The 72,089-nt window shown below is 38.9% G+C and overlaps 1 protein-coding gene across 1 annotated transcript; it reads right to left on the reverse strand.

Annotated features, from left to right (window-relative positions):
- Positions 1 to 17,925: 17,925 nt before the first annotated feature.
- NMUR2 (neuromedin U receptor 2) lies at positions 17,926 to 32,082 on the reverse strand. The gene is made up of 4 exons (XM_036845358.1): positions 31,258 to 32,082; positions 24,493 to 24,577; positions 22,168 to 22,293; positions 17,926 to 19,001 (listed from the first exon to the last, which is right to left on the reverse strand). The coding sequence occupies exons 1-4, from the start codon at positions 31,972 to 31,974 to the stop codon at positions 18,706 to 18,708; spliced, it is 1,224 nt and encodes a 407-aa protein (XP_036701253.1). The 5' UTR covers positions 31,975 to 32,082; the 3' UTR covers positions 17,926 to 18,705.
- Positions 32,083 to 72,089: the final 40,007 nt, after the last annotated feature.

Here is a 72,089-nt window from a genome sequence, read left to right on the forward strand (position 1 = left end):
ATTGACTAACTCTTTCCACTTGAACATAAACTTTTTGAGGCTGTAATTTATATTCTTCTCTGTTTTATTCATTCCCGAATCCCTAGCATTTAGAACAATGCTTAGCAAACTCATAATAGAAAATCAATAAATATTCATTAAACGAATGAATGAACATCCTTTCTTACCTCCCTAGCATTTTTCGTGCTATTCCTTCTTCCTCTTATTTCAAGCAAAACACTATGCATTTGCTAACATTCAGCTTAATGTCATCTGCTCTGTAAAGTCTTCCCCTAGTAAGAGGTAATGTCTAATCAACCATGCTTTTATAAAATATAACTTATTCTTTTATTTATAGCCATAACTCTGCCTTATATCTTTCCAGTTGTATGCGTGATTCTCCATTGCTTCCTATTCCATATTTTGAATTAGATTTACAGGGCCTTTTTAAGGCCAAGTATTATAATTATTTTATATCCCAGTGCCCAGTCCATTCAACAAATATTTACTGAAAATCTATATTCCAGGCAGTATTCTAGGTGCTGTAAATAGAGTCATGAACAATATCGAGTCTCCGCCCTCATGGGGCTCATTTTCTTTTGGGGCAGACAGACCAACCAAGAAATAAATATATGACATAATTAAGATGTGATAAGTATTTCAAATAAAATTAAAGTAAGATAAGGAGGATAGAGAGTGAAGATGGAGTATTGGTCAGCGAAAGCTTTTCTGAGATGTGATGTTTGAATAGAGATCTGCATGAAGTAAGATGCAAGCCAGCAAAACATCTGGGAGAAGTGTGTTACAGGGAGCTAGGACAGGAGGCACATAGGCCATGAGATGGGAATGAACTGTAAGGCCATTGTCATGTGGGTGGAGTGCGATTGGGAGCAAGTCAGAGAGCTGTTGGGATCACATTATATACAGGGCCTCTGTAGGCCATGCAGTAGTTTTGGGTTTTGTTCTAAGTGTGTTGGCATATCGTTAGTAGATTTTGAACAGATTGAGACTTTTTAAAGCATCAAATCTACTATCACTGCATCTCTTGTGTAGAGAATAGTCTATGGGAGACAAAAGTGGAATCAAGAAAACTAACTACGAAGCTACTTGATAGAGAACGTTAAGGGAGGAAGGTTTGGATTAGAGTGGTAGTGAAGAAATGTTTGAGAAGTGGCTGGAGGGTGAGTGTGGTGTCCAGGGAGTCAAGTGAAGAAAGTATTTCAGTAAGGAGTAGGATCAAATCAGTCCTCCTCCCGTGGAGAGGATGAGCGAAGAGAGGCTTGATAATTGATACCTAGAGTTATTGGTGAGCTTAAGAAATGTGGTTTCCCTGGAGTAGTGGGAAAAAAAGCTCAACTGGAGTGATTTCAAGAGAAGGTGGAAGATGAGGAAGTAGAGGCAGAGAATATAGACTCATGTAATTTTGCTATAAAAGAGAAGCAAATAAATGGAGGGAAAGTGTGTAGTGTCCCTAAAAAGATTGTTTAATGAATCAAAATTTTCAAAAATAACACTCAAGGGAGGGAATGGATTTATTTATAGTTATTGATCACTTACTCTAATCTTGAATGGACCCTTGAGACTGTCTTCATTCTCTACTCTCTTAACCTCTTTCTATCTGCATGGAGGAGAAAGACCTTCCCTATGGATAAGGGATGAAATAGACTCTAAGGACCAACGAGGCCACCTTGCTAATGATAAAGGTTCTAGAGTAAAGCATAAAGGGAAAAATTGCAGCTATGTACTGGGCAAAGGCTCTCTTTTCCCTTTTAGGATCTCTCCCTCTTGTTCTCATATTCTTTTCTCCTATTTTGGGTTTCTGCCCAGTGCTTTTGTATTTCACTTTCCAGAAAGCCAGCTGTCCTGGCCAGAACTCTCTTTTTTTTTTTTTTTTTTTAATTAATTAATTTTATTTATTTATTTTTGGCTGCGTTGGGTCTTCATTGTTGCCCGTGGGTTTTCTCTAGTTGCGGCAAGCAGGGGCTACTCTTCCTTGCGGTGCACAGCCTTTCATTGTGGTGGCTTCTCTTATTGTGGAGCATTGGCTCTAGTCACGCGGCCTTCAGTACTTGTGGCACACAGGCTCAGTAGTTGTGGCTTGCGGGCTCTAGAGAGCAGGCTCCTGTAGTTGTGGCACACAGGCTTAGTTGCTCCGCAACATGTGGGATCTTCCCGGACCAGAGCTCGAACCTGTGTCCCCTGCATTGGCAGGTGGATTCTTAACCACTGTGCCACCAGGGAAGCCCATGTCCTGGCCAGAACTAATTACAGATCAAGAGGGAGAGAGAGAGAGAGAGAGAGAGAGAGAGAGGTATCAAAACAATAAAATTCAAAGCAAAAACTAACTCTAATTGCTTTAGGTCAAAATGATGAATCAATTCGTTCTTTTTCTTCCAATATTTTTCCCCATCAAATAAATAAGACCTTAAAAAACAGGATTAGGTTGTGAACCTAGGAGAAAATGCAAAAAACAAAAACAGAAAAAACACTTGACTTTTTTTAGTCCAAACCAGGAGTCGGCAAACCATAATCCATACACCAAATCTGGCTTACTACCTGTTTTTTGTAAAGTTTTATTGGATCACAGCCATGCTAATTAATTTATATATTGTCAGTGGTTTCTCTGATGCTACAATGACAGTATTGAGTAGCTGTGAGAGAATGTGTATGGCTGTAAAAACCTAAAATATTTAATACATATGGTCCTTTACAGAAAAAGTTTGCTGACCCCCTAGTCTATACTAATATTTCCTAAACTGTGCCCTCAGTGACATTACCACAGTCGGATACAATGAATACATAGGCATGAAAACTCCAAATTAAATGAAGTTAAATAAATCTCTTCACTGCAGGACTTTGCAGAGCCTTAAAATGCCACTATGAATGTGAGTCTCTAAAAGGGGGATAAAATGTGCTTTACACGTTTAAGAATCAAATCTTAGGGGAATTAGGATGGCATTATCGTTCTGATTCCTAAAGATGCCCAGTTCTGGCCTGAAAGAACTTCTTTCCATAAGTTCCCTTGACAAGTAATATGTATAAGGAAAAATGGAGTGAGAACAAAATGCCACTTTATTAATAGTTGCTCAGGTGTCCAAAGCTCCAATGCAGGGATCTCCTGTAAATGACCATAGTGAAACACACAATTTATAACTTAAGGCACATAAGGCTTTCCATCCTCCCCCTGATTTAAATCTTGGAATATTACCATCTCATGCCAGACTCATGGGTAAAGGAAGTTGAAGGGAATGAATGGAGAGCAACATGCCAGATATTTTTGCAGCCAAGATAGGTTTATTCGAATTCAGCAGAGAATAGAAATTTGAGGTCTACAACCATGGTGAGCCACATGCAAGTCCCCACACAGCAAGGGAAGCAAGGGAAGGAAGGGAGAAAAGCAAGTTGGCAGAGCTATATACTAAACAGAGTCCATGTCTTTCCACTGGCTGAGTCCTTGCCAGGAAAGGAGTCTTCTCCCTGTTGGGCTCTGTTATCATTACAGGGAATGAGAGCTCCCTTTCTGGTCTCCCAACTCTATTTAATTGAGGTTTCTGTTTATTAATTCTTTTACATTCCCTCTTTTGATCAAAATCTTTCTTTAAAAGCATTGCTGATCAAGAGTCGGATTTTTCGGTTTCAGTGTTTTCTTGTCCCTCAATACTAGGAAGAACATTCCTGGGTGTAGTGCTGGAGAAAAAGTGCACAGATTGGAAACCTACTGAGGTCATGTATGAGTAACAAGGAGAGGTTAGGCGGGAGAACTGGCAGGCACTTTTTATCTAAAGTCCGTATGTTATCAAGATCATAGACAATGGAGATCATCTGAAGCATTATGTCATCATCAAAAGCTTGACAACAAACTTCCAACAAGACTGGTCTGGACATCTTGGGAAAACTGTCTCATCAGATGTTGTCTGCTTCAATTCTGGGAAACCTTTATGTTCAGGTCACCAGATAATGTGCAGGTCCATTCAGGGTTTGGTGCTTTCTTTAGGTGTGAATCCAATAGTCTATTCCCTGGAGTTTGGCTACACAAGGGTTGGTTAGCAAAACCTGATAGGGACACTTCCAGCCAGGTTGAAGAGAGTTCTTCCAGAGGTGTCTTTTCCAATAGATGAAATCTACAGGTTGCAAAGTGTGATGCTTCAGGTCTCTGTCTTCTGAGAGTGCATTGTGAAAAGATTGCTCTTCCAAAATATGGTTATTTTTAATAGAAGCAATTGGTCTTTTGCATATTGGAGTATCTCTCCTTCTATCAGTTGTGGGTCAAAAGAAACAGGAGAAAAGTACATTGGGTGTCCTGTGACTGTCTCAAAGGGTAAGAGTTAATTAATTCCAAAAGGGGTGAATCTGACACTTAGAAGGACCAAGGTCAGTGCTTTCGGCTAAGGTATTTTAAGGGTCTACAAATTTTGCCAATTAAGTCTTAATAATGCCATTAATGCTTTCAGAGGATTGAGGGTGGTAAGTGCAATGAAAGTGTAAAACCAGCCAAACAGCACACGCTTTTCGAAGTACCTGACCAGTAAAATAGGTTCCTTGGTCACTGTGAAGTTTGACAGGAGTTCCTCAGGTAGGGACAATCTTTCCAAAAGGACTTTGGCCACAGAAGAGGCAATAGCCCATCTGTAAGGGAAGGCTTCAGTCCAGTGAGAAAACATACAGTTCATAACTAAAACTTATTTATATCCATTAGATGGAAGAAGTTGTATGAAATCCATTTGCCAGATCTCAAATGGTCCATTAAGCAGTTTTAAATGTCCAATAGTAGTTCAAATAGGCCACCCTGGGTTGTATTTGAGGTAAGTGGGATAAGTGAGGTAGGTACTTTTTGCAGCCTTGTTCATTTTCCCCACCAATATTGATTCATGAATGCTGTCATTTTGTTAGTAGACCAATAGTTTAATGCATGTACAGTGATGAGGAGTGGAAATTTTAGAGTTTCTAGTAGAACTGGGTTGGTTTTTGGTCCAGACCAGAGCTTCCTCTTTTTATCAAACCAACAGTTGTTGAATTTCCAATCTTATTTTTCCTTTTCTGAGGTCAGTTGTGTGTTTCTCTTGCCATGTTTTCCAAATTATCATTTGGGGAAATATCCCTTTGGACCATGATACAGGTTTGACTGCTCTTGATCCCTTTAAGGACAGAATTTCTTGCAGAAATATCAGCAAGACGATTTCCTTTAGCTTCCAGAGAGTCAAGTTTAGACTGTCCTAGAATCTAATAATAGCTGAAGTGTCAGGTAAAAGTATTACATCCAATAATTCCTGAACATAGGGACCATTTTTAATTTTACTTTTGCTGGAAGTAAGGAAGCCATGTTGCTTCCACAACATTCCAAAATTATGAGATACTCTGAAAAATATATCTACTATCAGTTAAATATTGGCAGTTTTGCCCTTGGCTAAAGTACAAATCTGTGTAAGAGTATATAATTCAGCCTGTCGGGCTGAAGTAGCCGTAGGTAAAGATGCTGCCTCAACAACATCAAAATGAGTTGCAATAGCATACCCAGCACAATATTTGCCATTGTCATCTTTTGAATAAGAACCGTCATTGAATCATGAGAAGTCAGTGTTACCCAGGGGAATTTCCTGTAGATCTTCATGAGGAGTCGGGGGTGGTGTGTTGGTATTAAATAGTCATAAGGGACTTCCTCAGTGATGGAGGGCAGAAGAGGAGCAGGGTTCAGGTTATTACAACATAAAGAGTTATGCAAGGAACAGTTAACACAAGGACTTCATAGGAGGTGAAGTGGCTGAATGAGAAATGTTGAGTGTGATAAGAATTTAGGAAAGCTTCTACTGCATGAGGTACAAAAATGGTTAAAGGGGATCCCCCGCAAATTTCTTGGTGATCTTAATCAAAAGAGCAGTGGCTGTAATGGCTGTCAGGCAAGGGGGCATCCCCATGCCACAGGATCCAGTTGCTGGTTATAATACCCTGTGAATCTATGGCGGTCCCCATGTTTTTTGGGTGAGTACCCCAAGGGCAGTCCCTTCCTTTTCATATAGAAAAAGGAAAAAGAGAATCTGATAATTGGGATGCCCAAGGGCAGGTAGGTTCATCAAACTCTCCTTTAAGGCCTTAAAAATTTTGTTCCAATGCACAGGCTTTGGAAAAGCCCTAAGAATTGCTCAATGAAGTTGTCTAGCCTGATCATATAATAAGTTAGTGGACTGGTTTCCCAGTTGTAATTCTAGAGACCTTTTAGGATTTTCCCAATCAACAGTTTTCATCCAACGCTGGGCTGGCCTTCACTGACAAGCATATGAACTAGCTGATATAAGTCAGAGAAATCAGGTTGATACGTTTGAATGACTATATTAAATTCCCCAGCCAATCTGTAAGGATCTTTGGTTACTTTGGAAAAGCCTTTGACTGTGGCTCACATATCAGCTTTAGTCCAGGGAATATAAGAAATTAAGGGTTTAGCCTCTGGATCCTTAGAAAGCTTAATTTTAAAGGGACAACTTCTGACATGTTCAGAGGAAAAGGGAGTGGGGAGAGTTTCAGAGGAAAGGGGAAGTTCAGTAAGAGAATTAGTATGGGGGAATTGAGGGCATAGAAGAGGCATAGGTGGCATAGAAGGGAAAGGGAAGGGTTGCACCAGAGGTGGGGTCTGATCATGAGGAGCCAAGGGAGAGAAACAAGATGGAGCCAGAGGCAAGCCTGAGACAAAGGAGCCGAGGAAGACTAGACTGAGGCTTCAAGAGCCATTTATTTTCTTTCTTGAATGATTTGTTTATCTCAGTTAATTTAAAATCTTATTTTGCAGAGAGGCAATTTTAGACTCCTGAAAAAGTTGGAAAGCCTCAAAATAACAGTTGAAATAGGCATTCCATTCAATTCTGGACATTTTTGAACTATTGTAATCCAATTTGGTTTTAAGAAATTTAAGTTTGACGACTTCAAAAGTTCCCCATAATGGTCATTGATATTCTAAATTACCTTTGGTCAGGTTGGTCCATTTAGTTAAAAATGCACATGAGGAAGGAACACAGTTTTTAAACTTAAACTGTATCAGAGTCCTTGCAGGGGGGCACCTTCAAAATGTTTAGATAACTGGGATGCCATTTCTCAGAGGTTTTTCTCTAGAGTAAAAGAGTAATTTTCACATAGCTCAAGCAGCTCAATTCAAACAGCTTGCAACTCATACGCCTGTGGGCCTGACACCAGCCAATTCTAAGGACTCAGCTTATTCTCTGACAGCCCCTATTCCAAAGGAGTGGGTCAATGGCTGAACTGGTACAGTTTCAGTGAAGCAGCCCTTGTTTCTGAAGGAATGGGCCAAAGACATCTCAGCCAGCTTCAACTGAAATAATCTGATCTCCAAATCAGACTGAAGTGTCAAATGAGTACTTGCATACAGAAGAAGGCTTTAACCAGAAAGATGAAACCTTAAAAGAGATCCATAATAGAGCCTGGAGAACTTCAAATGAAAAAGGTTGTAAGCTTGGATCCAGGAGAAAGATACCTTTAAACTCCAGGGATCAGCAAGAAAAGCAATGAGCTCAGTGGGCTCAATTTTGGGTACCATACCTATTTTGCTCACCAGCCCTGGGGCCTTTGGGGTGTCTTGTCTTGTCCCTGTATGGGACATCAAAATGATGACCTAAAACAAATAGACTGCCAGATATTTCTCCAGCCAAGATGGGTTTATCTGAGATCAGCAGGGAATTGCAATTCAGGGTCTGCAACCATGGCGAGACACAAGAGAGCCCCACACAGCAAAGGAAGGAAAATGCTTTTATAGAGGTGGAAATAAAGTTGGGAGGGCTGTAGTTAACAAAGAGTCCATGGCTTTTCATTGGTTGAGTCCTTGCCAGGGAAGGAGAGGAATCTTTCTTCTTCCTGTAGGGTTCTACTATCACTGGAGGGTGTGAGAACTCCCCCTCCTGGTATCCCAAGACTATTTAATTAAGATTTCTGTTTACTAATTTTTTTTTAATTTTATTTATTTATTTGTTTATTATTTTTGGCTGCTGGGTCTTTGTTGCTGCTTGCAGGCTTTTCTCTAGTTGCAGTGAGCGGGGGCTACTCTTTGTTGTGGTGCGCGGGCTTCTGTTTGGGTGGCTTCTCTTGTTGCGGAGCATGGGCTCTAGGCACGCGGGCTTCAGTAGTTGTGGCACTCAGGCTCAGTAGTTGTGGCTCGCGGGCTCTAGAGCACAGGCTCAATAGTTGTGGTGCACGGGCTTAGTTGCTCCGCGGCATGTGGGATCTTCCCGGACCAGGGCTCGAACCCTTGTCCCCTGCATTGGCAGGTGGATTCTTAACCACTGCACCAACAGGGAAGCCCCTGTTTATTAATTTTTTACAGGGGTTCTTTGTTGAGTCATTTTCACAAAGGAAACAGTGTTGGAAGGGTTTTTAGGGTAAGATCCCAGAAATGTTAAAATCCAGTTCTCTGCATCATTTGAATATGTTTTCTGGAGAGTTGTAGCATCTCCTTTTCTGGAAATCACTAAGAACGTTAAGAACAGTGTAGGCGACATGAGAGATCTTGCATGGTTTGCAGACAGTTTGCAGGAGAAATGAAGACTTACTAGAATAACTAAATGGAGCTGTCTGCAAAGAGAATGAGTTGCCTTGGTAGGCAGCAAACTTATATAACTAAAAATGTACAAGCATAAGATAAATTGTAGAGGTAATTCAAATATCTCACTCGTTCTAGGATTCTAAATTTTAAAGTTATAAGTTTTAAAGTCCCAACCAGCTCTGAGATTCTGAGTCTTTTTTATAATCATTGCATACCATTTTTGTTGTTGTTGTTTTTCGAAGACAACGTCAATTTTGCATTTTATTTCTGTAAAAATAATATGTCCACTTGGGGGTAGTAAAGTATTTTTTTAGTATCTCCAGGGAGTTTTCAGCGTTTTCTCTGCAAATACATGAGTACACATGTGAGTGAAAATAGTACCAACTAGATGTTGTGTTATTTCTTGTATTTTGTAAGTGACAGTTTCTTCTAGTGCATAAACACAACAGGAATTATGAGCAAACACAGATTTCATTTCCTTTTTTTTTCCTGTAATGCCCAAAGATTTAAAAACATACAAATTAAAACTTTTATCAGCAACATATATGCCCAGAAGCTGAATGATATTTGAGTTAATTCTATAATGGTAATTTCATTATATTCAATTAAATTCAATTTAATGAGATAGTCCTGAGGTGGTTTGAAGATTCCTGAGTTGTAAAGATATGCCAACACTTGAATTATTCTCCTCCTTTTAAACTATTTCAGGATTTTTATATTTTTTACCATAATAACATAACAAATTACTACAAAACTTGGTGGCTTAAAATAATGAATCTTTATTATTTCACAGTTTCTGTGGGTCCGGAATCTTGGTGCAGTTTAGCTGGGCACCCCTGGCTCAGGATTTCTTGGGAGACTGCAATCAAGGTGTCCACGGTCCTGGGGTCATTTCAGGGCTTGCCTGGGAGAGAATCTGCTTCTAAACTCACTGGCAGCTGGCTCCTCCAGAGAAAGCTAGCTAAGAGAGAGGGAGAGGGAGAACATGCCAGGAGAGAAGCCAGAGTCTTTCTGTAACCTAATCTTGGAAGTGATACTCTGTCATTTTCAGTTAGTTAGAAGCTAGTCTCACCCACACTCAAGGGGAGGCGATTACATAGGACATGAGTTCCAAGGAATGGGGATCATTGCAGGGGGCCATTTTACAGGCTGCTCAACGCTAGACAGATTTTACAACTATATGATTTTAAATCATTGCTCTTTTGAAAAATTACTAAAACAGCATTCAGTACTTAATCAGATTTCCATTTTAATGGCAGAGTAACCAGAACCTGTCTTGCCCTGGTGTCAGTAAACAGGGGTTCTGGTCCTTCCTCTGTGCCGATCAGCTGCAGCATCTCAGGCACTTAAGTCATGAATCTTGGTTTCCTTGTCAACAAAGAGAGGCAATTTGATTATGCTCTTTTTTAAAAAATTTAATTTTTATTTTATATTAGAGTACAGTTGATTTACAATGTTGTGTTAATTTCAGGTGTACAGCAAAGTGATTCATTTATATATATACATATATCCATTGTTTTTCAGATTCTTTTCCCATATAGGTTATTATAGAATATTGAGTAGAAAAAAAAAAAAAAAAAAGAATATTGAGTAGAGTTCCTTGTGCTATACAGTAGGTCCTTGTTGATTATCTATTTTATATATAGTAGTGTGTATATGTTAATCCCAAATTGGGAATTTGGGATTATACTCTTTAAGATCCATTCTAGTTTGGATATTCTTTTCCAACAAACAAAATTCTGTTCTAAGGGGGTCCAACTCTCTTTCCTTTAGGCAAGAGTGTCTCAGCCTCAGCACTGTTGACATTTGGGGCTAATAATTCTTTGTTGTTGTTGGAGGGGGAAGCTGCCTTGGACATTGTAGGACAGTGAACAGCATCCCTGGCCTCTACTCCCTAGATGTCAGGAGCAGCCCCCTCTTTGTAACAATAAAAATGTCTCCAGACTTTGAGGACCACAGATATAGGCAGAGCTATAATTAATCTAGCATACAAAAATGATTTCCTTTTCTGTAATATTTTGATTTTTTTCCATTAAGAAAAATGTCTATAGATTAATTAATACACAAGAGTTAATAACTTACAAGTATTTGCAATTTAAAAGGGAAGGGATCTTTTGAGGCAGAAATTCAAGGCCTAGAGATGAGAAGCTGTTTTTAGTGACACTGTCAGGGAGTGGGGTGGAGGTGGGACACTATTCATATTAACCATAAAAAATACTTATCCCACTGAAAAAAATGAAACTACTAGAGAATAATTTCCAGGCTCCACAGAAATGGTTGTGTGAAAGTCCACATTAGTCCTGTGATGGTTAATTTTATGTGTCAACCTGACTGGATTAAGGGGGTGTGTCTGAACATTTGGTCAAACTGTATTCTGGGTGTTTCTATGAGGATGTTTCTGAATGAGATTAACATTTGAACCCATTTGAATTAGCAGACTGAGTAAAGCAAATAACCCTCTCTAATGTGAGTGGGCCTCATCCAATCAATTGAAGACCTGAATAGAACAAAAAGGCTGAGTAAGAGGGAACTTTGCCTGCTTGACTGATTGAGCTGTCCTTGGGCTAGAAATTATACCATGGACCTGCCTCTCCTGGTTCTCAGGCTTTCAGACCCAGACTCTGTGACTACACAACCAGCTCTCCTGGGTCTCCAGCTTGTTTACTACAGATCCTGGGTCTTCTCAGCCTACATAATCACATGAACTAATTCCTTATGATAAATCTCTTTCTGTCTCTCTCTCTCTCAAGAAGATGGATAGAAGAATTTCAAGGAAGTCACAACTTTTCTGAGCATCACATTCCAGGGCCCAGCACTATGTAGCACTTGGGACCTTTCTCCATCTGCCACAGGGTCCTCTTTTTGCCATTCTCAACTCCTAAAAGCCATTGACAAGGATGTTCTCCTTGGCCAAACTTTCATCAGGCTCCTTTGAGCCCTCTTTTGCATGAGGTCTCTCCTTGGCCCCCATCTTTGTCTGAGTGTAGTTGTAGCAAAGAATCTTGCTAAGTCAGTTTATAGATCATCCTTCTTACCACTGATATCCAATCAAGCTCTTTTCCTCTATCCTTTATCTAATCAAGTTGCTCTTCCTCTTCCCTCCCCTTGATACCTAACCATGTTTCTCTTAGCAATTTTATATCCACTTCCCCACCCTGGTCTTTGTCCATAAATCCTCACGTGGTCCTCTTGTATTTGAGTTCAATCTTTCCCCTCCATTGCAATAGCCTCTATCCCTTATTACAATAGTCTTGAAAAAAGTCTTTCTTGCCATTTTTAACAAGTGTCTGGTGGAATTTTTATTTCATTTTATACCACAATGCAATGACAGCTCCAGTAAATAAAAATTACAGGGGACAGATTTAACCTAGATTCTTAGACATTTCTTCAATTTGAGTCAAAGTGTGATTTAGATTCTTCTTCCTTTTTTTTTTAAGTCTTAACATGAACCATGTAACAGTTAGCTAGCCATGTTTTAAAGCTACAAGCTGCTGTCAAGAATTGGTCTGTATGTAGGGAATACAAACTAATTTTATAGCTAATCAAATAGATATAAACCTATTGATGAAATCCTCTTTAATGGGATCCAAAGACCAATATTATAAGTTTAAGAATTATGCTGTTTTTAAATGATGTTTTATTTTCTGAATTATCCAGGCTGTGGGTTCTTCCCATTCATTCAAATGTAGTGAGATATGGGAGGAGTCATGGACTAGAGTGAGGGAAAATCAGTCATGATATCAACCCTGTCACTCACTGTTTTATCTCAGACAAGCCACCTTTCTTTTTTGTGCTTTAGGCAGGTGGTATAGATTTGTAGCTCAGAGCTGGACGTCTAGACCTAGAACTGAGTTAACCTCATCTTCAACAATTATTAGTTGTGTGACCCTGGGCAAGTCACTTAACTTCTCTGTTTCAATGTGTTTTTCTTCTGTTCATCTCTTAGGATTGTTGGCAAGGTTAAGTCAGATAATAAATATAAAGCTCTTAGTACAATAGCTGGAAAAGTCTCAATAAGTATTATGGATATATGAAAGAAATGTTGGGTTAGATGATCTTGAAGCCTCCATGTTCTAAATTTTTATAAATTTCATAAGTTATACAGGAGTTTAAAGCAGGCTACAGGTTTCCATTCAGTCAGGGGTGGAGCTGAGAATATGTAATGAAAAATGAATATAAATTTCCTTTCAGTCAGTAACCTTGAATAACCATAGATTCAATAGGTTGAGGATAAGGACTTAATTGTTATTCATTCCTTGTGTTTTTAGATGTAGCTCAGTACCTGCCGCTTGATATGTATTTAGTATTTCCTGGGGTGGGGCACTGAATAGAGTACAGATGTACAGCAGTTAATAAGTTTCCAGGTCAGACATTCTGCCTTTGACTCCTGGCCCTTCCACTTATTTGTTTGTATGAATGGCAGCTCAGTTATCTTTGTCAAGCCTCAGTTATCTCACGTGTCAAATGGGGATTGTTATAAGATTTACTTGATGCAGATGTGAAGCACATGGCCTAGTATCTGTCTCCTAGTAACTGTTCAATAAAATAGCCATATATGATGTAAATTTGATATTGAGGATCGGGCATACAGCTAAATATCCTTTTCTACATGTACCAGAAATAGTGTAACAGTTAATACCCAGTGGCTTGTCTCCTTGGTATTCATCTCTGAGCTTGGTGTTTATGCTAGAACTATCACATTAGTTGGAACCTTAGCCCTGTCTTCTAATTCTGAAAGCCAAAAATCAGACATTTAATTCCCTAGATGAAGACAGGCTGAAGGTCTTCAGAAACAATTATTATGCATGGCCATCCTTAGCAGCCTGGGTACCTTGTGGTTTTGCTGACTGCCCTATCATAATATTGATTAATCTTTCATATAACACAGAAACAGTCTTTAATACATATTTGTGCCTTCATTATTAATGAAATCTTAGCAGTTGGTGATGACATTTTGGGCAGGTTGTTTATCTGGCGGAAATGTCTTCAAAAAAAACACCTGACACATTTCTTGGTGTAGAGCTCCTTTAAATCATCTTACATTTGAATGCTGCCAAAGAGAGTAAGTTTCTAAAAAGTGTAAACAAAATGAAATGGTTTTAAAAAATATATATCTTCATGAAACAAATGTTCCCATTCCTGTGTATCATTTTCCCACTCTCATTACAGCACTTCCTAGGTGCCAGACACTGTCCTAAGAGTGTTACAAATCATATATTAACTTATTTAATCCTTATGTCACCACTCTGATATAGATACTGTCATTATGTCCATTTTACAGATGGGGAAACTGGGCCACAGAGAGATTAGGTAACCTGCCCAAGCTCACACAACTAACCATCTTACAGCCAGGATTTGAACGCAGGCATCTGGCTCCAGTACTCAGGCTCTTGACTTCTGTGTTTGCTCTCCCATCTGTATTAGTGATTTAGTGGGAAGTCAATGAAGAGGTAATATTTGGGGATGACATTAAACTGAGAAGCTTTTTCAGTGATGTTGATGAAATAGAGTCCCATGTAGAATCAGTGTAGTGAAATGGGGGGACTCAGACATTGGAGTCAGATAGTTCTGGGTTCATACTCACTGTACTGCTTACTAGTTGTGTGTCCTTAGTCCCAACATTTTGCCCCCTCTGGTAGTGTTCTACCTCCCACCCTTGGTGGGGCGGGGACCTCATGGTGATTGGAGTGTACTGCTGGGCCCCCTAACTTTGGGTTTGGCCATGTGACTTGCTTGCCATGAGAAGCACATACTCCAGGTGGCCACTGGGTCCCCATCAGTGCCCCAGCCTCAGTTGGAGTGGAGCCAGCCCAGCTACCCTGCAGATATATGAGTGAGGTGTAAGTACTTACTGTTGTATGTCTCACTCAGACTTTGTGCTTGCTTGTCTATTTTCCCAAGCGTAAAATGAGGCTAAGTCTTATTTTCTCAACCATAAAGGGGGAATAATAGCAATACCTTCCTCTTAGTGAAGCTGTGAGAACTTAGTGAGCTAAGAGTACAAATGAATGTTATGAAGTAAAACATTTCAGTTTCTATTGTTAAAGAATTGGTAATCAAGTTAGGATCAGTATTAAAATTTTCATTGTTTACAGAGGGAAGCATGAAATTATGATATTCCTTCTGTTGATATAATATTTAAATAAGCAAGGTTTACCCAAGCCTTATTAAGACATATTTTCAAAATATTTTTTTACTAACGAAACATTCTTATCATGCAATAACGTGGGCTTCGTCACATAAAAGTAATTTCATGTTTTTAAAATTAATGAAGTACTTTTCTTTTTGAATTTTTTTTTTTTTTAACCAGCTCAGTCTAACCATTCTAGCCTACTAAATTCACGGTATATATATTTTTTCACAGTGTATATATTTCATGGGCAATAGTATAATTTGAGTATATGCAACAATTTCTAGGCTGTGTTAGGTTAGTTAAAACTTTCAAATGTTGACATTACCTAGAAAATATTTCCAAAGTATAACATATATGTATATCTAATGTAGAGTTTAAATGTGATGTAATGATTTAAAGGGATGAAAAAAAGGGAGGGAATAGATTGTTTAGATGAACTGAACCTTCACTTGGCTTGCATAAACCTGGACAAGCTTAAGCTTCCTTACAATGTTTATATAGTACCTTTCCACGTATTTAAAAAATGAACTCTCCAGCCAGGTAGAGAGAATGTGGAAATTTTGCATCTTTTCACAATGAACCCTGTGGGATATTTAAAAACAGGTGTATAGGGGAGAAAAGTAGATCTGTTGCTATTTTCTGTGCTAATGTTAATGGACAGCATCCAAGGGTAATTCTTCCACTCTAGGTTAATTATAAAATGCTGATGAGGCTTTCATGTCATAATTAGTATGCTCTAGCTTATTTTATCTCTTACCTCTTTGGTCAAAATCTGGTCCATTGACTTTTTTTCAATGAGTTAACTGCAGCTTTAAGTGCCCTGTAATTATAACTGTGCTATTGGGGATTTAATCTACAAACAAATCACATATATTCCAGCAAGATGGCAGATTGCCAGCATATTGATAGCTAGTCATGTGCTGATAAGCCAACTCTCTGATGGGCAGTGTTTACCAATTTCTATGGTGTAAATATTTCCACTGAGGCTGATTTCAAGCTACCAATCATTTGACAACAGCCTCTCAAAATTCCTAAATATGTAATAATAAACTTTTGCAAGCCAGTCCAAGCCAGCACACCACTAAACAGTTAGTTCTTATACATACTGGACTATTATGTAGAATAAAGATGCTTTTTAATTATCCTGCAGTGTCTTCATTCAAACTACAACACATACATTAAGAGAGTGTCTTTATGTAAGACTGTTAAGGGCCTTTTAGAATATGATTATAATAATTTAAGTCATAGACTACTTTGAGGTGCTAATCAAAGCTATCAACCTTCTCTATAAGAAAAAAAAAGTACACACTAAGAATTATGAATACGATTTCAAGGGATTCTTCTACCTCTGAAACTTGTCCATGGGTCTCAGATGAATAATCTCTGCTATCTCTTTGGGCCAAACTAATTTGGCAAGCAACATTGTGAATTTCATTGCTTCAGTTCACTAAGTTTGTGAATGACTAGAGAGCTCAAAAGTCACCATTTCATTTCAGAAAAGTAAAATTACCAATACTTTATTAATCATGTTTACTATCTGGCCTCTTCTGTCATTATTCTAAAATTCAGCCATCACAGGGAATTTACGAGGAGATGATGTGGTCCATTACTGAGTTCAATTGAGTAACGTTGAACAATTTAGTTTTAGTTTCTCCCTTTATTCTACTAATTTTGTGTGAACTATTATATAAGCTAACTCTAGGACTTGCGATATTTCAATCTTCATTTTTAAATACAAGCTTCCTATATGTACATATGTGCATGTGTATGTATGTCTATATAGACAAAATTAACACTTTTTTCTCCCTTTTCTAGTGCTAGGCTTAATTAAACCTATTGCCCTCTGACTTGGTCAAACACCTTTTTTACATAGTCCCATAGTACTTGTATTTGTATTTTGTGGCACACTTCACAATTAGATTTAAACAATTAATTTTGTAATGATTTTCAAAAATAATCATTTCTTCTATTATACATATAATTTAAAGGCCAGGTGATGCCATATGCACATTACCTAATGGGTTCTGAAAATTTGTTGAATGAAAGAATTAATGATAATTTTTTGGATATAAATGTTTAAGAGAAAAAAGATAAGGAGAAAAAAAGAGACCAAAGTTTTAATGAAGCAACCAAATTACTAGCTTCAGTTTTAGTGTTGTTTCATTTTCTATCCATCCAGCTACAACAGCAATATTTTTAGCCCTGGTCATTTGGAGTTGATGTTGACAAGAATAATCATACTAGACCTTCAATAGGCAAGAAGGAAACTCATTTCTCCTCCACTTTTGAGGTTTTTGTTTTGTTGAGTGTTTTCAACTTAATTCTTAAATGACCAGAGAATTTCTGCTCACCAACATAAACCATCACTAAGAACTCAGATTCATTAAAGTTGGCTTATAATTAGCTAAGAGATTTAAGAAATATATTGAATCACTTTGAAGATGACTGTTCAGTTAGGAAATGATGTCAGAGACCAATATTCTCATTTCTTAGTAGAATGGTTCTTTCAACTTGGGGAAAATTCAGAGACTAAAAGCTAGAGCTTGCATGTTTCAGCATCAGTAAAGCCTGGGGCTGAGAAGAGCCTTCTCACGTGGCTGGCACAGAAGGCATGCCGTTATAATCATGACTGATTAAATGGCCAGCTGAAGGTCAGATGACCCTGTCAGAAACCGAATCTTAGTCTTTCAGCTCTTTAACATGGTTTCATTTGGAGCTGTTTATTTGGCTCAGTACGTTGGAATGTGGGACAACTCATCACATATTTATTGAACATCTACCATTGTGATCGATATATTGTCAGGATTCCAGTAACAGCAGAAAGGAACACAGGCTACTTCATGCCTTTGACAAATTTACATTCTGGTAAAGCAAGAATATAAATCATGGAAATACAGAGCAGTGTGAAGAAAGAGCTTAAGAGACATAAACTGATAGAAAAGTCAGATACCCCTTCTATTTGAATAAATCAAGCATGGTTTCATGGAAGAGGTACCACTTTGAGCTGGACATTGAAGAGTGGGTAGGATCTCATCAGATGGAGAATGGAAATATAGAAGGCATTCTGTAAACAAATATATGCAGCTGGGGAAACTGGGGTGTGTTTTCATAAGAGCAAGTAATTCAATTTGAGTAGAAATATATAGTATTTGTGATGATACAATGGAAGGTGAGTCTGGAAGGTAGATTTTACCCATATTATATGAGTGACAGAGTTATAGAGGTAATGAAAGATTGAGTAGGGGGCAATCATGGATTTGAGACCAGTAGTTACCATTTGACTTGTCTCTGTTCTGAGACAGTAGACGTACCTCTGTCTACTTATGGTGTAAGTTATTAGAAATCCAAGTCTAGACCAAATTATGAAACAACTAAGTTTATGTTTGGTATGGTTTGATTCTTTGGACCTTCCACCATAGCCTTCTCCCTCTCCCCATTCTTCTCTAAGTGGAACTTGTATCTAATTCCATCCCTGGTGAGGAATGTCTGATAATGACTTGGGGATTGGAAGAGTGGGAATAATAGTGCTGAGGAGCATTCCTGTGTTATCAAGAGGACTCTTAAAGTCAAAGACTTCAGGACTCCAAAAAATCACATTATAATGGTGCAATATGAGGCAGTAGGGTAAATAGCTTGCTATGGAAGAACTGGCATGGACCCCTCAAATCATATAAACAGCTTCTCCATGTCTCCCTCTGTGTCTCACAGGAACCACTGGTTGTAAGAAAGACAGCCTGATTCAGAGTGTGAATAACAGGACAAACCATTCCCAATAGTGGAAATGACTCAAAGTATAGGTGCCATGCTTTGCTAGTCATGTTCTTTTCATGAATTAATAAAGGGGTATGAAGCAGTTAAGATAGTGGAAAGCTAACTAAAAATCAGGAGGTTCTGGATTTTAGATCTAGATTTAAGTAGCAATTTTCACATTTGTTAAAAAAAAAACTAAAATTGGATATATAAGTACTAAGGGTCATTTTACCTCCTTAATATCATATAGGAAGGCATAAATTATGGGATGTCCCTCCCTCTAGTGTGGAGCCATAGAGGAATGTCAACTCTTTGCGAGTTCCTTTCTTAGTGCCTGTCCAGTACAGAGGGCTGTGGGGAAATGAGAGCTGCAGATGGACAGCTGACAGGGGAAATGGGGACCCACATCTTCAGTCAGCTCCACAAGGTGACATTCTGTCAGGAATATGTTCTGCTGCACAGATGGCCCCTGTGGGTGGTTCTGGGAGTGCCGCTGTTTGCAGGAAAGAGTGATCACATTCCGGAATGCTGCTCGGAAGCGGCGAGAGAGTAGGTTGTAGATAATGGGGTTGACAGCTGAGCTCAGGTAGAAGAAGACACCTGGAATGCAGGGGATTAAGAGACATGCCAAGGAGAAATTGAGGGAGAGGTATGACAGGGAGAAGCATAAATATTTAACAAAGGTCTTGAATCCCTTTGATTGCCTCATTTGGAAGTGATAATATATATAAGACTCTAATTGGGAATACAAAATGCTCTGAACAGATCTACCACCTGTGTACTTAGAATCAAACCCAGAAAGATTAAAGAGTCTTGGAAAAATTGAGGCTGGCATGGGATCTCTCTGAGATGTTTGGCAACTTCCTTTGATCCCCACTTGTTTAATTAAAGAACATGTTCCCATAGCATTAACGAGAGATGCTTAAGTATCAGAGGAAAGAGAGATTTTTTTTTTAACTCATTGGAGTTTTGCTTAAATCTATAATTTGAAACTGCAAGTAATGGAGGAATAGTAAATCAGTCAAGGCATAGTCTCTGCTGAGACTCCTTAAAATGCTAAATATCTCTTCAAAGAAGTATTCCCCAATGTCCTTTCCCTACCTAGCCTTTCCCCTTGATGGCTCTTCCCACCTTATTTCCAACCTTATTGAATATTTGTATTTTTCCATTTGTTTTCTCCACCAAATGTCTTGCACACTGCCATTTTCTTCTTTGGTATACACTTTTCCTTTCTTACCATATCCTATTCTATTTTCTCGAGGCCCAAGGGGAGCCTAAGGTTGCGAATCAGAGGACTTAGTTTCTGATCTTGGCCTTTGCTTATTCTGTGACCCTGGACAGAACTGGCACTTCAATTTCTTTTTCTCTGTAAAATGGGACTGATAATACCTTTTTAACTCACCTCCCTGGATTATTGTGAGGATAAAATTGAGATACAGAAGGGCTGAGAATAAGAATACAAAACAAGTGATAGGTGCTGTCCTCAACGCATTCATTGTTGTCCTCATTTATATAGTTTAGGACATTCAGAGTGCCATATGCCCTGTGGCCAGAATTGGGCAGGGAGGAGTGTAGGAGGGGAATATTTCTATAGACTGTTAATTTGTTCAATAAAGGAATACTGATTGAACTCATTGTATGGCTTTGAGGCACATTGGAAGGTAGTGGATTTAGACTTTGTTCTCCAAGGACTTGAAATAGTATTGCAGAACAAGATTTATGCCTAACTTCAGTAATTAACAAAAGGATAATACCAAACAGTATCTGTTAAGAAAAGAGCAAAATATGTGATACCAACAGTCATGCTATGGAAATTCACATAATGGCATAAACACAAGAACTCTAATGGTCATGACAAATTTAATGGGGGTGATTGAACTCTAGCGAGACCATGAAATGGGTAGGAGATATTGGGGAAGAGAGGAGAGAGTGCTGCAAGTAGAAGGCTTAACGTGAACCAGTGTGCTATGGCAGAATGATTATTGTGCAAGAATAATGCAGAATGTGCAGAAATCCCTAATTCACCAGTTTGACAAGCATTCAATACATGGTTTATGAATGAAAATACTATAACTTGAGGGTCAAAAGGCAAGTTGGGGCCATTTCTGGGGTAGCATTTAAGAGGTTTAGACATCATCTGGTTGGCAAGGTGGGGAAGGGAGAAATTACATCTTAACAGGAAAATGTTATTGTAAATGCACAGCTTGGGAATCTTAAAATGGTTGTCTTGATGCCTCTGGAGAAGTGTAGATCAAGCCTTATGTGATCTTGTGTGTTTTCCAATTTTTTTAAAGAATAATTTATTTTATTTTATTTTTAAAAAATTTTTATTAGAGTATAGTTGATTTACAATGTTGTGTTAGTTTCAGGTGTGCAACAAAGTGAATCAGTTATACATATATCCACTCTAGTATTGAGTAGAATTCCCTGTGCTATACAGTAGGTCCTTATTTGTTATCTACTTTATATATAGTAGTGTATATGTTATTTAAACACTCCCATTTTCTCAGACTAACCACAAAGATCAGAGCTATAAACATTTTTGATTTTTTGTCTAGAATAATAAATAGTTTAACATGGAGGAAAGTCCTAATGTCCAGTTATAAACTGTACACAAGCCCTGCTGAGTACAAAAAAGATGGTTGTAGAAAATAGATAATATATATGGTATTCAGTATCCATATGAATGCTGTTGTTTTTGTTCTGTGCACATCTGGAGCTTAACTTGCATAAATTGATCTAATCTTTCTTCCTTAATGATGTCTTTGATAAAGAGCCCATAGAACCATCCAGTGACTAGCAGAGGTAGAGGGATAGAAGTGGTGTGAACTTAAGTCTAATAGTTACACTGACTGAAAAGAAAGACTCAGGTGGCCATTCTTTGCTCTATTTTAGAGGAAAAGAACCCTGAACTTGAAGTTAGGTGAGTCAGGCTTGAACCTTGTTTTTTACCATTTGCCAACTGAGTGTCTTTGGACAAGTCATTTCTTCTTTGTAGAACTGTTTTTTAACCATAAAATGTTGATGATAATATCTACTTTACAAACTTGTGATGGTTGTAGAAGATAGGCTATAGCATTTTACAGCTTAAAAAGTTCTTTAATAGCTATTATTTTATTTGCTTCTTACCATCAGCCTGTGTTGTATATAGAGCAGGCATTCTTGCCACCTTACAGTTGAGGAAACTTTGGCAAGAAGGAATCCATATTCTGCGTATCACTCAGAAGAATATAAATGGTGGTATTGAGAGGCAAATCCAGGTCCTCTGATTTAGTACCCTTTCAACCACTCTCTCTCATATTCTATGGTGTCCTTAACAAGCAGCATTAAAGTAGCCTAAAAGCAGACCTTGATTCCCCATGAATACCCTTTGGCTGGCTTTCATGAGGGCCTAAAACTTGCTGAAGACAATACAGGATTTCAGGGACATGGATGTTTAATAAATAAAAACCAATTAAATCACATGGCCATTGAAAGGAAAACCAAAGGAATCATTCCTTTGACCATTTTCCTGCTGTAATCATCAAGCTTAGAGTTGAGGTCTTTCATAAAGTACTGTCTCAAATAGTAATATGGTGTATTTCTTTTGAACCTGTAACATACCTGATCAATACTTAAATAAAATAAAAATCAAATGTCTTCATTACAGTATGGCAGATCCCCATGATAAATTGGTATATACAGATAGAACCTACTACTCTAAGCAAGATGAAGAAGCTGCAGTTACCTGGACACCTGTGATACACCCAAATGAGCTAAATTTTACCTGATACCACATGGATGAGATTGAACACAACAGCCAGGGATTCAGTCCACTCCTCCACAAAGCTGAAGAAGAGCCGATCAATGTGGAATGGGGCCCAACAGATAGCAAACACTAAGACCAAGACAACTGGAAAAGGATGATGAAGGGGAGAGTAAAAGGCAGTCAAAGCAAGAATAGGTATACAGTGCCCACACTGAATTCATCCATTCCTTCTAGCATTTCCCCTCCATCTTTGTTAAGTTATAATTGCTAAAGGCCAACTAGATCCTAAAGAGACTCTACATAGAATATGTAAATATAAGAATAAACTTTATAGGATTGAGAATCAGTTTTCCATACGGTTGTAAAAGATTTCTTGTGTAATGTAAGTTTCCTTCAGGATATTTAGAATAATGTTGAATGTATCCAAAGTTCTGAAAACATTCTATTGTGGAAAATAAATTATGTTGCAAGTAGACTTGGAATCACATAAACTGGATATATAAGTAAAATGATTGTGTTCAAGCAATTTGGTGTTCTTTAAAGTTATAGATTAATAATGAACTATGAAGTATAATATGACTTTATCTTGTTTTTCTAGAAAAAAATTATAAGTTTCTATGATTTTAATCATTTAAAATTCTGTAAGGCGTCAGAGGAAAGAGAAAGGTCGAACAACCATGAGCATAATACAAGCATCTTTGGATTGGGATGGGGATGTGTCTATTATATTATAAACTGCTAGAGCACAGAATCCCTTCTACTTTCTTTATGTTTGTTTTTACATTTATTTTGAAATGATTACAGATTTACAGGAAGTTACACCTTCCAGTTTCTTATTTTAAGCTCCCAAGACAGAGATTGGTGCTACCACAGTTTCTCTAAGGGGCATTTATTCTCCAGAAAAATAAACGTGTATGTTTATTTCTCTCCTGAAGTTGTAAAATACGTTCCTTTCCTTTACTTTCAAGGCTTGAGATTTACCTCAAAATAATCTAGTAGGGGCTAAAGCAGAGATAGGGATATAGAGGAAACAAGATGAGTTATGAGGTGATAACTTTTAAAGCTGGGTGATGGGTATTTTGGTGTTCATTTTACAATTCTCTGTACTCAAGAGCACATTTGATGTTTCCCATAGTAAATAGTACATATGTTTCCTGTTGGCATTGAAATACTCAGAGTAAGTTGTCTGCCTGCATGATGTGGTTTCAGGAATATCTGGAAGATTCTTCTGAATTTACCTCCCAAGAAAAAGTCCCTAATCTGCTAACTACTGCCTACAATTCCCTCTAGTTAAAAATTTAATTCGTGTTATAATTAAACTCTCTGTCCCCAGAGGCAAATAGTTCACAGTATATCTTATCATTGTGATTTTAGTGTGAGTACACTTCAAGTCCTTTTGTGAGAGATTATGATCAAAGAGAAATGGGGAGAAATATTGAAGACACTAGATTTCTTAGTAGGGAAAGTCAGGTGCTAACAGGGGCTAAAAAATTTCAAGAAGGTGATTAGTAGAGTTGAAAAGACATACAGTGACCTCACAGGTTTTTGTTTTTGTTTTTTTTGGTTCATAAACATCACATAGTTACAGTGAGTGTTTCATATGCATATTAGCCTGGAGGATTTGTTTCTTCCAAATTTCACGTTGTGACTTGGAAAGTATATTATAAACCTCCTTTCTCTAATTGATCGGTATCTCATCAGACCAGTTGGATCATATATTTTTATAACATTCTTTTGGGAGAGTGTGGATCAGTGCCTGGATGTGTTTTAAAATATCTTATCTATATAAAAGAGTGTACCATTTATATAAAATCATACAATGTCATAGGAGGAATGACTACTTAGAAGTATTCTTAGCCAGATGTCCTTATTCTGGAAGTAAAAGATCCCATGGAGTCCAAGCTTGGGTATCAGGGGGTTCAGGATCCCCCTGAAATGGATTGTAAAGCATTTGATGTATGTTCGTTTGTACACTTTCTGAGTGGAGAATTCACTGTTTCCATAATATTTTTAAAGAAACCCATGACACAAAATCGGTTAAGAACTACCTGCTTATTTTAGGGGGGGGAAAGAGATACTTAAAGGCTCTTAGAGTGGATATGGTTTACCAAGCATCGAACAGAGTGTATTACAATGGTTGCGATTTAGTGTGTTATTCTGAGGTTCAAAAACCAAAATAGAACAAAATAGACAGGTCCTAGATGCTTGAGTAAGCCACGGAAGACCAGAACATAACACTACGTTTCAGGAGAATTTTGATCCAGATCCCAGCAACACTTGATCAATACCAAATATAACTCCTTTGCTTTAAGAAACAAGCAAAATACAAAATGGAGGACTCACACAGCATTTTAGTGACTGATTTTCTGGATGGTCTTTGAATATTTGCCGTTACTTCATCTACTTCAAGGGGTTGGTCTTTCTTCAGCTGCAAGAGAAATGTAGAGATATAAAGAAAGGGAAACATTTTTTCCTCCCGTTAAGATCTGAGAAGTGTGACTCTAACACTCATTGTGCAGACAAAAAACTGGACTTAAAGAAATGTAAGAATTTGTTAACATGTAAGAATATGTTTAACAATAAGTTGGAGGTGGAGTTGGATCAAGGTCACCTAACTCAACTGGATAGATGGTTGTGGCCAAGTTACAGGCAACCATTTATCCTATGCATTCTGTAGAACCCTAGTTTTGTAGCATATTAATAGATATTCCATGAAAAATAAGAAATTCTGAAGTTAAAAAATGTTAGATAGGCTTTTTCATTCATCCATTCATTTATTCAATAATAATTAGACATTTATTAGAATGACATCCCTCTGCCATGTGGTGGGTAGGCAGTAGAAAACAAAAACAGGTATTATTTCTGCTTCATGAAGTTTATAGTCTTTATTTTGGGTCTTCTCAGAGCCTTAAAATGCTAACAGACATTACATATTTCCATGGGGGACAATGTATCACCTTTCCTCCACCCCTACCTTGCACATCCCACATCTCCCACCCTCAAAGGGGATAGTGCTTCTTTGACTAAACAATACCCTTCCCAACCCATTTCAGTGGAACACCTGGTACCATCTTGAGAAGCACAATTTGGGAAACTCTGCTTTACAAATATTACCCATAAGGGTATATGTGTTTCTGAGTTTAGATGTTAAAATATACTCCTCTTTGTTGGAAGATATGGTGATCCTTAAAGTAGCATCTGAAAATTTCAAATATTAACATTTCCTGTACATGCAATCTCTCTTGCCCAGTTCAAGTCCCACCTACTCCTGGAAGACTTTTGTGGCTACTGTAGCCCATTGTCCTTCCTCTCCTTTCTCTGAACTCACATACCACTGAAGATCTACATCATTCATCTAGTTGTGAATTTTTTCTCTTTAATTCATATGTTTCTAATTTGTGGGGATAGTCAACCAGATAAAAAAAGCTTTAAGGTCTCATGATAAACTACCATCATATATCTAGAAGATAATATAGTATATATTTGCCGATTGGTTCTCCAGCATTTATTCTCCTCTTCTCTTACCAATGGTGCCCTGATTTTCCTAGTGGATTTACTCCTTCTCCATTTCATAGTTATTAATTTGGGTGGGAATGATCCCATCTCCATATACAGGTTTAGTCCCTAGATAACTTAGCTGCTATCCTTCAGTCACAGTGATTGGATAATTGAGACCAGTGAGATTTCAGATATTTGCTTATACGTTTAGGAATGAAAGTTTCATTTCTCTTTTATTGGAACTACCAGAGGGAGCTTTTTGGTTTTTTCCTCACCATAAGGAATGTGCTTAGAGCCAACAGTGGACTGCTGTGCAGATTTGGAGGTTGAAACCAATACCATAGAAAGAAGAGCAAAGAAACAGAAATAAAGTTAGGTCCTTGCTGACATTGTGTGTCTTACTGGATTAATCTTCCCCAAGAGCCAGCTCTCCCTCTGGATTTTTCAGGTCTATGCTCTCTTTCATATTTTGTTAGATTGAGTTGGAGTTCCCTCATTAGCAATGTAGAAAGTCTTGACAAACTAAGGCCATCAGTGGAAGGAAAATTCAACCTGTTTTATATAGTCTCAGGGTAGATTAGGATCAATTTATTGAATTATAGGGAGACATATTTCAATTCAAGATAGAGAAGAAATTAGTGTGGTTATGTGCAACAGTGGAACAGAATGCTCTAAGACACATTGAGCTTCCTGGGCTAGATGGCATTTTAACAGAATATTTAATTAATTAATTTATTTATTTTTAATAAATTTATTTATTATTTATTTATTTATTTTATTCTTTTTCACTGCATTGGGTCTTCATTGTTGCATGTAGGCTTTCTCTAGTTGTGGCGAGCGGGGGCTACTCTTTGTTGCAGTGCATGGGCTTCTCATTGCGGTGGCTTCTCTTGTTGCCGAGCATGGGCTCTAGGTCCGTGGGCTTCAGTAGTTGTGGCACACGTGCTCAGTGGCTATGGCTCGCGGGCTTAGTTGCTCTACAGCATGTGGAATCTTCCCGGACCAGGGCTCAAACCTGTGTCCCCTGCATTGGCAGGTGGATTCTTAACCACTGCGCCACCAGGGAAGTCCCTACAGAATATTTTAGAGAAGGTATTTAAAATTAAATAAGACTTGGAAGAAAAGATCATTAATAGTTGCCTCCAAAGTTCAACAAATCAATATCCTGTCTCTAACAAACATGTAAGCTCCTAGAAGTCAGGTTGCTTTCAGCATCACACTGCCCTGAAGTATCCACGTGGATGATTAACAAAACTGGCCATCTGTCTCTTGGATATATTGGTGCTCTCTACATATACCTGTGTCTTCAGAAAGTGAGGGATTAAAGTTCTGTGAGATTCGACCCTTCGGAGTCACCTAGAACTTGAAAGAAATAGGGGAAAATATCGTGCAGTTATTAGGAATAAATGGGAGGGAACTAAAGGTGATGTTATTAATATAATAGTAAAACAAAATGATGCAGGTATAGTTCTTAACTCAATGGCTGGCACATGATACTCAGTAAGTTATAGATTGTGATTCTGGGAGTTCCCTGGTTGCCTAGTGGTTAGGATTCTGGGCTTTCACTGCCATGGCCCGAGTTCATTCCCTGGGTGGGGGACTGATATCCTGCAAGCTGCACAGCATGACCAAAAAAAAAAAAAGTTTCATATATTGTGGTTCTGATTATTGTCCTGGGTTTACTTGAAATGTATTTCTATGAAATATTTATTTATAGCTGTAGGCCCACTCATGTGTATTACTGAGTCCCTTCTAGAAATTCTCCTCATGGTACCATTCATCACAAGCTGTACTCGTGCTGATACAAAGAAGCATCCAGATACACTGAGAAGAAAACCACTGGTATTGAAGGTTAGAGCAATGCATCAAACTGCACATCTTCCTAACTCATCTTCAGTTATGTTCTAATGATTTCATACCATTTAAAAATTTTTATCCTTATTACAAGATAGTTATTCCATTATTTGATTCCAGTCCATAATTAAGAACAATGAAAGATTTTTAAGATCTGTTAGTCACTTCTTCGGTGGGTTTAACAATTCTCCCTGGGAATTTCTCCACCCCAGGGAAAAATTTCCTTAAATCAAACAGCAAGCAAATGGTGCACACAATCTTTTTATGAACCGGCTTCTTGTACAGCATGGTTTGCACTGAAAAGAAAAATTATGTGTCTATTAATCATCACTTACATTTCAGCTTCCTTAGGTTACAGTGACACAACTAGCCAACTAGAAGAAGAGTCAGAAACAGAATATTTATGCATATTATACATTGTTCCAACAGAATTTGAAGGGGTTGACATAGTAGAATAGAATCCAAACAGTTTGTCTAGCCAATATTAAATGCTGCTTTATTTCTTGTTGAGTAATTTCATTTCTCTTCAGATGTTTGGTAGAGTAGATATTTATCCATTAATTATTCTCACCCACCCCTAAGCACTTTTAAAGTCAACTTACAAAAATAGGAGAGGAAAATTGTCATCACTCTATAGGAAGTTCAGAACCCTTCCTACCTCACTCCTTTTAGTTATTTTTATGTAAGATAAAAGGTGAAGGGGAGACGTGAGGTTGATTATCATTCAGATTGATATATAATCCTGATCAGTTGTCTATACTGCTTAAAATCATTTTACCAGCTGTTCATTTATATAGATTGTGATTCATTTATGTAGCTTTAGGATTCCAAGATATAATCATAGCTTTTGTGTAAGTATCTCTATAATCGGAACAAAATCTGTTTATTTAAAAAAAATCGGTCCAACCCTGTTTGTCCTGGCTGAATTCTGCTACAATTCATAATCCATCCTCTTCAGCTTTAATGCTGCATGTGGGAGATACAAGGACTAGGTGAGAGCTTCCCAGGTGGGAAGGAACTTGCCCTGGGATTGCCTGTTTCCCAACTCCATTATGTTCGAACCCTGGAGAGCAGCTTGGTGGACACTTGTGTCCTGTAACGATGAAGCAGCTCTGATTGCTCAGCTTTGAACATACATATTGCTCCCCTGCTTCTTCCCTGGTCCTGGGATTACATCAGTCTTGGTTTTCTGCCTTCTGAAGGCAGTGGGGCCCACAGTCAATCATAACTTTAGACTTGCCATGAGAATCACTACTCCTCAGAATTGATTGAATCTCTTCAAAAATCTTTTAGATCAAAAAGGCTTTTTGAGACAATGTTTCCAAGTCTCCCATTTTGAAGGTAGAGAAGCTGAAGTCCAGCAATAAAGGAAATAATTTAGCCTCATTCACTCATTCATTGAACTTACAGTCTAGTTGGAGAGGAGGAAGTTAAGGAACCCACAAATATAGAATTATAAATTGTGATAAATGCAATGGTGGGAAATCACTAAGAATCATGAGCACCTAGAGAGGGACCAGGTAGTTAGGGAATCAGGGAGAGCTTCCTGGAGGAAGTGTGAGTGAAGTATGATTTAAAGGATCAGTGGGAGTTAGAAAGGCAAAAACTATTGCAGTAGTAGACAGAAGGAACATTTCTGGTGAAAATAGAGCAAAAGGTGCAAAGGCCTTGAGACCAATGCCACAGACTAAGGCCTACTTCTGATTCCCAGTCTAGAGGTCTTTAAATTAAATGTTACTATAGAAGTGACATTCTAAGCAGATAGTTCCTTTCCTGGTGTCCTCTGGGTAACACCTCATCCTTCCTGAGAATAGGATGCTGTAAGTTGCACTACATACACAAAGCAAACTAGGGTGGTTTCTAAGCTGTTGTCTGTCACTTAGCTCCTGATACAAGGTAGCTGTAGATTCATGACAACAAAACAAAGTGACACTTAAATTAATTGCTTGGAGGGGGAAATGTGTTTCCTATTCACAGTTAAATATTTCCTCTAAATTGACCCAAGGCAAGCGATTGTTTGCTGTTTGAAGAGATGGTATTGATAAATTTGGGATGGATATTTCTCATAGGGCTTATGATATTTGGAATCATGCAGAAGTCCTTTCCCCCCACAGTTGGATACACAGGGCTTTCTAAAGACATGATGACTGTGAGCTAGTCTGGGTTGACACATGTCTCTGGGAATTATAGTGTCCAGCCCTCCAGGAGACTGGCATAACTCTACCTGATTAGATTTACTCCTGTGTCCAGTCATCTGTTGTACTTAAATTCTATTTTTTCTCCTTAGACATTGCGACTCTGCTTAGGCACAGTATTTATTTGAAAGGACCATCTGTGGAACACTCGTTTCTGACACACACCTTTCTCAGAGATGCACTGAGATGGGAGTATATTAATTATCACATAATACATGGTATCAGAGCCATCTTGGTACATATGATGTGAATGTGATGTCTGCTTTGTTTTCCTTTCATTTATAATTCACATTGCTCCCACTCACAGATTTTCCTTTTCTTTTTTTAAGGAATCACAGACTTTTAGAGCTATCAGGAGCCTTAGATATGATCTGATGTAACCTTTTCATTTTATAAATGTAAAACCTAACTCCAGGAAAGAATTGAGGGGCTTTGCCTAAAGGCAAATTATATGTGAGCTTCAGACCTGGGAGTCTAAGTAGTCTTATGACTATTTCCTACACAACCTACCTCATTAAATGGGTATAAAACTGTCACAGTTAGATTTCATCTCTATGAATTTGGCTGCAGAATATACCAGGAAAGGAATCATATAGACTCACTCCTACCTTCATCAAAAGCAAAACAAAACAACAGTTTCAGACAATTCAGATCCAGGAAAAAAGAAAAAGAAAGGAAAGAAAGAAGAAAGGAAGGAAGGGAGGGAGGGAGAGAGAGAGAAAGAAAGAAAGAAAAGAAAAGAAAAGAAAAGAAAAGAAAAGAAAAGAAAGAAATTGGTTTACCATGAGGAGCACAGGAGAGAAAGCTCTAATTATAAAATGTTGCAAACTAAGTAATAATATTCTATTAATTCCAGCTATCTCTTATTCACACTGTCTTCTAATCTATTTTATGTACTCTGTTTAATTCCTCGTCCCTCAATCTCCACCTGTTCAAAAGAAGTCCAGGTTGATATCGCTCAGGCCATATTTTTGCATTTTAATCTGATATTTCAACCAAAGGATCAAAGCAACCACAAGGAAGGATCTGACTTTAAAACTATATCCGTCTTGGAGTATAAAATAGGCAGGGATAGTTTATTTTATACTCAGACCAAGTTGGTGCAGAGGAAAATTTCAATGCAGGCAAAGCAGGTAAGGGCAGGAAAGAGACAGCAGGGTGTGAAACAGTCTCTCCATGGGCAGCTACCTTGTGCTATTTAAAATGAGGCTCAACCTTAGACCTACTGAATCAGATTTTCCTGGAGGGAAGGACCTGCCCATGGGTACCCATAGAGAGGTTTCCAGGTGATTCGTAGGAACACCTAGGTTTGAGAAGCACAGGTATAGAGGGAAGAACAATGGAAGGTGAGTTAAGGAAACGATTTATAGTTGTGGTTACTCTTTGTCCAATTTGAATCCAGTCCTTTAACTTCTGAGTTTCCCCTCTGAGCTCATCCTATTTTTCTCTATGCTCCCTTCCAATTCTGAACTTCTCCAGTTCTAAATGTTTCTCTGAACTTTGAGTAAGAGAAAAAAGAAGGAATGCTGCCATAACGGTTGCAGCCAGCTTGGATACTCACTTTGAGCCCCATGAGGTAGTAGAGGACACTGATGACCGTCATGGGGAGAATGTAGAAGAGGAAGGAGGTGACCTGGATAATGAAACTGTAGATCCACATGGGCTTAATGATCGTACAGGTGGCAGAGCCCGGGACGAAGGACCCATTGGGGAAGTAGCGGAGCTTGATGCCGTGGATGCTGGTGTTGGGCAGAGAGAAGAGAACAGAGAAGCCCCAGACGATGCCGAGGATTCGGAGGGCCCGCCGCCGGGTGCTCTCCAGCTTGGCGCGGAACGGGTGGAGGATGGCCACGTATTGCTCCACACTGACCGTGGTGATGCTAAGGACGGAGGCGAAGCACACCGTCTCAAAGAGGGCCGTCTTGAAGTAGCAGCCCACGGGCCCAAAAAGGAAGGGGTAGTTGCGCCACATCTCGTAGACTTCCAGGGGCATCCCGAGAAGCAGGACCAGCAGGTCGGAGACAGCCAAGCTGAAGAGGTAGTAATTGGTGGGTGTCTTCAGAGTCTGGTGCCGAAGAATCACCAGGCATACCAGGAGATTGCCAACGACCCCCACCACAAAAATCAGAGTATACACCACAGACACCGGCAGGAAGAGGTGGCTGCGTGGAGGCCCACAGAGCAAAGCTAGGTAGTCATCAGTGTTGTTCAGGTATTTCTTGAATAGATCTTCCAGTTCCTGTTGGTAGATCCAGGAAACATTCTCATGCTTTTCCATCACTGCCGTTAAAATCCAAGACCTGAGCCTCCTCTGGAATGATCCTCTGTCCCAAGCTGAGCCGGAAAGAAAAGAGAAAGCAGGCAGGAAAGCACAGGCTCAGTGAAGGAGGCCGGGAGAGGGCTAGTGTTTCAGCAACGTTGGGCTGCTCAGACCTCAGACCCCCTCTGAAGAGCCCCTGAGACAGAAGCCCCGCCCCTCTGCGGGCTGTGGGCCAATGTGTGTGTCAGACGCTCAGTAAGAGGACAGCTGGGTGGGGCGTGCTAGCTTCCTATGCAGGGAGCAGGAGACGAGGGGGAGACGTTTCTCTGAATTGGCAGGAGCTGGGAAAGCAGAGCTGTCACAGACGGTGACACTAAGTTAAATAAGGTGTGGGCACTTGGAGCTGTGCATTTTGCAAAGTTTTGGGAATCTGGGTGGAAATACAAATTTAGGTCGCAAGGTCATGGGTAGAAGAGTACAAATCTCCATTGATCCTTGTCACCTGTACAGCATAACAAAAATGGGAGATCAATAGATTTCTCAAGTTATCTTGTTCCATTGGCAATTCAGGGCTCCCTGGGGAAAATGTGATCAATATGCCTTTTTGGTTTTGATTGTGTCCACGATAGAATCCAACACCTGCATGTCATCTCGCCCTGCCTGCTGTCTGACACTTCAATCTCTTTAGACAGTACCTTGCTGTTGCAAAAGTCAGTAAGATTTAGAATCAGGGACATCTGTAGAAACGCTGTAAGACTTTGGGAAAGTTACTCCAACTCTCAGAGCCACATTTCCTTATCTGTAAATTGGAGATCCATTCATTCTGTTTTATTCAACAAATACTTCTTGAGGATTTACCGTGTACCAGGTGGTGTTCTAGGCTTTGTAGAAACATCAGTGAACAAGCAAGCAAAGTCTCTGCCTACATGGAACTTTTCTTATAATAGGGAATTGTGAAAATGTACAAGCAAACTAATGAATTAATATAATTTCAGATCATAATTTTTGCTGTAAAGAAAAAAGAAGGATAAGGGACCTACAAACATAAGACTGGAGGCATTCTTTTATCAAGAATGGTCAAAGAAAATTTATCTCAGGAGATGTCATTTGGGCTGAGTTCTGTCAGACGAAAAGTCAATCATCAAAGAGCTGAGGGAAGTGTATTCCCAGCAAAAGTTATAGCAAGTGCAAAGGTCCTGAGGCAGTAACAAGTTTGATGTGTTTCAGAAACATCAAGAGGGCCAGTATAGCTGGAACTTAATGAGTGGACAGGAGAGTATGAGTGTTTAGACTGAAATGACTGGAAGGGACCAGATTATATAAATTTTTCTAGGATTTGATAAAGAGTTTGGATCTTATTCAAAATGCAGGGACTTTGCATCTGATTCAAGCTGCAGAGAAATCTTTGGAGGGTTTTGAGCAGGAGGGTTGCTTCTGGGGCCAATAACTCCCCAGTGTCTCTGGACTGTTTCTGCCCATAGATTGAACAGGCTTCCATATTATGGTGGAAAATAGAAATGCAGCCTGAATTTATCAGCAGAGGTAAGTCTGAGCAAACACAGGGCTACCCTCTGTGGCTGAAATCAGGTGCGCCAAGGGGATGTGATATGGGGGTACCAGTGTCACCTGCGAAAATCTTTCAAATAAAAAAAAAACAGTAGCTAATATTTATTAAGCACTTATTCTTCCTAGGCATATAGCACATGCAGTCTTTACAATAATTCTATGAGGTAGGTTCTTTTTTTATGTCTGCATCATGGGTGAGGAAACAGAGGCACACACTTATGGGGCTTGTTGAAGCTCACATAGTATATCAGTCATTTGGGTTAAGTTATGTTTCAGTAACAAAAATTCCCAAATTTTATTGTATTAAAATAAGCAAAGGTTTATTTCCTGCTTATTCTACCTATCCATTCAGGATTGCCTAGTAGCTTCTGTTATACGTTGTTCTCACACTGGGATGCAGGCTCCAACCTATGCTTCCATAATCCCCAAAGGAAGATGCCCAAAGGGGACCTTGGCTCTTGAATTTTCTGCCTGGAAAAGACAAATATCACAACCAATCACATTTCATAGGCCAAATCAAATTACATGGCCACTCCTAACCCCAAAAAGGATAAGAAGAACAATTTTACCATGTGTTTAGGAAGAGAAGACCAACAGTATTTGGCAAACAGAATTAGTGACTGTACATTCTGCCCCTCTGGATACCAAAGATTTAGCTTGTGTTCTTTCTTGCAGGAAAAATACACTTCTCCCTGCCCCAATAGAGATGCTTCAACATGCCTATCCAGGTACAGCTTTAAGTTAAAAGTCCAGGAACTCTGGGTGGTACATGGTATTCTCTCCATCAGATCTACATGTGACTCCTCTTGTCTGTCCCTGAGACCTATAAACTAAAGGACAAGTTATCAGCTCCCCATATGGATCCTCCCATCTGCTAATAACAGTTTTCTCATTGCCCACCATCTCACCCCTAGACTAATGCCATGTCTTTTTTTTTTAATTGAAATATAGTTGAATTACAATGTTGTGTTTATTACTGTAAAGTGATTCAGTTATACACATATATACATTCTTTTTTTTAAATATTCTTTTTCATTATGGTTTATCATGGGATATTGAGTATAGTTCCCTGTGCTATACAGTAGAACCTTGTTGTTTATCCATTCTATATATAAAAGCTTACATCTGCTAACCCCAACTTCCTACTCCATCCCTTCCCTAACCCCCTCCAACTTGGCAACCACCAGTCTGTTCTCTATGTCCATGATTCTGTTTCTGTTTTGTAGATAGGTTCATTTGTCTCATATTTTAGATTCCACATATAAGTGATATCATATGGTATTTGCCTTTCTCTTTCTGACTTACTTCACTTAGTATGATAATCTCTAGTCGCATCCATGTTGCTGCAAATGGCATTATTTTGTTCTTTTTTGTGGCTGAGTAGTATTCCGTTGTATCTATGTACCAAATCTTCTTTATACATTCATCCGTCAGTGGACATTTAGCGTGTTTCCGTGTCTTGGCTATTGTGAATAGTGCTGCTATGAACATAGGGGTGCATGTATCTTTTTGAACTATAGTTTTGTCTGGATATATGCCCAGGAGTGGAATTGCTGGATATGATAATCCTATTTTTAGTTTTTTGAGGAACCTCCGTACTGTTCTCCACAGTGGCTGAACCAATTTACATTCTCACCAACAGTGTAGGAGGGTTCCCTTTTCTCCACACCCTCTCCAGCATTTGTTTTTTGTAGACTTTTTAATGATGGCCATTCTGACTTTTAATGATGGTGTGAGGTGGTACCTCATTGTAGTTTTGATTTAATGCCATATATTTTAGAGTTTTTTTGTTACAGCAGTGCTTTACTTCCATATCCAGTTTTGAGTCAATAAATTGGACTACACTATGCTGAAGTAACAAACAACATCAAACTCTCAGTGACTTTAAATAGCAAAAGCTTATTTCTTTTTTGTGCTGTGTATGTATTGTGACTGGGGAGAGAAAGTTTTGTACAACACTATCTTTTTCCAGGATAATATGGAATATTCTACCATTCAAAATACAATGATAAAACTGTTGGGAAGACCTGACATGGGGGTGTAGCTTCTCAATCCCATCCTTCTGGAGGACTTTTCCCCATCCTTTAACATCTAGTACTGTTATGGGTATTGAGAATGTACTCAGTAAATGGATCATAAATAAAGAGGCATTGTAGGAATTAGACTGGCTATGAAGCAATCGTATTTGTTGAAGAGGTAATTAGGAAAATTGTTACCATCTTATAAGAAAGTGTTTCTTTTATAGATGTGAGCAATTTGAACACATTTCCCAGAGACTCTGGAGTGGGAACAGAAGCTTGGTTAAGTGGCATAACATTCCCAATTTTTAACTTTGGCATCCTCACATGTCAGGAAATGCTCATGTGACCTTGGATAACATCAGTGAAAGTATAGTGCCTAAAACAAGGAAGATTATCATCGGTCCTATTATATACTAGTTAGGCCAGACCAAGAGTATTGGCTCCAGTTTTGACTCTTGCACTTAAAGAGGGACTTGATAAGTTGGCATAGTCTATTGAGGACAACTGGGATAGTAGAGGGAGTTGTAGTTATTGTCCTAGGAAAGAGGAAACCTGGCTTAGACATGATCCCTGCCTTCAACTATTAAAAGTATATAGTTTTAATGGAAGAATAATTTAATTTATCCTAATTCACTTCCTAGGGCAGAACTGAGAGCAATGGGTTGTCAGTATAAAGAGGAAGATTTTGAGCATTTGGAGCAGACTAAAATAGAAATGCGTCACCCATGTCACTAAAGGCACTCAACTAAGGCTGAGTGGCCATCTGTTAATATTTTATCAGGTTATGGAAACTAGGATTAGTTTACTTTTGAGGTTCCTGTGAACAGTCATATTTGTGCTGCATATATCCTACTGCTTATTCAGTATCTCCTCTTGGCGTCCAGTGTGCATTTCAGAGTTAACATGTCTAAAACCAAGTTCATGCATCATCTTCCCACTAAAGCTGCACTTTTCCTGTATTCTCTGTTCAGTGAGTGAATTACCATGTGCTTAGTTGTCCAAGCTAGAGACCTATATATCATATTGACTCTGCCCTCTCATTTACCCACTATCATCTGATCAATGTGCAAATCTTCCTGTCCATTAACCATTATATCTCAAATATATATATGTGTATATATATATATGTTTATATATGTATATATGTGTATTTCATCCACTGTTCTCCATCCTCACTACCACTTCCCTCTTCCAGGCCACCATCATCTCTTCACTGGACTTCTAGCTTGTCCCCCACTTCTACTTTACTCCCTCTCCAATACCATCTTATCTTGTAGCTGGAATAAAGTTTCTAAAATGCATATATGATCATATATCTCTTCTACTTCAAGTCCTTCAAGGGTCTCGGTTGCCTTAATATGACTCATAAGGTAATTCATGATCTGTTTCCTCCTCTTCTGTATCTTCAGTTCCTAAGTCTTCTTTATACACCATGCTCTTGCCAGACTATGTTGCTGGCAATTGCCCCACAAAGAGCATCAAACCTCTGTGTATATTTTTCTCTCTGCTCGAGGTGGTTTTCCCTCCACCTTCATGTCCTTTCACTCTGTTAGCATGTGTTAGTCATCCAGAATTCAGTTTATTCAACACATTTTATGAGAAGACATCTCCTATATTTCCAGACTGGATGAGGTGTCCCTTTTGTGTGCTACTCTCTTACCTTTTACATGCCTTCATCTTAAGACTTTATAATGGGGGTCAGCAAAACAGTCCATAGACCAAATACATCTTGTCACATGTTTTGGTAAATAAAGTATTATTAGAATACCACATTTATTTGTTTATGCTTTGTCTGTGGCTGCTTTTGTGTTACAGTGGCAGAGCTGAGTAGTTGTGACAGAGCCCGAATGGCCCACCAAGCTTAAAATATTTACTATTGAGCTCTATATTTGTTTGCTAGGGCTGCCATATTAGAGAACCACAGACTGTGTGGCTTCAGCAACAGAAATTTATTGTTTTCCAGTTCTGGAGTCTAGAGGTCCAAGATCAAGGTATTGGCAGGGTTGGTCCCTTCTGAGGGCTGTAACAGTGAATCTGTCCCATGCCTTTTCCCTCTTCTGATGGTTTGCCAACAATCTTCAGCATTCATCGGCTTGTAGACACCAATCATCACCCCAGTCTCTGCCTTGATGGCCATGTGTTGTTTTCCCTGTGTCCCTGTCTGTCTCTTAATATCCTCTTTTTATAAGAACAGTCATATTGAATTAGGGCCCACCCTGTTGACCTCATTTTAAGTTGATTACCTCTATAAGAACCTTATCTCTAAATAAGGTGACATTGAGAGGTTCTGGGGGTTAGGAATTCAACATATGGATTTTGGAGTGGACAAAACTCAGCCCATAACAGGCTCTTTACAGAAAACTCCTGGTTTATAGTATTATACTCAACCATGTATCCCAAAGGGCAAGACCCAGGTCCTGCTAATGATAGTATCACCAGTATTTAGCATGGTGCTTTGGACAGACTAATCACTCAGTAAATACTCGCTTAGTTAATAAATGATTTTGAGATACCCCCTGATGACCTGACATCTCATTTTTTACCATATCTATGCTGCCTTATATAATTATTGTAATCCATTTCATGATTACTTCTAGATCTCTGAATGTTTTCATCATGGTCTTGACTCTGTCTTGGGTTACCTGTAAACCCTAAATAAGTTACTGTATCTCTCAAAGTCTGAGTTTCCTCATCACCAAGGCCAAGGTCCCTAAAATACTAATATTCCGTACTATTGATGGCATTTGGCTAATATGGTAATCCTTCTACCTTTGATGACTAATCTTGTCCTTTGTTTACAAAGCCCAGTGGGTCTGCACTCTGACAGGTTTACAGGAGAGAAAGAAGAAGAGGACCTTGATTTAGCCTAATTTTCACAGACACTCTCTCGATTCACAGTTTCCCAGAAAGTCAGTGGGGGCTTCTGTGGCAGGAGATGTCACGTGTCCAGGAAGAGAATCATGGTAGCTGTTGATTTCTTTCTAAACTATTTGATGGAAATAAAGTTAGTTTCAGCTCTAGTCCCCTAGTCTCAATGACTTTCATTGATTGGAAACAGAAAATGACTCAGGGTGCTTAAACCACTAACAAATGGAGGGTTTAGTAATTATCTTTATGAAGGTGAATACCTGAGCAGCAACCAGAGCAGTTTTCTCTGCAGATCAGAAGGGGACTCAGTGAAAGTCAACACCAGACTATGTGGTATGATTTACAAGTAGGGAAAAGCCCCCACTGGCTGAATGTCCTGCCCTGATAGGTGTTTAAAATCTTATCATTTCTTTAAGCTTCTCATCACTTTGAGGGAAAATAACATCATCCTCATCCTCATCCTTATCCTCATCCTTATCATTGGGAGCAATAGCAGTAGAATCAGCAGCAGTACCAGCTTCCATGATAGAGTATTAACTATGTGCCAGGAAGTGAGCTAAAAGCTTTATTTGAATTCTCTAATATAATCCTTGAGACAACCCAATGAGGAGGTATTTTTATTAGTTCCATTTTACAGATTTTTACAGAAAAAATCCAGGATTTAGAGAGGTTAAATGCCTTATGAACTCACGTAGTTAATTATCATCAGTTTTGGGACCTGAACCGAACCTAACCATTGCCTTTGCCCTGATTCATGAGTCAGAATTATCATGCAGCAAATGTTATTTTATTCTCACATGAACTACCGAGCCATGCATTTCTGGGATATCTACCTTTAAACAGAGTATTCCAATGGACACAACATACTCACACAAAGATCAGTCCATAGCTAACATGTACTCAACTCTGGAATTCACATTTTAAAGGACCTCTTGATTTAAGTTAAAAAAAAAAATTTTATGCACTCAAGTTAATAGAACCTGTCAAACTTTCACATAGAAGCATATCCAGATTGTTCTGATATAAATTGGTCCACAGAATAAAGTAGATGGCAATTTTCCGTATTAGTGCTATTTATACAACAGGGTTACTTGTAGATAACACCATTCAGTGTGCTTATCACCGTGGAAAGTATTTTGAATGAAAGTACGCAGGGTTTTTGGGTGATCCAGATGAAGAGACAGACTAATCAACTAATCTAATAAATAATGTAAAATTATGGCAGGGTCACCTAAGAGAGGTACTTTATTAACAGAACTATGAGATGTGATCTATATCTGAGATCTCAGAGATGAGAAGCAACTAAAAGGAAGTTTTGGAGGTAGGGATTGGGAGAAGAGCAGTCTAAACAAAGCAAAGAGCATGTGCAAATGCCCTGTGGTGGGAGAGGGGCAGTCTAGTACATTAGGAGGAAGTGTAGGGGCCACTGAATCAGGGGCCTATGCTGTGAGCTGTGGACCATGCAGGGACCTATAGGCCATACCAAGGGCTTTCTTTGGTTTTGTTTCAGTTTGCTATTAAAGAAGCCAGTGACACTTTTAAGCAGGAGAATATGATATGATCTTCAGAAAGATTTCTTTTGGCTACAGTAAGGAAATGAATGGAGATGGGGAAGATGAGGGGCACAGGCTATTCCGGTGGTCCAAATGAGAGATGGTGGTCACTTGGACTTAAATGGTGGCAGTGGAGATGATGGCAGGAGATAGAAATAGAAAAAAAATGTCAGCAGGACTGCTGTGTCTAAGCCCACCATTCTTGACTGTGTGACCTGAGAAAATGCTTAACCTCTCTGAGTCACTATTTCCACCTCTGTAGAAACTGGAAACATAATAGTATCTACTGCTATCATGAGTTTACATGTGTACCTGGCACATAGTAAGTGCTAAGTAAGTGTTAGCTATTGTTAGTATTAGTTGTAGAAGAAGTCATTATAGTGGTAATAGTCATATTACCAAATTTAGGAGGAAGGAAAGTTAACTGGAATGAAAACATTTTCAATAACTAGATACATATAAGTAGAATTCCTGGGTCAAAAAGATAGGACTAAAAATAATTAACCCTAAATATACATTTTTGTAACTTCCCTTTGTAAGTTCTTTGTAAAGCCTGTGTTAGAGACTAAAAAAAAGTTAATTTATTTTTCACATTTTAGTCTTCCCAAAATGCTGCTTCTTTGATCCAAATAATGATGCTACAAACAGGTACATACTAAATTAAAGCAAGGAAAAGATTTCTAATGGTTCTCTGAATTCTCTGAATACAAATAAAGGAAGCTCTCTGAGAGGTAGGGAATTTCCTAGCAGGGAAGATATTTAAGAGAGCCTGGAGACTGCTCAGAGCTGCTGGAAAGGATTATAAATCAGACAAGGATGAGTGAGCTTCTTACTTTTCAAAGTGTCCTCCACAGACCAGTAGCATGAGTGTCACACGGGAGCATGTTAGACTTGCAGAATTTGGGGTCCAGCTCAGACTTCCTGAATCAGAGTGTGCATTTCAGCAGGACTCCCAGGAGATTTGTTGGTACATTAAAGTGTGAGGAACACTAGACTAAATAACTACTATAGTTCTTTTTTAATTGGAATGATCCTGTGAGCCCAGGTATGAGCTGTAGTGCAGGGAACTTGGACGTGGCATGAGGACAGTGAGGAGGTCCTGCTGAGCTGGCAGGGCTTGTAGGGTTTTTCAAACTTCTCCACTCATTTCTGCACCAAGTTCCCAGCAGTGCCTGCGGTGATACAGGAAGAAGTGAGTGTTGTTTCTTACAGAGTGAATTTTGAACTGTTGACTCTCTGAGTGGAAGACACCCAGGGATTATCTGGTTTACAGCTTTATTTTATGAAGAAAGAACTGAAGGTCAGAAAGGGGTACTGACTTGCCCAGGTTAAAATGCAAATTGATAGTTTCTTTATATTTCAATTTCTAACCAAGTTTGTTCTCTCCCTAGCTTGTGATCTCTCTGCCTCTCCATGTCTTTCTCCCCCTCCCCACCTCTAACACACACACACACACACACACACACACACACACAATTCTTAAGTCAATCTGCTTTTTAGATAAATCTGATGGCTGTCCTCAGGGTCAAACACCAACACCAAGGAGGGGGGGATTGTAAATACCTCAGAAAGAATCTTTTCCAGGTTTAGCAAAGCAGGCTGTGAAGAGCAGTATGAACAGCAGTTGAAGTGGAAAAGAATATAAACTAAGAATGCCAGCACTTTTCAACATAATATATGCTCTTCATTAGTTCGCCCTCAGACTCTCCAGCTGAGGTTTGTCATTGGTTTCAATAAAGAGTCTAGCATCATGATTTAGACCAGAGAAGAAAACGGGGAAGAGTCAAGTAGCAGTCCTAATCCCAGCAGTCAGAGGACCTGTATATAAATGCCACTTCCACCATCTAAGGAATGTTTAGCATAATGGGTCCTTGGCCAAGTTATTTTATATGGATGTACTTCCGTGTCTTTCTGTGGAAAATTTGGGTTATTCTTATATCACCTATTCACAGGATTTTTGTGAGTTCCAATAATACTTTAGGAAAATACTTTGTAGCTTCCAAGAGATTTTGTAGTTTCTTTTTTAAACTGTCAGCCTTCTCAGTAAAGACATTAAGATTAATAACGGCAGGGCACTCTTACTTACTATTCTACTTCCATGGCTAGGACAGTGCTGCCATGTAAAAGCATAAAGAGCACGAAATCAAGCTTGGTTAAATGGATATGTATATACATGAAGGAAAGAAGAAGGAGGGAAGAAAGATGGAAGGACAGCACGTTGACAGCTTGTGTGGCATTAAAGTCTTATTTGTGATAATCAGGTTTTCTACAAGTTTCTTTCTGGTCTTTTGGTCTGATGTTTCTTTCATAGGTTTTGCTATTTCATTGATGATACTAAACTGGTCAGGAAGACCTAGGTTTAATTTTGCTGCTTGAATCTATATTACCTTGGGCAAGTTACATACCCTATCTAAACATCAATATTCTCATCAGTAAAATGGGATTAATAATTCCTAACTCGTTAGCATTGTTGTGAGGGTTAAATGGCAAAATGGATATAAATAGTTAAGCATAGTGTTTGGTATACAGTAAGCATTCAATAAATGCTATTTTCCTGCACTAACAGTTCAAGGAGTTTGACCTACTAATAAAAAGATTTGATCGATGGCCATTATACTGGTACCCGGGAGGCATCCAATAAGTGGTTTGAAGTAGAATGCATAAATATAATATTGATTTTTGTCTTCAATCACATTTTAGTTGAAGGCAGTTTATAAGTCTGTGCTGTTGTTTACATGATTGAATTTTTTAATCTTTTATGTTAACATGTTGATTCAGCTTCTGCCTTTTGAAATTATTGAGTTTTTTCTTTGGTCTGATCTATGATTCATTTTTATAAATGTATGAAAACTCAAAAAGAAGGTGTATTTTTGATATGAAAAAATCTGATCTATATTAATTTCCTCTTATGAACTACATGAGGTAATTTTCTTTGATGGAGAGCACTAATAATGCTGTAGAAGCAAATAAATAAACAAACACAACTTGTTTAGTTGTAGCCTATTCTGTAATTCACAAAATTAAAGGTAATTCACAGAACTAAACAGCCTAGCCTCAAGCAGGAAAGGAACCAGGTTAACTTTGAAGAACCAAAGCAGTAGATGCTCATGAACAGCATCTTTGGGACACTGTTGTCTGATGCTTAATTCCAGCTATATTCTCTATCTCTGCTTAAGAATCACATTCCCCAAAGAAAGAATGAGATTGACTTAGCTTATATTTCTTGCCTAATTCTGTGAATTATGGAGTTAGTCCAGTGCCCCATTCAAAGATGGGAGGAGGGAACCAGACAGGCAATAAGGACAGAGGTCCACTACGTGATATGTGAAGGTCACAGCTTTATATCTTCATCTCCCTGTTTCTCTTTGATCTGCCATATTAAGCCATGGGTGTATTTAAGACTCAGAAAAATGAGAACATGCTTAGCTACAAAAGAGAACGTGGCTGGGCTTGGGTATTCTCTTTCCCTAGATTTGTTTGTCTACATAGAAAGAGTGTTATGGCTCCACTCTTATAATTACTATTACCACGACCACCACCAGGATTTACTGAGTAATTTATTCAGGTATTAATAAACTATTTATCAAACGCTATGCTAGGTATAATTCTGCCCCCATGGACCTTAGAATCTGGTGGCAGGACAGCCATTTAATGAAATAAACACTTACATTTTGATGTATGGTGACAATTGGAATAAGTGTGATGAAAAGAAAAATACACTGGGCATAGAGAGCATGTAATATGGAGACTTGGTCTTATCTGGCGGGACAAAAAAAATCTCTGAAGAGGTAAGGATATTGGAGGATGTGTAGGAATTAACCAGGTGAAGGGAGCTCAGGGATAAAATTTTAGGCACAGATGAGCATGTAAAGAATCCATGCCTAGCGGAAGCATGATTTATTTGAGAAACCACATGAAGGGTCATGTGCCTGGAATGCGGAGAGCTGAAAGTTGGGTATGAAAACATCCTGGGGCGTGTGGTGCAGTCATGTGGGACTTACTGGGTCATTTTAAGTGTTCTGGTGTTTAGCCTAAGACAATGAGAAGCTGTTGGATCATAAGCATGGGAGTGACATGACCAAGTTTACATTTGGAAACAATACCTCCAGTTGCTGTATGAATAGTTTGAGGTGTTAGGTGTGGTTGTCGGGTGTATCAGGAAACAATTGTAGGAGTCAGTGAGATGAATGAGGAGGGCTTACACTAGATTTGTGGAGTAGAGATAAAGAGAATTAGATTTGGAGGATATTGAAGGAGTAAAACAGACACACTTGGCGGTTTGGATATAGTGTGTGTAGGAGAGGAGAGTGACCACTATGATTCCTAAGTTTGGGCTGGTGTAACTGAATGGATGGCAATCTATTAAATTATACCAGCCAAAATATAGGTCTATTCATATTAATAAAGAACATGAGAATAGGTCTGAACTTAGAGGGGAACTTATGTTTAATTTTAAGCATGTTGGCTTTGATAAATCTTGATGACAGCTATGTGTAAAAATCCAGAAGTGGTTGAATATAGGTAACTAGAACTCATAAAGAAGGTCTTGGCTGCAGGTGTAAATGTGTGAGACTTTGTTTGTAGAGGATAATTAAAGCTGCCTGTGTGGGTGAGGTTGCCTAGGGAAAGACTGCAGATGAGAACAGGATACAGATTGGAGCCTTGAGAAATTCCAACATTTAATAGCAAGATAGAATATGAACCTCGCCCAAGAGTCTAAGAGATCCTCTAAGAAGTCAAGACACAATCATTCTTGACTCTGTGAAAAGTGTATAATCATAGTGGTGGCGGGTGTGTATTGCACTGAATCTTAGGAGTCAGAGGGAAGTAAGGAAATGGAGACTTATTAACAGGCAGCAATTGTAGAAGTTATTTTGAGAAGTTTGGCTATGAAGGGGAAGAAGAGTGATGAGATTGAGGCTAGAGGATAATTTTGAGTTCTGGGAATTATTACTATTTTTAATGGAAGAGACTTATTTGAAAGCCGAAAGGATCCTTTGAAAGAAAGAGAAAAATGGAAGAAAGATGAAAGCGAGAACATGAAAAAAGCAAAGGAACACTGTGTGTGTGCAAGATTCCTGACTAGGTGGGAAAGGGGACATACACCTTATAGTTGGGAGAACTGACCTAGACTAAGGGGAAAAGACACCTCCTCTAATGTGAGAGAAGGGAAGATGGTTTCTAGATTTTGTAGCAGAAAGTAGAGGGGCTCCAGCCAGTATCTGGTGGCTTCTAGTTTCTTTGTGAAGTACAAAGAAATGATTTCTGCTGAGAGTCATCAAAGAGATGACAGGCAGAGGGAGTTGAAGTGGAGGAAATGTCAGAGGTCAGGTGGAAGTTTGGGGAGGGTGGAGGACAACTCAATTAGCCTTATCAGCAAGTAGGAAACTAAGTTAATCAGTAAAAGTTGTAAGGTTGCTTGGTTAATGAAGGCCCGCTTTAGGCTGGTCAATCAGTCAGTCAACACAGATTGGTTGAGGCAGACATTGTTCTGGCCTCAGGATATAGTAGTGAGTGAGAGGGAAGATTCTCCTATTGAGGAATCTACTCGTTAGTGACAAGGTGGTGAGTGATGTAGGCTTTTTAGCTCCACAAGAGAACTGGTGTTTCTTTAAAGCATGGATGTCTTACTAAACTACTCTTCCTTACACTATGATTTTAACCAATCATACTTGACTGTCAGATTATAGTCATAGAGACAGTAGATAAAGTTTTACAAATGAAGATAGAGATTTGTCTGAAAAGTGTAATAAAAAAAGCAGAGAAACAATGGAGTTTGAGTATCATTGAGTATTTTAAATAATTGATCATGGAGACTAAAATAATAAGAGAAATAAATAGAAAAAAGGGGATTAATGAAGAATTAATGAACTGATTGTTGCATTGGGAATAGTTGAAGATGCAAACTGGAAAAACAGCAAATTATGGCTTGAATGGGATTCATAAATATGTGATTTTGGAAAGAGAATAGTTATGGTTAAAGGAAAAATCTAGAGTATGGTGCAAGACAGATTGTCTTAGATGGAGTGGAGGGGGTCACTAGAGGTGAGATGGTCGTGAAATAGAATGGTCAGGGTGTTGAATGGATTTATACATGTAGAGGTGAAACACCCAACATGATGATGGACTTTGTAGAGAGGGATACTCTAAACCAGGTACCAAAGTCTTTGAGGAATGAAAGATATGCCTGGGATATCAGTTATAACCACAATGAGTAGGGAGAAAGGATGCTGTATGTGATTGCTTTGTTCTCAGCTGGGCTTTTTTTCCTTCTAAGAGTGTCAGTCATTCCTAGCATTTTATATAGTTTATTCTTCAAAATATTTCCATTAGTGTCATCCCATTTTACAAATAGGGAAAGTGATGCTCAGAGACTTTGTTACTTTAAGCTACAGATTTAATAATTGGTAGAACTGAGAAGAGAACCCAGGTCTGTCTGGTCGGAATTTTTTGAAAATTCAGTTTTTAGTTTTTCAGTTGAGGAAGTAGTAGTTTTTGAATAGTCCTACTGGCTATTCATGGAGAGACAATGCAATAGAAACATTCCAAGCAGGTCCATGCAGAGTGGACCCCAGGTAAAGCATATCAGGAGACACAGAAGCTCTTCCCTTCTGCCACAAGGCTCCTGACTAGCAGTTTGAGATGTGTGGCCTCTGAGATGACTGAGCGTCGTCACACCCACTGGAAGGAAACATAGACTGTGGTGGTGCTCAGACAGATTCTTGTGTAGAAGGCAGAACATACTGCTGGAAGAAGACGGCAGCAAGTTCAAGTGTCATCAAGTGACTGGTGTAAGGGTGCCGGTATGCAGTAGTAAGTTGTATCCAACTATGGAAATGATGGAGCAGCTGTTCTTGCAGTACAGGCAGAAAGGCATGCAATAGGGAATCTAGCCATCACAGAGCTGTCATTCAGACAGAGCTGTCATTTCGCTGTCATTCCGACAGAACTGTCATTCAGACTCTGGTTATATTAATCTAATGGCTAAGTTACATCCCAGTCCTAGAGGTGCTGCAGCACCAGACAGATTACCCAGTCAGAGGAGGCAGGAATAGAGAAACTAGACAATATTTACTGGCATAGGCACAAAGCGGCATAATAGGAGTAGCAGCAAGGGAAACCTGAGGTCCATCTGTCTGTCTATCAATCCATCTGTGCATCTGGTAAACACTGGCCAGTGCCTACCAAGTGCAAGGCCTTGTGCTGCATGGTGGGGATAGAAAGATGAAGTAAGACTGTTGGGTTTCCCCAACTGATGCTCCCTCCTGCATCCCCAGAAGATTTTCAGCTCTTTGATTCCTTCTAATTTACTACAAGTGAGGAAAAGATAGACTTGGACCCTGCAGACAAATAAAGCTCCATATACCACCAAATGAGTTCCCCCATACTGGCACGTTTAAAATGTGAGTGGGAAACACATATCTGGATGATCAAGATGCAATTTATAGTAGGCTTCAGGGACCAAGCCTGATGACAATGCCACAAATCAGCAGCAAAAATGTAACATTTGACTCTAAGTCTTGACATAAGAACTGCATATAATCAATTTACCTCTCCCAGGGAAACCCTTCTGATAAAGCCCAGAATACAAATATGTGTTCCTTCCCCTTTACCCTTTAGAAGCTTTGCCTTTGTTTATGCCCAGCTCATTATACAGCAGCTGTCTTCATTACCATCTCATTTTTTACTGATGGGAAGTGTTGCCATGGTGATCCTAGAATATAAGCCTGAAAATACAGACCGTCATGAACTTATCCCAAGTTAGAGGCAGTGGATCAGTAAGGAGTGGTAAATCCTTCTCCTCTCTTCCTCATGTATGAGCTTCTTCAATGAAGAAGTATTGGAGTTACTGGAGAGGAGCCCTTAGCAGCAAATGGGATGGATGCAGGTCCTCACATAGGTATTTCATGAAGATTCACAGGTTAACAAAGACATAGACCAGTTCCTTGAAGAACAGACAGTCTTTTGCTCTTTTCTATTGCATAGGCTGTAGTACTCCAAGTGTCACAAGTATGCATCACTGTTAACAAATGGAACTGGGAGTACATGGATGGCTTCCTATAAACACTTTACTGACTCTAAATATCTCAGATTCATGATCTATTGAGAATAGTTAATTTGGGTGTTTGTGTCAAGATCAAGGACCATTAGAGCAGAAGAACCCATAGATATAATCTAAGATGAATTTTTCACGTGTCGATGAGGAAACAAGGCCTAAAGATGAGAAGAGCCCCTTTAAGGCACCCAGTAACTAAGAGGCAAGTTGATTAATCTATTGTAGAATGGGAAACATTTATTTTTTTTTCTTTCTCTTTTTCTGATATGCTCTTCCACTAAATTCTTCTTTAACCAAAAGCTTTCAGAGAACAAACCTTTTCTTCCTTGGTGGGAAGAAAGTTTATGGAGGTAAAAATAAATCCAGAGATCCCTCTCAACATTAAGATTGATTTAGTCATTTAAAGCCACTGACCTGAGCCTCCTAATAGAGCCTGGCTCACTTTGAAGTTATTACTAATGGACCTGAACCCTTGAGGAGATAAGCAGTATCATTGCTCAGAGAAGGCTTCTCAATACATGTCCCAGTCAAGCTGACAGCAAGACTCTTTTATCTCTGGCTTCTTAGTCTCCAAACCCATTAGCACAGGCATCCTTTGATATATTTCTCTCTGTCCTTTCTAGAGCTCAATTGCTATTTGTAATAAGTCTTGGTGACCTCTCACCGTAGGATGATATCCGAGTATTACTATTAAACTTAGTTACAATTTAAACTAAAACATGTGGGTCTCCTGGAGACATTGGCAAATCTTGGTAGAAATGTATATCTATTTTATTATGTATATCTATTATATTAACGGTGGTTTGGTACTTTGTATTGCCTTTTCACCCACTGTCAAAGGCTGATGATCTTAAGAGCTTTCTGCTTGAGAAGAGACATAATAAGGATTATAATGAGATTTGGGATAGATGCCAAAGGTCTTAGAAGCAAACGCTGATTTCCTATTGATGGAGAAGTTATTTTAACCTCTCTCAGCCTCAGTTTCCTCATATATGCATCAAGCTCAGAATTGCATATCCTGTTAGGATTGTTGTAAGGAAGAGACGAGAAAATGTATGAGAATTGGGTTAGAGGTTATCACCATCTCCAGTCTTTACTCTGCACCCTGTGTGCTGGGACAGTGTGGAGAAAGATATGAAGTGTTTCTTTACTCTTGAGGGGCAGTTTAGCTCAGATTGCTTCTTCAAAGGGATTTCATATCCATCAGTTCACTTAATGTTGCCACTAATGATGAGAGGTGAACTTGAGAGAGAGAACTGACATGTTCATCACCATGCAGAGTTGGGATTCCAGAGGTTTAGTCCTGGCTGGGTTTTAAAGTAGCCAATCTGACCTTGAAGAAGTGATCTTCATAAACTGCAGAAAGAATCACGTCCTTCCCCAGCTTGAAATCCTCCATTAGCCTCCCTTTGCTGTTAGAATAAATCCCAACATCTTCAACTTGTTCTACAAGGTCCTGCACCATTTGGCCTCTCCCCACTTCTACCTCATCTTTCTCCTTTCTCATTCTTATTCAATGCATTTCAACAACAAAAGACTTCTTTTAGTTCCTCCAGCATGCCTTCCTTTCCTGCCTCAGGGTCTTTGCCTATGCAGCTACTTCAGCCTCTAATGTTCTTTCCCCTGGAGCCTTGCAAAACTGCCTCTTTCTCCTATTTCAGTTCTCAGCTTAAATGTCCCTTGCTCAGAGATTTTCCCTGAACACCCTTCCTAAAAGCAAGTGTACCATATTATTTTCTGTTACAATCTTTGGTTTCTTACCTTTACAGCAATCTCAGTTTGTATTTCTTTTGTAATAATCGTTTTCTTCTATTGTGTTTACTTGATTTATCTTCTTTGGTCTGTCTACTCTTTTGAGATGTAAGCTTCATAAAAGTAGGAACTACATTCCATTTATGGCTGTGTTTCCAGCATCTAGCACAATGACTAGCACCTAGCAAGCACTCAATAAAATTTGCTACATGACCAAATGAGTGAATCCATATGTCACTCTCTGAGTTTCAGATTCATGATAGATGGGAATATGCTCTAACAGCACCTCTCCTAGTTATTCTCTCAGCTACAAATATGAGAGGAGATGTGGCTCTTCCCTTCTATGGCTATCACTTCCTGGTCTCGATCAGACATACTTCTTCTTTGTTTTTTCTTTTACATTTTTCCTCTGCTTCCTTGAGCCATATGTTCAGTTTGACATACAGGATTTACTAAACCACAAGTTTTGGTGATGAGAACACAAGACTGGAAGTCAGGAAATCTGAATTCTAGACTTAGATAGGCTTCTGCTTACAATATGATATTGGATAAGTTAGATGCCTACTTTTGCACTTCAGTTTCTCCTATGGTTATAATGAGGATATTGGACTAGATGAGCCAAAAAGATCTTTTCCACCTGGAGCATTATCTAACCTAGATTGTTCATTTCCCTTGCATCAATTCATCTGGACAGCCTCACAAGGCAATTACTGTTAAAATAGCAGTGGTCATCTTGAATCATGTCTGGGTATACTGGTTAAAAATAGAATTCCCATTAATCAGTTTATAGTCGTACTATAAAATTTACAATCCCTGAGGAGAAACCAAGCTTCAAAATGTCTTGCCAAAATATTCTCTGCCCTTGATGCGTGCTGGGTCCTTTCAGGAGTACATTAGGAGCCAAGAGTGCTGGCAAAACAGAAGGGAACAGTATTATGTCCTCACGTTCTTCTCCATCTGCTCTGTTTTGTAGGTCTGCCAGAATTTTCCCAGCATGACTCCTCCAAATTTCCCATTTCATCCCAGATTACACACATATCAGCCCTGGCAGGAAGGTTCTCATTTAGAGCCAGTTTTGGAAATAGTGGAAATGTTTGACATAGATTCAGTTTTTAGTACTCATTACCCTGCATCCAATGGCAAAACAGGGAGGGTACAGTCTTGTGGTTAAGAGATGAATCTATGGAATCAGAAGCCTGGATTTGAATTCAGTAAGACTTGTGATAATGACTTAACCATTCTAAGATGAGTTACCTTGTCTATGAGAGAAGCATACTAATAGTAACAAGGTCATAAATTGTTGACAGGGTTAAGTCAAATAATCATGTAAAATACTTTGCCTATCTCTGGCCCATGGTAAGCAATCAAGATGCATAATTTACAGTTTTTCGTTTTGTTTTCAAATTTCAGTCATTTATTAAAATATTTTAACAACTCCCAAGTGATGCATATGGTTTGAAATAAAATTATCTACAGTGAGTTAAGTCATTTTTTTGGAGAGTTACGAGTACTAAGAGTGATAAAGTCACTGCAAATTGGAAAACTTCCATGGACACTAGCATACACTAAATAAATAGTGTATGTAAGTCAATACATAAAAGGATTAGTTCATTTATTACTTATTTAGTTAAAACAGCTTAATGAAAATGGCCATGTCATCTTTCCTAATTATAAGAAAAATTCACACTCACTGCAAACTTTTCAGTTATGAAAAAGAAAATAATTTTTGTTCATTTTTTCCTCTACCCAGATATAACTTCTACTAATATTTTAGTTATGCATCCATAAAAAGCAGTCATTACCTGCAATTTTTATTTCTTTTATTTCTTGAGTAAAAACTGGAGGATTCTAATCTAGATCAGAGTCTTAGTTTTACCTATTTCTGATATATTCACCTTCTGTGTCATCATCTGTAAAGCTGATGTTTGGACTGTGATCTTTAATATCCCTTCCAGCTCTAGAATACTAAAGTGAATACAAAAAGGCATATTTGGCATTATAAGAAGATAAACAATAAACATTTTATTTTTTTAAATCATCTAAGAACTCTTGAGCACTGGTCACCACATATTATACAAAAATAGCTATGACTTTCTCAGTTACAATGCAGAAGTCAGAAAGCAAATATGCGGTAAAACTATGAAGTAGGTGGCATTTTGGGGAAATGCAGACCTTCCCAGTCTTCATCCATCCTGAGATGTCTCTCCTGCACATCCTAGCCTTCTTCTTGTGCTCTCCTTTTCCCTCCTCTTACTTGCCTGGATCTCAGAATTATATGCCTTATATCTAACGGCAAAATGACAGCTCTTGTTTCCTATGAAATAAATTTCATGCTCTGAGAAGTGAGGAGGGGACATATTTCAATGAAGTTTTGTGACTGGACCATGCTTTCCAGGATCCTGATATAAATCCAGATTGGTGGCTATCATTTTTTTCATATTTGACAGATCAGAGTATTATGACACCCCCCCCCCCACCTTACACCAGTGATATGACCAGTTCTTTAACCTTCACACGTAACTGGTTCTGGCTTCAGCCACTGACCAATAATACAGCTCATTCTCAAGGATGCTTAGAAATTCTCTCTCACACTTAAATAAACTGTCTTAGAATTGTTCTAACTCTAACATTCTCATTTTACTAATGGATAGATGGAGGCCCAGAGAGATGACATGGTTCACTTTATGTCTCCACAGTGAATAAGTGACAAAGCTTTCCGTAATAATACCTGAAATATCATTACATGATACATTCCTTGGAGTATTGCTGCTTTTTGATTATCTGTTTTTGTTTTTAATAAAAGCCTGTTATTAAATTTGCATTTCTTAGGATAAGGAGCATGCTAAATAGGAAGTATTAATTCTTCATTCAGGTTTGTTGAGAATCAGTTGTTACTGAGGTCACACCAGGACCCAGCAAAATGCCTGAGGCACAAGAGGGACCAGAAAGTGAGAGAAGGAACGCAGAGCATAGACTGGAGTAGAGCACTAGCCCTGGGTTTGGCAAGATAGGATTTGTTGGTGACTCTGATTACAGTAGCTTCTGTGTGATGGTGGAAGGAAAACCGGCCCAAAGTGGGGTAAAAAGAGAATAGGGTGTGAGGGAGTGAAAGGATACTAATATTTCATAGAATTTTCCCCTAAGGTGAGTAGAGAAATGAAATAGCTGGAGACAGACATGAGGCCAATGGAGGGATCTTTCAAAATATAGAAGAAATTTCAGCATATTTGTGTGCTGTTGGGAATGAGCCCATATTTAGGGGGAAATTGATGGTGAGGAGAAAGAAGTGTTGATCACAAGGGCAAAGTCTTGGGTCTGTGAGCGGGATGTGATCTAGTGCACAGATGGAGGGTTTGGTTTTATACAAGTGTGAAAACAGAGTTTATGGGTTAAGAAGTAGGTAGTTTGAGAGATTTGGTGGTGGAAAGATGCAATGGTTCTCTTTTGGTTGCTTTTATTTTCTCAATGAAATATTTAAAAAGTAAGTCTAAAGCTGAGTGCGAGGAAAGGGAGAGAGTGCTGAAGGTTTCAGAAGAGATGAAAACATGTGAACATCCATCTCAGAAGTTGGAAGAGTGGGTTAGTTAGGGGGATAGAGTGAAATTGCTGGATAGTATTTCAGGCCCACTTGAGTGTATTGGTCATAAATCTACAGAGAGACAAGTTAGACCTTTAGTGAGTTTTTCTCCAGCCCCCTTCAGCTGCTTGAGTGTTGTTGCAAAATAGGGGGAGGACTGATTAAACTAAAGTTGGGGTTTTGCCAAACTAGGGTGAAGGAGGAGAGAGGAGTCAGGGATTTGGGGATGATATAAAAGGAGTGGCTGTAGAGACTGATCATTGAACTGGAGAAAAAGAAGGAATGAGGACATGAGACAGATAATGAACAATGAGAAGTGGTGGGTCCAGTGGGCTGGAGGTCCTGAAGTGAGGGTCAATGATTTGTAGAGAAGAAGGAAGGGTACAAAATTAACTTAGCTGCGAAAATAAGAGCAGATGTTTGAAAAAATATTTCACAAGTGATGCAGTTATTAGTAACAACAAGGTCTAGTGTATGGCCACGGTATTGGGTGGCTAAGGGGGTGAAGGAGAAAACAGGAGGTGAGGTAGTAAAGGGTGGAGAAGCACAGGGGTTGGATGATGACCATGACTTTGGTGTGGAGGAGGTCAAGACTGCAAACATAGTAGTAGACTAGAGGAGGTGAAGAGTAGTGATATGGCAGTGAGACAGTAGTATAGAAAGGGTGCAGAGTGAGACAGCAAATTTGAGATTAGGTCTTCAGTGACTAAGGAAGCTAAGGAGAGTGGCACGTGACTGCAATGAGGCAGGATAATGGCTGGTAGAGCTTGATGGCAGGTGCTTCAAAAATGGCAGGATTTTTGAAGGAAGAAGGAGGAAATAATTGACTATAAATGATTGTGAGGGACATGCAAGGTGCCCAACCTCACCTCCAGGCTCTATGCAGTGTGGAAGGAAAAACAACCTTTACTGGAGAGGCCTGCAGGGGAAGCAGTTCCACAGGGAGGAGCCTGGTTTCATAATGAGCACACAGTTCATTGTGTGATGGAGAAGCTAAAAAGAAGTTTGAAGAACCAGGGAATTTTTCTAGTACAGACCATAAGTTCCAGAGCACTTAGTGGAAGAGCTGAGTTGGGTGGTGGTGGTTAATAATGACTGTGAAATCATACTAGAGGATGCCCATAGCTCATCTGAGTAATGATTGGTGATCTAGAGTAGTACTTCTCAAACTTTAAGGTACCTACAGATCTCCTTGGGATATTGTGAAAATTCAGATTCAGTAGGTCTTAGGGAGAGGAGGAGGCAGGGGGCTGAGATTCTGCATTTCTAACGTGTGCCAAGGTGATGCTGAGACAGCTGATTTGAGTATCACACTTTGAGGAGCAAGGCTGTATAGGCTTGCACTAGTGTGAAAGTGTCAAGGTTGGGACAGGATGTCAAAGATGCATTTGATCAAGGATGTCTGGAGCTCTGTAGCCTCCTTCATTACAGAAATATTTAACAGTTGCCACCATTTTTGGAAGATCGGTTGTTACACCTTCGATCCTCCTCTTTCCTTCTCTGAATCTGAAGCACCTGTGTTTAATACACATTTGCTCTACTAAGTGTATTGTCTTTGTTTCCTATGTGTGTGTGCATTATCACAACAAGATCATTTGGTCCTTAGAACCAGAGACTGTGGGGAAGAGTGCAACTTTTTTGGATCATGAGTCGTAACACCTGATTTTAATTCTCATTTCTACCATTAACTAGCTTTGAAAAACCGTGGAAAAAATCATTTACCTTTCTGATCATTTTTATATGTGAAGTGGGAGTAATCATGCTTAGCTTCCTTTTATGAAATTCAAATGAGATACTTGATATAAAAAGTCTTGAAACCTGCAAAACAATATAATAATATGATATTGCTTGTTGCAGGGCTAGTATTTCTCTGGTACATATCAGCATGGCATTCTGGCAGGCACTGGTCTGATTGACCAGTGTCCATTGCCATATCAGTGTTTAAATATTTTTAATAGAACCCCTGAATATTATGTTTCATAATTGTTATTATGTATTCTGTATCTTTTTACAGTACTAAGCAGAAAAATGGGCATGGAATAGTTGTTGAATTAAAGAGTTCATGTAACAAGGTGGGTAGAATATATGAACATCTACCCCAGGACACACTGAGTGAAAATGAAGGTAATTTCAAAAGTCTGTGGAATGAGTTATTTCTAAGGACAGTTACGTCACTTTTACCAGGAAGCATGAAGATGTCAGTTTGTTCCCTTAACAAATTTTAAAGTGCCCTTACCACAATTTCTTATGTTGTCTTCCTCTTGAGATTATACCTTTCACATTGCTGTTGACTGATGGTTGATTCATGCAGGTGTACTCAGCTAAGGGAAGAATGCTAAGCACAACCAAGCTACGATTTTTTTTTTTTGAATTTTTGAATTTTATTTATACAGCAGGTTCCTATTATACAGCAGGTTCTTATTAGTTATCCATTTTATACATATTAGTGTATACATGTCAATCCCAATCCCCAGTTCATCCCACCCCACTCCCCCTCCCCTGATGCTTTCCCCCCTTGGTGTCCATACTTTTGTTCTCTACATCTGTGTCTCAGTTTCTGCCCTGCAAACCGGTTCATCTGTACCATTTTCTAGGTTCCACATATATGCATTAATATACGATATTTGTTTTTCTCTTTATGACTTACTTCACTCTGTGTGACAGTCTCTAGATACATCCATGTCTCTACAAATGACCCAATTTGATTCCTTTACAGCCAAGCTATGATTAACCTTACCCATTTTGTTCTGGAACAGAACTCTCTACTCTCTGTTCCAAAATGGATTATGGACACTCAGGTCCAAAGTTCTTCAAAGACCTCCTAGATATGTTAGAAAAATATTTCCTAGGTATATGGGAAAATATTTTTACAAACACAGTTTTTTCTGACAGTAAAAATATTTCTATTTAATTGTTTTTTCTTGGAGAGCTTGTTTTAGTGAGGATTGATTTTACTAAGTCTCTGGAGATGAAATAAAAAGCAAGGATTTTGGAGTTCAAGTTCTGGCTTGACTTCTTTTTTTTTATTTTTTATTTTATTTTTATTTTTTTTAAACATCTTTATTGAAGTATAATTGCTTCACAATGGTGTGTTAGTTTCTGCTTTATAACAAAGTGAATCAGCTACACATATACACACGTTCCCATATCTCCTTCCTCCTGCATCTCCCTCCCTCCCACCCTCCCCATCCCACCCCCCCAGGCGGTCACAAAGCACTGAGCTGATCTCCCTGTGCTATGCGGCTGCTTCCCACTAGCTATCTATTTTACATTTGGTAGTGTATATATGTCCATGACACTCTCTCACCCTGTCGCATCTCACCCCTCCCCCTCCCCATATCCTCAAGTCCATTCTTTAGTAGGTCTGTGTCTCTATTCCCATCTTGCCACTAGGTTCTTCATGATCTTTTTTTTTTTTTTTTTTTTTCCTTAGATTCCTGGCTTGACTTCTTATTAGCAGTGAGATCTTGACCATTACCTAATCTCTGTAAGCCTTGGGTTTCTCACCTGTAGGACTGGAATAATTATGGTATCTTCCTCATAGGATTGTTGGAAGTGTTGAGAAAATGTGCATGAAATATGTAGCGGAGTATTAGCCCCAAATAAGTACTAGTTCTTGTTGTTGTTGTTGCTGTCACTATTACTACTACCACTGTAAAAAAATCTGGATGAAGGGCTTGATTCCAGAATTTATTAAAAGCTGTCTAAATTCAATGGTTGTGAAACCAAACAACCCAATTAAAATGAGCAAAAGATTTAAAAAGACACTTTATAAGGTATACAGATGGAAAACAAGCATATGAAGGAATGTTCAACATCATTATTCATTAGGGAAATGCAAATCAAAACCACAATAAGATACCACTGTATACCTCTCAGAATGGCTACAATTTTGATACCAATTAACAGTATTACAATAATGACCATAGCAAGTGTTGGCAAGGATGTGGAGCAACTGGAGTTCCCATACACTGCTGGTGAGAATGAAAATTGTAAAACCACTTTAGAAAAGAATTTCACACTTTCTTAAAAAGCTAAGCATATCACTACCACATGGCCCAACCTTGCTTCTCCTAGCTATTTTCCCAAGAGAAATAAAATGCATGTTCATGTAGTGCTTCATATACAAACATTCATATGTTCATTTATAATAGCCAACACTGGAAAAAATCCAAATTTCCATCAATAGTTGAATGAATAAACAAATTGTAGTATATCCATACAATGCAATACTACTCAGCAAAAAAAATAATTTAATTACTGATACACTCACTGGTACAGATGCATCTCAACATAATTGTGCCGAGTAAAAGAAGTCAGACAAAAAGAGCACTTACTGTATATTACATTTATATAAAATTCCAGAATTGTAAACTGTAGTGACCAAAAACACATCAGTGGTTGCCTGGGGATAGAGTAAAAAGGGAACGAGGAAAGGCAGGAAAGAGGAATTACAAAGGGACGTGGGGAAATTTTCAAGGAAATGGGTATGTTCATTATCTTGATTGTGTTTATTATAGTGATGGTTTCACAGGTGTATACTTTTGTTTAACTTATCAAATTTTATACTTTAAACATAGTGGTCAACTATACCATAAAAATGCTGTTAACAAAAAAGAACATACAGTGGCTCCCACCTCCACTGCCTTTCCTATGCTTCTAAGCCTGGAAGGCTCTCCTTAATTTGACCCCATCTTATTGATTAGTCTCATCTATTACTGAACCTCTGCTCACTGAGACCGTTTTCTTCACCCCCTCCCCTATAAGGTTCCTGCCTTCCTGACCCTCTGTTCATGATATTGCCCCTATGTAGAAGGCCTACTTCTTTCTTATCCTCTTAAATATACCCCTTTTCTAGAGACCACCCAAAAACCATTTCTTTCTTTTGTTCATTAATCATACATTCACTGGGTACCTGTTATGACACAGACTTTAGATTAGGAGTTAGGCATCCTTCAGTGACCAAGACAGCCCAGCTCCTGCTCTCATGAGGCTTACAATCTGCTCAGAGATACAGTCAAGTCCATTGCTGTACAGTTACACATACATTTAATATTTTTGGCCATTCAGCCTTTGAACACCCTTCATGTTATGGGAGAATTCTCCTTTGGGGGTTGTTGGTGGGAAGGGGGACCCATTTCTTCCTAAAAGTGCTAGGACTGCTCCCCACTCCCTGAGTATAGGCATAGGATTTAAGATTGCTAGCTAAGTGCTCCTACCTACTGAGATATTTTGAGAGAGTAAAGCAGAGACGCAAGTACAGTTTGGGTGGTGGCAGAATCAGAAGTTAGTAGCAGCAGAGCAAGCGCCCAGAGGTGCATTTGCCTGTGTCAGGGTCTCAAAGAGACCATGCCTGTGGGGAACAATCTGGTTCTTGCCCATTCAGATCCTGGTTCTCCAGACTTTCTCTGGAAAGTCTTAGTCTGTTCAGGTTGCCTCTGTGTTCATGTTATTAACAAATAGCACAGACTGGGTGGCTTATAAAGAATAGAAATTTATTTCTCATACTTACAGAGTCTGAAAGTCCAATATCAGGTGCCAGCATGGTTGGGTTCTGGTGAAGCCCGTCTTCCAAGTTTCAGACTGCTGGCTTCTCACTGTGTCTTCATGTGGTGGAAGGGGCTAGGGAGATCTGTGGGACTCTTTTCTAAGAGCACTAATCTCATTCATGAGGGCTCTGCTCTCATGACTTAAGCATCCACCTCCATCATTTGCTGGTCTACTCAACCTCTCTTAGTTTTAGTTTCCTGGGCACAATGATAGTGCCTACCCCATATGGCTATTGTAAGGTTTTGTTGGGGTAATCCAAGTAAAATGCTTTGCACAGTGCTTGGCATATAGAGATGCTCAATGAATGTTAGCTGTTACCATTACTCTGGTTTACTAAGGTGGGTTGATACATATATAAAAAGCACTTCAGCCAAATGTAGTTAACTAATGCTTATTGGAAAGCAACACTGATCTAGAGCCTTGGAGGGTGTGTAGATCGATTGTCAAGGAGAATGTTGTTGTGCAGATTACATTATCACACAATGAAAGAGACAAAAGTTCAGAGGATCAAGCAAGTGAGACAAAAATGTAGTTTGCAACCCTTGAATAAGAGGCAGATCAGGAATTTAGAGTCACTGAAAAATGATACAAGTGGACTTATTTACAAAACAGAAACAGGCTCACAGACTTAGAAAACATAGTTACCAAAGGGGAAGGTTGGGGGAGGGATAAATTAGGAGGTTGGGATTAACATATACACACTATTATATATAAAATAGGTAATCAACAAGGACCTACTGTATGGCACAGGGAACTCTACTCAATAATCTGTAATAACCTATATGGGTAAAGAATCTGGAAAAGAATAGATATATGAATATGTATAACTAAATCACTTTGCTGTACTCCTGAAATGAACAGAACATTATAAATCAACTATACTCCAATGTAAAATAAAAATTAAAAAAAATAAGGAATTTAGATTCAACCAAATTCAAACAAAGCATAGGTAAGTAAAGCAAGCTTAGAAAGAGATTCTTTTTCAGGACAATTAACCATGCTTATTTGGGTCATAATTATGCAGATAGGAAGGCTGGACCAAAAGCAACATTGATACAAATACTAAAATGGCCACTTAATTCTGATATCTGTATTGGTCCCCATCCTGTATAGCTCTCAACTGGGTAGAAGTGAATATTGTGAAATGCAAACAGACAGTAAGAAAATGACTTTCACAGCTGAGAAGGTCATGAGAGTTGTGGTAACTGGTAGACTGAAACTCACAGAAAATACAACTTTGCATATTCATCTCTTTTACTCTATTTGTTAACTCATGCTTATCTTAAAACCTGGGATCTGATGGAAATTTGGATAGAAAAAAAAAAAAAGTGACTGGGAATTCCCTGGTGGTCCAGTGGTTAGGACTTGACGCTTTCACAGTCAGGGCCCAGATTCAATCCCTGGTTGGGGAACTAAGATCCACAAGCCATGTGGCACAGCCAAAAAAAAAAAAAAAAAAAAAAAGTGACTGAAACAGTATTATTTGTTCTCTGAAAACATATTAACTTGGTTGGTCATTTAAAGAAAATAAAGTATGGAAAGGGCTTATACTCAGAGATGTTATCCATTGTGCAATGGTGATGCTTTTAAAGCTATCACATAAAACATTCAATGTTTAAGAAATTCAAGAATAATGGAAAATCGCTGTTCCTCTTAATGAACCAGAAAAGACCCTCTGTCACCATGCAACTTATCTTCTTGGCACGTGGACGGACTGGCAGTGTTATCCCTGCATGCTTAATGGCACAACAGGCATCTGTGTGCAGAGCCCTTCCAGTGTCCAAAGGGTGAACAGGGGCAGTGAAGTGAAAGAGGTGGAGTCTTTTATGCAGCAGGTTTTAACTTCACTTTTAGACTTCACTGTTTGCCAGATCCCAACTAGTGCCCCCTGCGTTAGAATCTCCCTATCTCCAAGCTTCTGCTGAGAAGTTGTACAGCAGCTGACAGCAGTAAGAATAGGAAAGGAACTGGCTGCAGCCTGGAGAAGAGTGCTACTAGAGAAAATCATTAATGCTGAGGTCAGAACAAGATCCGGAAGTTCAGTGTGCTTGGAGTTGCTCAAACTAGACCATGGGCTCCTCTGGGGAGCCTCTCTTCTTGCCTTTGTTTCTCCCTCCTTTACTCCGTACATTCATCCTTTCCTTCATTTCCTCTCCTGCACCCCTGGAGCACTAGGCACTTGAGATATTGCAGGATGAGTCAGACTCAATTCAGGACACTAAGGAGACCTGGATTGGGGGTTACAACAGCATCTTCTAACCATCTAGATAACTTTGAGCAAGGTTTTTTACTTCTTGGTCCTCTAGCTTGATCTCATTATAAATCCAGGAACTAGAGATGGTTTTTAAGGTTTACCTAACTTTTAAAGTGTACTAGTGTTAAAATATTATCACTTATTATGGGCTAGGCATTCAGCTAAGAATGTGATTTGATTCTCATGAAAATGAAACAGGCAAGTACTATTATTGTGTCTCATATTTTACAGATAAGGAAACCAAGACTTAACAAGGTTAAATAAATTGAAGACAGCAAGCTAATAGGTGGAAAACTTAGAATGAAGTAGGTGGAAAACTTAGGTGAACCCAGGAAGTCTGACTCCACACATCACCTCTATGCTATATTGCCTTTTTTTTTTGAAGCAGTGGGTTTGTTTTACAGCTGGCTTAGCTAGAACTAATTGAAATTGCATAGGTTCCTGGGCTCTGGTGTCAGAATTACTTGTGTTCTAATGAAAGCTCCATTACACTATGAGTGCCTTTGGGCAAATTACTCAACCCTTCTCAGACTATAGATGCATTAGTAACAAATTTTGTACTAGACAATATTGCCATAGTAAGCTTTGCTTTACAAATCAATAGCCATTGATTACTTGACTACCAGAATATCTCTACCTTCCTTATTTCAGTGCCTAAAATGTCACCATTATAATGTGGGTTCCTTCAAGTAAAGTGTTATCTTTTTAGTGAGGTCCTCTTATTAATAATAAAAATGTTGACTGGGTTGAGGGATTATACTATGCCAGGCAAGATATAAAGCACTTAATGTCCATTATCTCATTTATTACTCATGACAACCATGTAGGATATGCACACACAGAATATCTACAGTAATTATTCCCATGTTAAATATGGGAAAATGAGGTTCAGAGAGATGGTGAAGATCATACAACTTATAACTGGTGAGACTGTGATTCGATCCAGACCTTTCTGATTCTAGACTTATACTCTTAACCATTCTGCCATTCTGTCACTAGTAGATATGCCTGGAAGAATTAGGATAGAGTCATTATTACATAAATATGGATTCATTCATTTCTCCTATCATTTCCTCCACAAGAGGAAGGACTAGAACAGCTTGAAGAACACAGCTGTGTGGGAGGGGTGGCCAATTAAAAAGAGAGAGAAAAGCCTTGAAAGCCAACTTTGCTGGGTTGAGGAGGGCTGGTTATGGAGATTGACTTGCCTTTCCTTGTTTGGCTTTGCCCTCCTGCTGGGATTGCTGCTGCAAGACAAGGCAACCCTAATTCCAGTTAGAATTACAGAAGCTCAGGGCTTGGAAAGAATTTGGAGAGTGTAGCCTTCAACCCTCCTCTGTTGAAGGCACCCACTCTATAACAATGTGAGCTGTTCATTTGCTTTCCCCTGTCTCTGCTGTACTGCCTCCTTGATCTTAAAATCACCACAGCCCTCAGGTTGGCTCTGTGTTTCAAAGCTCCTTCTTTATATCAAGTTTGACTTTCCTTTGTTTTATTCTTTTCTGTTGATCAACAAGGAAAAAATTGTGCTTGTTTTTCCATATAATAGTAAGCTATAATTGTATATCTTTTTTTTTTTTATGAATAATCACACGCCTTTTATTTATGGATTTAGGTTTACTTTACAAAATGCCTCTGTTATCCCTGAAGCCACCCTCTGGGGTGAGTAACAGGACAGTGGAGAGCACCAGCTCCATGCAGGCAGCTGGACCTTGGCTCAAATCTCTCCTCTGCCACTTACAAGCCGTATGACCCTGGACAAGTTATTTACTGTTCTCTGCCTCAGTTTCTTCATCTATAAAATAAGGTTAATAATGCTTATATTGCAACTTTTCTTTTATAATCCTACTTCAAGAAACAAGAAAAATCTCAAATAAATGTCATAGCCTTACACCTAAAGGAATTAGAGAAAGAAGAACAAATACAACCCAAAGTTAGTAGAAGGAAAGAAATCATAAAGATCAGAGCAGAAATAAATGAAATAGAAATGAAGAAAACAGTAGCAAAGATCAGTAAAACTAAAAGCTGGTTCTTTGAGAAGATAAACAAAGTTGATAACCTTTAGCCAGACTCATCAAGTAAAAAAAGGGAGAGGACTCAAATCAATAAAATTAGAAATGAAAAAGGAGAAATTACAACTGACACTGCAGAAATACAAAGCATCTTAAGAGACTACTACAAGCAACTATAAGCCAATAAAATGGACAACCTGGAAGGTATAATTGTATATCTTTTAGGAAGCAACAATCACAAATCACGTACTCTGCTTCCCAGTCTTGGTGCCATCCATTGACCTAGTTCCTTCTACTGATTCTTCAGGTTTTAGGTCACACATCACTTTCCTGAAAAGACCTTCTCTCACACCTTAGATAAGGTCAGTTTCCCCTGTTTTTTGCATCCACAACATCCGTGGCAGCAGTTACATAATGATATGTTGAATGTTCACATTTCCTCCAAGATAAAAGCTCTAGTAAGGGCAAGAACTTATAGGTCTTGTTCATATATATATCCTGGGCACTGTGCTTATTCATTCCATTCAAAACTTTTATGGATAGCCTCCCGGGTACCAATTACTCTACTTTTGAACAAGAGAGATTCAATCCTTCTCCTGATGGATTTAGAGTCTAGTGGAGTTTTTCATCCTTTTTTCCTCAACTTTCATCTCTTACAGTGTTACTGAATGCAAGTTTGTGTGCCTGATGCACAGTGAGGCCAAACAAACTGACACATCAGAGTTTGGAGCAGAGAAAGCTTTATTGCAGGGCCATGCAAGGAGAATGGGTGGCTCGTGCCCCAAAAATCCCGAACTCCAGAAGGGATTCAGCAAAGCATTTTTAAAGGCCAAGTGTGGGAGGGGGATGGCAGGGTATGTGATCAGCTCATGCATCATTCTCTGATTGGTTGATGGTAAGGTAACAGGGCAGTGTCACAGGGGTTAACATTATCAATCCTTAGGCTCCTGGAGGCCTGGGGGCTATGTGCTCATGGTCATCAAGTAGTTAACATCTTCCACTTGGTGGGGGGTTTTCACATCTGTAAAACAACTCAGGAAATGTGCATCAGATACTGTTATGTAGGTACTTCAGAGAGGAGCTAAAGCAGAAGAGATAAGGGGGAAGTATCTGCCCCAAGAAGGCCCCATAGGGTCCTGCTCAGTTACAATAGCAATTGATATGCTGTGTACACTATTTTTCTAAGTGTAAGTTGGTTCAGAGTGATGGTTCAGATGTGTGCTCACTGCCTTGATTTACTTTTTGAACTGCACTTGTCCTCATTTTGCAGATTCCAGAAACTGAGGCTAGATAGTTCACCTGACAGTTGCACAGTAGGACTGCATCAGTAGCCTCATTCATTCATTTATTCCTTCATTCATGTTTTCAGCTCCTGCTTCCTTTTGCAGTTCTGGTTCCACTTGTCTCAGCATTTGTGGTAATGAAAACTTTGGCCATGGTGTAGGGATGGGCTTTGGGGTCAGAATGACTTTGGATCTATAGCATTCTGTCCCTTATTAGCTGTGTGATCTTGGGCTAGTCAGTTAAACTCACCAATTCTCAGTTTCCTGAAGACTATCCATTCATACTTCATAATTTTTTAAAAAAGGATTAAACACGTAGTAGTAGTAATAGCAATAGTAGCAGCAGTGGCATCACCCCCATTATACCACCAGCAGCATCTGGTGATTATGTGATACTTCTTATGAGCCAAGAACTGTTCTAAGGACTTTACATATATTAACTCATTTAATACCACCTACGAGGTAGATGCTAGTATTATCCTTATTTTACAAATGAGGTAAAGGGGACACGTAGAGGTTAATCCTCATGACCAATGTCACCTAGCTGGTGAGTACAGACCCAGGAGAGAAACCTCAGTACCTGGATCTGCAGCCCAGGCTGTCAACAACCTGGCTGTTAACTGCCTCTGGATAATGCACGCAGAGGCTCAGCCCTGTGCTCAATACAAGGTGTGTCTATCTGGCTAATACAGGTCTGTGACAACTCTGAATTGGTTTGCCCCACTTTTCCTAGGAGATCTCATCAGATAAGAGAAGCACTGTGAAACTGAAGCACTGATTATCCATTCTCAGGCTCCAATGAGCCCTAAACTCAGGCTTGTACCAGCTCTAAGTGGTCAGACTGACAAAATAAAAGGAATAAATAGGTAAAGAAAGGAGTAAGGCATGGACTCTAATGAGGGGAAATGAGCTTTTGATGTGAAAACTGTCTGCAAGATAATAGAGTTGATTCCTGGGTCTTCCTTACAAGTCCCTTGGCTCTGAAAACAGCAGAATTGTCCATCAGTGTCAGTGACTAAACTAGTCAGTGCCCTCTTGGTGCCAATCATACCAAGAGCTCTGAGAATTTGCTCTTGAAAAGAAGGCAAACCTACACTATGTTTACAGGCTCCCACTTTGCATTTTCTTCAGAGTGGAGTAAGGGGGATTTTCTGTGCATTCAAACCTCAATTGCTGATTCTTTGTCTTGTACAGGGGATGAATCCCTTTCCTGCTCCCCTGTGTGATCCCTGTAACTTTGCCCCTCTCTCTTTCTAGATTTTTTTTCCCCAGGCTGCTCTCCTTCTCTTTAAGAGCCAGCCCAAGTGCCAAGTTGCATTTTCCTCATTCACTCACTCACTCATTTATTTATTCAAGAAATATTTACTTATCCTGTGTTAGGCCCTGGGGGAAGATACAAGAGAGAACAAAACAAGCACGGACCCTGCCTTTTAGGTCCCATTAAGGAATTTAGGTTGTAGGTTCAAGGGGCAGACTTTAAAGGGTTTTATGTGGGGGTTGTGATCAGATTTGCATTTTGAGAAGATGACTCAGGGTGTGTGTGGCAGATGGATTGAAAGAGTCAAGAGTAGATGCTATTAGGAGTCTGGGATTGACATATACACACTCCTATATATAAAACAGGTAACCAACAAGGACCTACTGTATAGCACAGGGAACTCTACTCAATATCTCGTAATAACCTATAATGGAAAAGAATGTAAAAAAGAAAATATATATATATATATATCTGAATCACTTTGCTGTACATCTGAAACTAACACAACATTGTAAATCAACTATACTTCAATAAAAATTTTAAAAAGAGTAGATGCTATTATAGCAACAGGCAAGAGATGATAGAAATACCTTATCTCCAAGCTTCATATTTTCTCTTTCTCTCATGAATCCCCTGTCATCTTAAAATTTCTTCCTGTAATCCATTAAATCCCATACCTATGGCATCCTGCCTGGTGAGATGGGCAGCAACTTGCTGAAGGTCAATGTCTGATTATTATCCTCCATGCCCAGCATAGAGCCTTATACACATCAATGCTCATTATAAAGAGTCTGAATCTCAGAATTTCAGAGTTGAAAGGGCTCTTAGAGGAAATCTAGTTTGATCACTGCATTTTTGCAAAGCCCAGGCAGGTTAAGCAACTTACCCAAGATCAAACATTAAATTAACGATAGAGATTAGATTTAAAGTCAACATTCTGAGTCCAGCTACAGTTTGTGAATGGTTCAAGAAATTACTGAATAAAGACTTCTTTCCTCTTGCTCAGAGTTGGAATCCTATATGAAATAGGAAAGGAACTAGGGCTTTGAGAAGAAAACAATAGAAAGAGAAGGTATAGAGTTAAAAATGAAATAAATATACTCACTTGCTCCTCATACAAGATCGGTTTATATTCTGGTTAACAGTGAGGAGGGCTAGTATTTGTAGACAGAGCAGGTCTCAGCCAGGGGACCAGGGAAAGAGACCATGTAACCCTTTGGACAAAGTCTGGGGAGGGACCATCTGACACCTTGGTGATAAAGAAAAACCTCCTTTTTGTCCTGCTTTGTCACAAATGTTTTCTCTCTTCCTCCTCTCAGGCTCATCCACACACACAGTTCCTTTCTTTAATATGGCAATGTTTTCTTTCATGCTCACGTTTTGATTTATGCACAATAAACTCAGCCTTTTTAATGTGAATGTCTTTGGATTTGGGAACAAACATTAGATTTTGAGATCTAGCTATCCCATTACAGGTAAGGTCTTGGTTAAATATCTAAGTCACTCTGAGGATTAATTTCTTTATCTCTAAAATCTCTAAAATTATCTTAAAAGTGATAATTAGCTGATACGGCCATTGTCAGGCCTATGTATAATAAGTCAGAGTTTTTCTAAACTTGGTCTGTAGACTTGCATCAGAGTCTCTTGCAGGTATTTGATAGAAATGCATATTCCTGGGCCCTGCTCTAGACCTCTCGATTTAGAATCTCTAATGGTGGGCTCCCAGAGCAGGCATTTTATCCAAGTGATTCTCATGTGCGTTTAGGTTTAAGAACCACTAAATGATTTGGAAAAGTGCTTTATACAGTGTAAGGTATTGTATAAATACAATCTTAAGAACATTTACTTTTGTACCCAAATTGTCCTGGTCTTTGCTCCTTTTGGCTCAAAAATCTCTCTAGAGAACCACCTCTACAGGGGGCAGCATCTAAATAGTCGAAGGATGCATGGATGAAGGCAAATATCTACCTGACTGGTAATTCTGTAGTCTGCTTAAGGCTTGACTCACCAGCCTTTTAAGAAAATTATGTCATGTTGTTGAGTGTGTGTAATAACTGGATGGGGATTCAGGCAGGAAGATTGAGACACATTGCTGAACAAAGGAAAAAATCTCCACAGCTGGAAAGGAGAAAATGAAGTTGAGCACAGTCTTGCATATAAATGCAAGACCTGTTATACAATATTTAAAATGTTTTATGTGCTCACACACAGAAAGTGAAGAGGAAATGTATACCTTTATCATCTCTTAACTAGATTTATATTAATCCCTCAATTATTGTCTAGTTGGGTAACCTTTCTTGTATCTCCTTGTACCTCATAGTGGGGGAGGAGAACCCAGGCTAAATCATTTCCTTGCCCCCAGCAAGAGGCTGTTGGCTTGGCTGAAGTGGGCTATGCTTCACGTGATGGCAGTGAGCAGAGTACCTCAGTGGGAGCTGCCATCACCTGGTCCAGCACTGCCTTTCTCTTTAGGGAAGTACTGACCTCAAGATTTACCTGAGTTTTATGCTGCATGAAACCCAGGGTATTCCCAGACAGACTATCTGAAAGCTCAAGAGATAGCCATATGGGGTTTCATAGCCGTTGGTTAGAAACTCTGACTCTAAGATCTACTTTTGCATTTTGAACTTTTTAAAAATGCATTTTCACTAAAGAAATTAGATTTTTTTAAATGAGAAGAGTAGAACAGGGAAAGCTATAAAATAGCTGGGATTTATGGTCTAGCTCAGAGGTGATTTTTTTCAACTCATCTAGGCTGAAATTACTGCAGTCTTCCCCTTAGATCTTCTTCGGAATTTATTTTCAATTTAGACTGTGTACCTGTAAAAATAGGATACAGAATGATCCTGCAGTTTCTGAAGAAAAGTCTGGAAACCTAGACTGTGCCATGCTTATAAACAAATTCAAATATATTTGTTATAAAGCCTTGCTTGGATTGAGACTCCAGTTTTCCAATCGCTTTACCCAGGAGCTCTGTTATTAACTCTTTATTTGGTGTGTCTTAATAGACACCCCGTGCAGCCTTTAAAGATACTTTTAGGTGGAGTGTAAAAGAAGAGTAGTTATGAGGAGACCTGATTTTTAGTTTTGATTCTGCTTTTCTGTATATTTCTTCATAATGAAGTCATAACCTCTTGGGCCATAGCTTTCTCATCAATGAAATGGGAGGAGGTTGAACTAGATCTGTATTTCTGAACTGGTATTTCCTAGAACACCTAAAATACCTGAAACTAATCGCATGCAGGAATCAACAATTTAGATATTTTTAATATGTTGTATATCCCCTAACTTGATTTCAGAATTAAATATTCAGAAAATCTGTAATATCCCAAATTGTGGAGCAGATGTATGCAAAAGCTTGTTATTTGATTGCTATTGAAGGGACTGAGTAAGAATAAGGAGATCTAGGTTTGCAGAAAATTACTGTGTAATTTGCACTTATTTTCTGTCTCAGTTTTCTCATTTGTCATTTACTCCATCAACATCCTGTGACTCTCCTGAGAGTCAGATTAAGTTTGAACACATCTAACCTCTTTTCATCATGTTATTTTGATAACGACGTGCAAGCAGGCCTGCAAAAAAATGAAACTTCTAAGGAACTTTAACTTTTATTATGAGATTTTATTGGGATGGTAAGTTGAGATTGAATCAGTGTAAAAAGAGGAAAATGACAAGATGTACTAACTGTCTTCTTGTCCCAAACAGAGTAAGGTCTGGAGTGGCAGATCGGTTTTGTCTATAGGGCCGATTCTAGTAGATTCCAGTGGCTGTTGAATGTGAAGAAATCTAAGAAGGCTAAGTGTAAGGGCTGGGATCTGTGAGCCATGCCTGGCATGTGGCCTGGAGTGGGACATAACAACATGTGCTCCACATGTAGGCTGACCTGCACTCGACATGTCCACCTTTTTGAGAGGATACATACCCATAGATAAAGTTGATCCAGAGGTTGTGATATTCTGTCTGTTATATGTGTCTTTGGAGCATCTGGAAAGTCCTCAGGCAAAAATAGTGAAAAAGATGAACCAAATCAAAACTGGCATCTGTGAGAAACATGTATACCATGATAGAAATACATATGCTTTGGATCTATTCCTCTTTTTTTTTTTTTTTCAAACTTTGGGTTTATTTATTTATTTATTTATTCACTTATGGCTGTGTTGGGTCTTCTTTTCTGTGCGAGGGCTTTCTCTAGTTGCAACAAGCGGGGGCCACTCTTCATCGCGGTGCGCGGGCCTCTCACCATCGCGGCCTCTCCCGTTGCGGAGCAGAGGCTCCAGATGCGCAGGCTCAGCAGTTGTGGCTCACGGGCCTAGTTGCTCCGTGGCATGTGGGATCTTCCCAGACCAGGGCTCGAAACCGTGTCCCCTGCATTAGCAGGCAGATCCAGGGAAGCCCTCTATTCCTCTTTTTATCCTAGAATTTCTTGCCTATTTTTTCTTAGGCTTGAAACTTTTTTCCTGATTTCTGTCTTTCATGGTCCAGTTCATGTCCCAGCCTTTCCATGAAGTTCTTAGAGGAGATCATAGTTTAACTTTTCCATGCAGGCAAGATGTCTCATGACATCTTACACAGGGATATTCACACAGTAAGTCAATAATTGGATCAACCAATAGATGAATCACTAGCTATACTATAAGAAATACATAGTGTATTATACATAACGTAAATATATGTTAACAATATAAGAAGTCTTATATAGATGGTTAATATTGATTTTATTTTTAGTTGAGTTTACTTTTAAAGAAAATATAGAGAAAAGTGAGCAAGCAGAAGGATCTTATTGTTGTCCAAATGGCTTTATTTTTCCTGAGTCCTAAAAAAGTCCACAGTCTGCAAAAGAGAAAAATAGCTTCATAAAAAGGGATGAATGAGGACTTTCCTGAGCCTCATCAGGAAATGCTGATGCGTAGAGTTTGCTGGTTAGGCAACATACCATTTAGAGATCAGGGCAGGAATCTCTTAGCACAGAAATGTGGATACCCAGAAAATTACAGTTGTGTAATCAGTTTTTGTGTTAAAAAACTGGAGTCAGGAAAGCAAAATACTTCAAACAGAAATAGGTCAGATAACAGATTTTGTTTTAAAATTCATTTTCTGATCTTACAAAGAATTGCTGCATTGATTCAGACTGGACCTCTGGCGGAATAATCAAACAATTCCACATGGACCAAATGTACTCTCTTCCCTTCTATTGAGCAAGTTAGCGTGTGCATCCTGATCTGTCCACTTTGCTTCTTTGTGTGTGTTTGTGTATGTGTGTGTGTGTGTTTATGTTGACTTTCCTCCTCTAGAATATGAGGATAGTGATAAGTACCATGTAGGATTGTTGAGAGAATTCAATGAAATAATGTAGGTGGATGTGCTTTGTAAACTAAGAATATAAAATACTGTATAACTATATTGTATTATTATAGCTTTTCTCATTTAAGTGTGGATTAAATAGAATATTTTTCACTTGGGAAAATATAGACAAAATCAGGGAAAAGAGTGGTTATAATGGATAATCTAGTTAAGCATGAAGGGGGAGAGAAAAACTTATAGTTTAGCAGGTTTCTTTTTTAACCTATATGAAGTTGATTGGTTTGTATAACAGAGTACCATCTGTTAGAATGTTCCAGTAAAGAGAAGAAACATGGAATAGCCCTTCTTTCCTTTTCCCCTTGCCAAAGACCTAAAGATTTGTTTAATACTTTTTTGAGCACCTAATATGTACCAGGAAGTGTTTTGGATACTAGGATACCGTGGTGAACAAGACAGCTAAAACTTCTATACTCTTTTCAGTGGTGATGAGAGAAAGGGGGGATAATAAATGAATTAATTAATAAGATACTATCAAATACTGATAAGTGCTATGAAGAAACAAACAAATGGATGTGATGGATCATGGTTCCAGTAGGGGGTGTGGTGGCCATGAGAACTCTTGCTCTGAAGAACATCATTGACTGATGGCCTCATCTGCTGCACCCAGAATCCACTGCCACGTTCATGCTGGGGTTGCCCTTCCCAAGGGCTGCTCCCCATCAGTCACTCAGCATGGTGGGGGTACTAATCCTGGCCCATTGCTGTAGGATGAAGGACTCTTCCAATGGTGACTATGGCTTGAGAACTTGACATCAGCCTTGCCAAAACTCTGTTAGAACTGTAGCATAGGCTAAGATGCCTCTTACCCAAACCTTCTTCCTTTCCTTTCTTCTCACAGGGGTCAAACTTACATCACAGTGTGATGGCTCCCCCAGCTCCCTCACAGGCACGTCTCCCAATACATCTCTTACATGTCTAATATCTCTTGGTGCCTGCTTCTCGGAGGACTTCAACTAACTCAGGGGAGGAGTTGGTAATTTCAGTTTGTGTCAGGCAATGCCTACTGGAGGAGAAGATGGCTG

This window comes from Balaenoptera musculus, chromosome 3, assembly GCF_009873245.2.
Source record: "Balaenoptera musculus isolate JJ_BM4_2016_0621 chromosome 3, mBalMus1.pri.v3, whole genome shotgun sequence".
NCBI classification, from domain to species: Eukaryota; Metazoa; Chordata; class Mammalia; order Artiodactyla; family Balaenopteridae; genus Balaenoptera; species Balaenoptera musculus.

Coding starts and splice junctions, on each gene's coding strand:
- NMUR2 (XM_036845358.1), bottom strand. CDS start 31,974: ATGGAAAAGCATGAGAATGTTTCCTGGATCTACCAACAGGAACTGGAA. Junction 22,294..24,492: donor ATCAGTCACTAAAATGCTGT/GTGAGTCCTCCA, acceptor ATCCTTTTCCAG/TTGTCTTGGTCTTAGTGTTT. Junction 19,002..22,167: donor TCTCATCCATGTGGTATCAG/GTAAAATTTAGC, acceptor CCTGCATTCCAG/GTGTCTTCTTCTACCTGAGC.